This window comes from Pelodiscus sinensis, chromosome 4 (genome assembly GCF_049634645.1).
Source record: "Pelodiscus sinensis isolate JC-2024 chromosome 4, ASM4963464v1, whole genome shotgun sequence".
Taxonomy (NCBI): Eukaryota; Metazoa; Chordata; order Testudines; family Trionychidae; genus Pelodiscus; species Pelodiscus sinensis.
This window is the reverse complement of record NC_134714.1, coordinates 122061948-122134036: the sequence shown is the minus strand read 5'-3', so window position 1 is coordinate 122134036 and position 72089 is coordinate 122061948. Positions and strand designations below refer to the sequence as shown.

Below are 72089 nucleotides of genomic sequence, written 5' to 3'. Positions count from 1 at the left end.
TGTACTTAGTTATGCAACACTGTACCATCTCTCACCAAAGCTAGCAATCAATCAACTTACCCCCTCAGGCCTGAAGATTAATAAATAAGACAGAATATACAGGGGTATTCTTCTTCATGGGAACATCTAGTTTTAAAAAAACAACACAAAAACCTCACACATAGCTCTTTCCTGCTCATTTAGTCACAATTTCTTTTCATAGAAGTTTAAAAGTCCTCTCAGGTCATCCAATCCATCCCCCTGCAAGACAGGACAGTCCCTACCATGTGCTTTCTCTAGCTTTCAAAGGCCTATGAGGTTTCCAGAACTTCCCTCAGGAGACTCTTGCACAGTCTAACAGAGCTTTCTTTAGCAGCTTGACATTTTACATATGCCCCTCAGTCCAAACATGTCTCCACTGCGAACATGTCTTGCTCTTCAGTCTTACACATATTGAAGACATTGTGGTTTACAAAATGCATGGGATGTCCCATCAGACGCTGCTTCTGAGTGCACCTTAAACAGAAAGCCCATTGTCCCAGTTCTGGTTCCCACTCTGATACAAATACATGTGGTTCTAACAAAAGTTATCAGATCGCCTAAGCAATTTCATGTAATGCTATGAATAGAAACCAGGGATGGGTGTGATTCAGGAAAATTAAAGTTAATGAGTTTGTAATAAAACCAGCCATTTCCATAAAACATTAGATTCATGGGGCCGTTGGCAGAACTGTAAGTAGGGGAATTTTAGCACCTCAGATGAGCAATCACATTTGCACTTTCTACCACTCTTTCCCTTCATTTCTCCACCCCCTTTTCTGTTCTCCTGGCTTTGTGCCCTGGCCAGCTGCCTTGCTCCTGCAAGGTATGTCTCTCCAAACGGGCAGGAAATGGCACAGGCCAGTCAGTCAACCTGCCTGCTTCCCATCAAAACTTACAAAAGAATTCAGCAAAGCTTTCAGCTTTCACCCAGTGCTCACAGAACAATTGGATCCTGGTGAATCAATGTGTCCAACTGGAAATTTTTCCACTCATCACCAGAAAGAAGCCCCAACAAAACAAAAGAAAGGAATAGATTTATTTTAAAAAATTGACTATAAAGAAGTTTCCAGCGTAGTTTCCATGTTCTTTGTGGAGACATCACCACTTCACTGCTGTATGGTCCAATTGGCAGGGTACTGCCCGGACGACTAGGACATCTGGATTTTTAATCCTTCCTCTGCCAATTACTGGCTATGTGACCTGGCATAAGCCACTTTGTCTCCATTTACCCTCCCATCTTTTGTCTGGGACTGATTAAAAAAAATATGGTAGCCAATCTCTGGCTCATGGTGATCTCCATCAGCCCACGCACAGTATAACTCAGTGGAAAGGAGTACCTTCCACATCCTGGCTGCTCCTGGATACCCCAAACTGGGCGAATTAGATGTGTGTGTCACAGTTTAGTTGGCCCACTCCCATCCCTGCATGGGTATAATTATCTTCCATTGTCCCATAGACACTCTGCAACTTCATGGATGTATGTTGCGTTGGCTCTGCCCCTGCCGGTCCATGATTTCTGTTTGCATAGTCAGTAGCATTTAGGCTATGTCTACACTGCCGAGAAAACTCAGAAAGAGATATAAACAAATTGCATACCACAATTTGTGTCTTTTTCCGCTTTTTTTCTGAAAGATTTTCCAAAATTTGGCCCATCTACACAGGGCCAAACTTCAGGAAAAAAAAAACTCCTCTTTTGGAACATCGCTTATTTCTCTCACCGAAAGAAATACAGGGATGCTGAAAGAACACATCCACTGTTTCAGAAACTGTTCCGAAAAAGTGGGTGCATTCCTTGGATGCAGCAGAGCTTTTCCGGGATACCTCCATGAAAAGCTCTGCAGTCTAGCTACAGCCCTAGTTTAACTGGTGTAAAACACCTGGCATGCTCAGCAGGTGCATATACATTGGATTAATTAACAATTTTAAGAATTGCTCTATACCCATGAGCATTTCTGCTCCTGGCACTCTGGCATAACCTTCATAGCCCTCTTGGGTAACTAGAACTCTGGCATCTGTCCATGAACCAAGTCACTGCAGATGGCACTGATCCATCTGCCTACAGGAAACACGAGTGAGCAATGTGAGGTGGGGCCAATGTACCACACTACTCACAAACACGGAGAAGCAACATGGAGGAGGGGCATCCATGTATTCACTGGCACTCAAACCCAGTTGGTAGCCACTGTTCTGCCAAACCCATCCCTCTCATTGAGACATATGCCTATTGAAATTACAAAAGCATTAGCCAGAAGGGGCATTATCTGCCGCTGTGTTTTCTTCCCTGCCAGCTCTGTCTGGAACATAGGCTAGGTCTAGACGGAAAAAGCTCCATAAATTGCACTCTGCAATTTGTGTCGCTTTTTCCAAGCACTTTTCCGGAAGAGGCTTTTCCACTGTTTGGCCCAGTCTAGCCTCCTCTTTTGGCAGAGCCCTTATCCCTCGAAAAATAAGGTATACAGGGCTCCCCGCAAGAGCGTGTTTGCTCTTCCTAAAATAAAATAAAAAAGCAGAAGAGCAAATGCATTCCTTGCACATGGCAGAGTTTTTCCGGAATACCTCCACTATCCTGGGAAACCCCCGTAATGTAGACGTATCCATACTGCCCAGCCACGATGAAGTAGGAAATGCTGCTGCGTACCTCCCAGACTTATGAAAGACGACCACCTAGCCGCCTCTGCACAAACATCTCCCAGAAGCTGCCTCGTTCTTTGCCAGGTCTACTTCAGAATTGTTCTCTTGGCTTTTATGGACATTGGTGGCGTTTCTCTAGCCTTTCCCCTCCATTTCCTCTCTTTGCGCTGGATTCTGGAGATTTGAGGTTAGAATGACTGATAGGGCAGCTGTTTCCTTGCTGCTTCTGACCATAAAAATCAGCCATTAAATGTGGTTTTGAGGAAGACCTGTCTTCCCTCTGAGATGGCCCCTCTTTGCCATAGTATCTCAGCCCCTTACAAATGTTTTAATTTCCCCTCATAATCCTGTGAGGCAGGGCAGTGCTACCATGGTCTTTATTACAGACTGAGGCCTGCAGAGACACACGGGACAGATCTACCCAGAAAAAAACCCCCCAAACCCTGCAGCAATGAGTCTCAGAGCTTGGGTCCATTGACTTGTGCTCATGCTAAAGAGCAGCATGGATGTCCCCCACACGGGCATGAAACCAGACCTGCCCCGCGCGTTAGGGCCCAGGCGCCAGCCCAAGCAGGAACATCAGCACTGCTATTAGTCGGCCCAAAACACAAGTCCAAGTCAGCAGACTAGGGCTCTGAGACTCTGCCATGGTTTGATGTGGGATGGGGTTTGTTTGCTTTGCGTGCTGTGGAGACGTACCCTCAGTGACTCAGCCATGGTTGCACAACAAGTCCATGGTGGAGCAGGCAATTGAGCTCAAAGCCAAGTAGCATGCTGCCTTCTGGACCCTCCATTTGTTGGCCTGATTTGTTCCAACTGAAAGCTCTTTGGCCTGCCTCCGGCTCAGGGCCCTGATCTTGGTTGATGCTCCAAGATGTTACCACAAGAGAGAATAAATTAAGCTATGTTGGCTGCCGCTTTCTCTCTCATTCACAACAAAAGCAGCCAGAGTGTGCTGGTGAACGAGGTCCTGTGTTTTTTTGGTCTAATTCTTAGACTAGCAGGTTGGAAGAGATCCTTGTATCCTCTAGTCTGAATTCCTGTTTAACAGAGACCAGGACACAGGGCTTCTCTGAATTAATTCCTGCTCAAACTACAGCATCTCTCAGAAAAACATTTAGCCTTGAGCAAACAAACAGAAAATCCACCACAACCGTTGTTAAATTGTTTGTGTTTTTAACAAACTAGTTCCAAATTTTCAATTTAATTCTAGCCCATCTTTGTTCAGCTTCAATCTTGTTTCATCAGCTACACTGATATCAAAGGTCTTCAAACTTTTCAACCCCCATAAAGGTACTTTTAGGTGGATCAAGTCACCCCTCAATCATCTTTTTGATAAGCTAGATGAACAGACCTGTATCTGTTTGAATGGCTCTCTCTCTGAATCACATCCTATAGAAGCTCTTGTAAAAATGCTTCAGACTACACCTAAGCTTTTTCTGTAACACCTCTCCCTGCAGTATTCAAAAGCCAGACCCTCCATATGGGCATGCAAGGATCATCCATCCAGCCTGGCCAAGCCCTTAACTATAAACGGGCTCTGCAGAGGTACAGCTGCCTTTTTGCAACCCACTGCTCCACTTTAGCAAGATCTCTCAGACCACCATCTAGCCTCCATCCCTGTGCAAGCAGAAGAAATTCTGTTATAGTAATGCTGCAGAGATCTTACATGCAGCTGGCTCTGTTCCCTGAACAGAACTTCCAAAGAGCAGAAAGCTCGTAGGGCCAAATTTTGATTTCTCCCACTAAAGAGATGGGGGCCAAGGCTCTAAGTTTGCATCCGGCTCTAAACTTCCCTAAGTTTAAAGGTGTTTGCAGAGCAGGGGGCGAGGACTTGACTCAGGCACATCTCTAATTGGCTCTATCCTGTTCTAGACAGTGCTTCTACTGGAGACATTACATTACACCATTTACTCTGTTGCTTCTCAATTTCCTGGAGTAGTTACAAAGCATTTTCTTAGGCCCAGCTCAACTTTCCTCAGCATGTAGCTTGAAGCTCTTGCCCTTAGCTTCACCCCTTTCAGCTACAGATTTTGACTAGGGGCCTGGCTCTCCCATTCATACCATGAAACTGACCTGCCTGATGGGCTGAGATGACTATGATCCTCCCTTATCTGTTAGCAACAGAGATCCTCATGGTGCTTTCTCTCACTTTCTTTTCCAAAGCCAGTATCAGTCTTGCTGAGGGTTTCAGATACAGCTAATCAAAAGCGGCACTTTCATTTACAATAAGGAACGGAGGTTCCGGAGTCTTTCACTCTTAGCTGCCAGGTTTTCAAGTCAAGAAAGCCTTCTAATCTGCCTTCCAGGTACATTATGGGATGGGATTTACTACATAGTGGAAACAGTTTAAGGTCCAGATCCCACAAACATTGTTCCATTGAAGTCAGCAAGACTGCTGAGGTGAATGAAATTACTCACATGCATCCCAGCAGGATTGGGGTTTAAGGAGACTTTCCCCTACAGGTACCCAAGTGATTTAGGAGGAAAAGATCCTTTATACATTTTGGAAAATCCCACCCCAAATCAGCAACCTGGTAGAATATCAAGGTTTATGGAGTGAGTGAAAAAGGAGTACGGTTACAAACCTGCTATCTTGGGTACCAAGCCTGGGCCAGGGCCTATTTTGTTAAATAGGGTTTGACAATTACTCAGCATTTTAAATGTGAATTTTGCCACATAGTCTGAACAAGTTTCTCTTCTCCTGCTCCCACTTTAGTGATCTGTGCTCCTAAGATTATATGATGTTCTTGGACTCTATGTGCACTAACTCTCCCTTGCAGCGGGGGGTGCTCTATCCCCTGCCTCTTCCCACCTCTGTGCCACCTGCCCCCATTCTACTTCAAGCCCTGTCTCTTCCCCCCAAATTCTTATCCCTCTCCCAGAGTGCAACATCTCCACTCCTCTCCTTCCCTCCCTCCCACATCATTCCAAACACCCCACCTCCCCACCTGCTGACAGGAGGTACAGGGAGGGAGGGAGACCAGTTGGTCAGCCAGACTGCTGGTTGGGGAGAGGCACCGCGGGTAAGGGACAAAAGGGGGAGCTTCCCTGTTGGTGGTGCTGTGCACCAGCTAATTTTTCCCACAGACTTGGCACCTACGGCTTCTCCCATCACTAGCATAGCAGTGGGTTTATATGCACAAGCCCCAATCCTTCCATCTCATCCATTAAACTCAATGATCTCATTAGGGGGAAGAAAGGGTCCCTGAATGGACAAGGTTGCAGGATGAGATCCCTTAATTCGTTACTATTTTATTTTTTTCTCCCAGCATGCTGGAGCCAAAAAACATTCCGACGCTGTGCACGATGCACAGAGACAAGCTAATTTGTTTTTAAGAAGTTGTTCATTCCTGGCCAAGTGGTTTTCTTCTTCTTAATTGGGGTCAGCAGGATGTTGGATAAACTCCAGGCCCCCTTCATTTAAACATATTTTGTAACAAATTAATTGCAGCTAAGGGACAAGAACAGTATCACACTGGGTTAAATGGGAAACCCAAGTTCAGGAACAGCCTCCTAATTCCCAGAACCTCTAGGGCTGCTTGTTGCTCGCAAGAGTCTGAAAGTGCATTTGGATATAACTACACCACAGCACCCCCTGCTGGCTCCTCCCTGCAGAAGCAGCAAAAGCACTAAAATGATGGTCTCCAGCACATCAGCTCAATTGACTAAAGAAATAGGATTAAGGGGGAAAAAAAAAAAATCGAATGTTTTTCTGTTCACTACTTTTTCCAGTGTCAAGGAGAATTTGCTACAGCAATGACCAATGGCTGAGAGAGGACAGTCAGTTTCACAGTATAGGAGCATAAGAATGGCAATACCTGATCAGAGAGCAAAGGTGGGTGGGGTAACGTCTTTTACTGGAGCAGCTTCTTTTGGTGAGACACAAGCTTAAAATATTCCTTCCCCCACCAGGTCTCTCCAATATTCTGGGACAGACATGGCTACAACAATGCATTATGTCATTTCATCAGATGAGAGATCCAAATAGTCACTATCCTGTTGCCATCCGTAGCCTGCACCAGGTAATTCAGAGGAAAGATGTGTAGTTATTAGACTACAATGCCAAAGCGGAGTCCAAGCTCATCTTGAACTTGAAAAGCTGATCATCTTTTTAAAAAGTTATTTCTAAGTCCAGGTTTTGCTTCCAGGCCCATAGGCAGGAATCTCTGTGTGCTTGCTTTTTTTGGTAAATGTGAACTGCAAAAGTGTGAATGCACACCCCCCTTTGGTCCTTCCCCCAGTCTGCTAGGCTATGTCTCCACTTGTGGCTTCTTGCACAAGAACCCACAGAGTGCCTACACTGACTGCCTGCTCTTGCGCAAGGAAATGTACAGTACAGTGTGGTAAGAGGGCTTCTTGCGCAAGAGCTACACTCTTTAACAGGTGTAAGCCCTCTTGCACAGGAGCTCTTGTGCAAGAGGGTAACGTGGACGCTCGGCAGGATTTCTTGTGCAAGAAAGCCCTATGGCTAAAATGGCCATCAGAGCTTTCTTGCGCAAGAGAACGTCCACACTGCCGTGGGCGCTCTTGCACAAAAGCATAGCTCGCACATGGCAGCGTGGAAGTTTTCTTGCACAAGACTTCTTGCACAAGAACGCTTGCGCAAGATGCTCTTGTGCAAGAAGACGCCAGTATAGACAGAACCCTAGAGTATGGGGAGGGAGGGCTGGGGCAGTGGTGGATCCATTGGCTGGATAGATCATACTAACTTGGGGGACTATGGGAGGGTGCTTTTGCACCCCCCTCATGTACAGCCCTGGCTTTTCTCTGCTGTCCCCTACTCCCCATTTAAAGGGAGGAATGCTCTTCATTCTATAGCCTGTTGCTTTATAAGGGCTCACACCTGAGGTTCTGCATATATGTCCTGCATCCTAGGTCAGCAGACATCAAACCTACTTTTCATTTGGAGAGCTCTTTCCCCCACCCTTTCCATGATTTTCTTTTCAGGTCTTCACTCATTGTCTTTTTATTCACTTGCCCCATGCTCCTCTGCCATCTGGAACGGGGTATTTCTCATTTAGTGAATAGTGGTGTATAAAGAAGCCATAAATTGCAAGCTATTAGGAAGACTATGGGGGTAGCCTACAGCACTCACTGATGCCAAATTAAATTCCAGGATGTTACTATTTTTCCATTTAGAGAAAGATGTTTGGAGACTGGCTGAAGTCAGATGTACATCAGATGTTCTTGGCTTCACAGCAGTGGTGTTGCTGGCACTTGTTAGCCATCCATTTTTCGATAGGAGCCAGTTACATTTTTTTATTGTGCAATAACTAGAAGTGAGCCTACAAACAAAAGTGAGCAACTTCCCCATTAATGTGGCTTTAGCTCACCACTGGAATAACTTACCCTGGGAGGCACAGTCAATTTGCCATTGCTTTAAATCAAGTCTAGATGCTCAAGAGAGACTATAGCTGAGGGGCAGGGACCTTTGTTTGGGTTGGGCACTGCTGACCCACAAAAAAATCAGTTAGGGGCCACACACAATGAGAAGCAAAAACAAATCCCCACTGACAGAGGAGGAGAAAGACACTTCCCACATTTCACTTACACACCAGAGCCTAGTAGATTTTGTGTGCTCCAGCCCCCAGGGGAGGTGGTGTGTGGGGCAGGGTGAAGCCCTGAGGCTTGGGGGCCGAATGCAGGCAAACCAGGGGCAGAATCTGACTCTCCCCCGCCCCTCCGCTGTAGCTGAAAGAGACATTACAGGCTCAATGCAGAAATTACTGGATTTTTTTTGGGGGGGGGGCAGGGAGGAGAGTGTGCGCTTGGGTTATAGAGTAGGTCAGACTAGATCATCATACTGATCCCTTCTAGTGTAAAAAAAAAGTCTATAAAAAGTGTTTTGATGGAGACAACAATAGGAAGCGGCAGCACAGGAAACAGTCACTTGAAATGACTAAGCTCTGCTTCCTGTAAGAGAAATTCCAGCACTCTCACATCATGGCTAAGGGCAAACACATTGTATATTCAGAGGTGAGCAAGAAGAAAGGTTAGCAATGACTCACATATTTGGAGCGGTCGTATTAAGATTGTGAAATAGAGCACTGTTAATATTATAGTAGTACCAAGTGGTATTTGGCATTTGTATTACAGAATCAAGGTCAGGTCCCCCGTTGTGTGAGGTGCTGCACATTCACACATCAAGACAAGAATTCCTGTCCAGAGAGCTTACAATCTGAACAGACAAGGGACGTACTACAATCCTATGCTTTCAGCTGGGGAACTGAGACACAGAACTATTAAGTGACTTGCCGAGGGTCACATGGAACAGGTCCAGTCTTTACCACAAGCAGGCCATCCTTCATCCTCAAATATATATAGATACCAAACTCAACCTTCTAGGAGCCAAAAAGCAAGCATACACCCTCTTCTGAGATTCTTATCCAATTCAAGACAAGTCCAGCAGCATGGCAGGCTGGATGTATTTGGGCTTTGGATAATTATATTTAGGGAAGGACTTGAAGAGCAATCCTTTCGATGGATGAAAAATCTAGCTGAACAAGAAAGTTCATAAAGAGTTGTGGTGAAAGGCAGGGTGGATAGCCATTAATACTGGGGGTGAGGAAGGCAGAGTTATTAAATGTAGTGAGTCATGATTCAAAGAGGGAGGCAGGCAGCAAGTTGGTGAAGTTCAGTGATGACAAATTAGGCTACAGAAGTTGCAGAGTCAGTTTTTCTCCCTCTGCCCCTGCGGTGCGCTGAGTTCTACTTTGACCTCAGGTTGGTAGTTATCTGTCAGAGGAAACCACTAAGAACAGCCAACACTCACATAGTACATCTCCTTCGCAGGCCTAGAGTCAGAGCTGAATACTTAGCTGACAGAAGTGAGGTTACACAAACTAGTGGCGCTATAGCACCAAGATGACTGTAGGAGAGAGAGAGATTCTTTTCTGTCTGGTGCAGCAACACTTTTCACATAGGTCCCTGTACAGGATCACAGGTCCACACTTGGTCTATCTTCAAACCCTCTTTGAGGCCTTCATAGGGGTTGTACAGGAAGACAAGACAGATTATTCTATGCTCCTCCATCAGGCAAAATGTTATCCACATTGTAGTAATTCATTAAGTTTGTTTAAAAATATTAGGCGCTGGCCTTAGAGGCAAATTTTCCTGCTGGCTCATTTGGGTATGCTCAAATTACGTACATGGTGCTCAAAAGTGAGCCAGGTGCTTTGCAGAGATGTAGTTAAAAAGGGTGCACACTGGAGCATGCTTTGGATTGGCATGACAGACCCTTTGCCATTGATGATAGCAGATGATTCAGGAAACACAGCTTGACTTTCAGGCTGAGTTTTCATATCTTGCTGCTTGTAAACTGAGCTAACTTGATATTGAACTATTGACATACCATCAGTATAGAACTGTTCACTAAGGGTACATCTACACAGCAGGGCAAAACTTGAATTAAACTATGCTACCTGAGCTATGTCAGTTGTGTATCTGAAATTGAAATAGCTCAACTTGGCATTTGGTATTGCCTATGAAGCAAGAAGTCAAAGGAAGAGTGATCTTCATTCAACTTCTCTTACTCCTTCTGAAATGAGGGTTGCAGGAGTTGGAGTAAGAAGTCCTCCAGCTCACCATTATTTTGAAATAAAGGCTTGTAGACACACTGTGTTATTTCGGAATAACATCAGTTATTCTGAAATAGGGCACATCTACTCAGCAGCATTAAGTAAGCACTGCTCTTTGTACAGTTATTTGCCATGATTCACAAAGATCTCTGGCTTGTTGCAACAACATGTATAAAAGCAAGACATGGAGGAGCACATCGCCATAGAGTAAAAAGAAAAATTCAGGACAGTAACCCCAGCTCCAGTTGTGGTCTTCTCAACTCTAAATAAATTAAACAAGGTCAGGCCAAGTCAGAAGTTGGATGGGAGACCTATGAGGAGAAAATAGGGCTGTTAAAATGGTGCAGTGCCTGTGATTAGAACACACTTCACTGAGTCAATAGCAAAGCTTAGGGTGTGGTTTCTTTCAGCTGTGATGCAAAAGTAGCATTTTGAACTGTTAGAAGAGGGCCCTGGTCAAATTATGGCTCAGGTTTTATATCATACTAACCTTAATCTCCCTGCATTTCCAGTTTGAAAATGGGTTTCTTCCCTTCCTCCCTAAAATACACCATTTAAAAATGTCTGTGGCTGGTCCCATAAAAAAAAATCAGTACAGAACTGGTGTGTGTTCATACAAAAAGGATACTGAATCAATGCAACCTGATATCATGAAAGGTGTACTGCCACCCAGAGAGTAGCCTGTTCAATGTTTGTCTTCTGCCATCAAAGCTAATCCTAAGACCAAAGGATATGATTTGATGTAAAGTTGCATTTGCTGCAGAAATAAACGTTGTAAATATATTCGTGATAAACAGAATTAGAATAGATCAGGCAGTCATATTTGATTTTCTGGAGAAAGTAGTGAAAATGGATCAGCTCTTACTTTTAAAATTATTGCTTAATATCAGAAACAAATGTCATTTGAGGGCATTAAAGGGCAGCACTTATTTCAAAGAAACCAAGTAGATGCACATCCAGCAGCAAAAAGGAGTAGTTTTGTAGCAAGCTCATGACACACATACATTTATATTTGTTAGTCTAAGGTGCTACAGGACTACTTGTTTTTAAAGTTACAGACTAACACGGCTACCTCTCTGAGGCTTATAATCTTGCAGCATGAAATTCACTACTACAGGCAGGGCTGGACTGAGGCAGAGGGACCTACCTCCAGGAGTCACATGATTACATCAGACTCAAAGGTTTCATTTTCTAAGTCAAAGTCTAGACCTCATGGTTGAAGACTGAAATGCAACTGAAGCATAACTAATGCAGTGATGGCTGCAGGCAGTTTGAAGCAATAGCTTGGAGTGGGATAAATTGCCCAATGCATCTCAATGGGATGGTAACAGAACAGATAGGGGGACCCTGCCAACAGAATTCTTACGACAAATCATGTGGTGTGAGAAGAGCTCTAGGTCAGTGCCTGGAGATGGAAGGAAAGGGGAGGTTATAGTTCTGGCCCACACTGAAGAATGGCTATCAGAGTTAAACTCTGAAAACCCCACACTGAAGAACTCCAGGTATTTGAGGAAATGAAACATATCTATCTTCATGGAAATCCTGATATGCATAGGGATTGCTCTCATGCAAGTGGGGTGCATGTGGAGCTCTGTGCCCTACATTGACCTTAAGCGGGCAGTAGGTAGATCCCCCCCCCCACCCAAATACAGTGAAATGTACTCTCTACAGTTGGCATGCAGCACATCCAATGCATGTGCTTTAATTTCAAATTAAAGCACATGTATTGGATATGCTGCACTGAAAAAAACAATCCTTTTAAAAGTTTAGTTTCCCCACAAGTTTTCGTGCAAGCTAAGTTCCATCCGAATATTGTGGAGTCAATAAACTTGGATAAACAACTTGGACATGAAGAAAAACTTCCTAAGTGTCAGGGTGGTTAAGCACAGGAATAAATTGCCTAAGGAGGTTGTGGAATCTGTCTAACCTGCTGTTAGACATCTCTAATGACGAACACCTGTCAGGGTGGCCTAGATCATGGGTGGTCCTGCTATGAGTGCAGGGGACTGGACTTGATGACCTCTTGAGGTTCTTTCTAGTTCTGTGAACTATACCAAACCCACAACTTCTGAGGTTTGCCTGTCGCTAGGCTCTAGAGCACGCAGGAAAGAAAATTATTCTAGTCAAAGGTGAGCTGCCAAAGCTGCTAAAAAGGGCAAATATTGGTTTAGTTTTTTATAGTTAATGTTTCAGCCAAAGGAGTTATTTTAGTGAGCCCAGAATATTCACGGAGGATCATTAAAATGTATTTATTATTCTCAACATAAGGTCCTGATGTGGGGACCTCAGAAAGAAGCTTTGAGAAGGTGGCAAAAAGCAAGTTTTTGTGACTGTCAGTATTCTAATCTTCCACTGTTTTTGTGGCTAACACTATGTGGCAAGTACATGCTTTTTTTGGCTAGTAGGCAAAAGGCCACAATCCCATGGGCTGGTTGCAGGATAAGGTACTTACATAGAAAATACAGCAAAGATCAGATCCTTGTAAGTTTTCATCTCAAATCTGAACTGAATGCAAGTGTGGACTCCAGTCCGGCAATGAAGTCAACATGCTCTGTGCATGTAAACAGGACTGTGCACGTATAGCTCATCTGCAAGATCAGGCCTGGTGAAGTGCTCCCTGTTATCATAGGGCTTGAAGGCATTCAAAGCTATGCAGGGGATTGAGCCTGGAGCTTGGAATTTGTCCTGCTGCATCAATTCTATAAGCAGTGAAGAAATACAAGCTTGCCTGGAAGGTGTCTTTTGGACATAAATACAACACTGCATGGCCTCCAGGTCTCCTTTTATTGAGTGAGTGAATACAAAAATAAGATCATAAGTGCACAAACATGATGATTTGCACCTTTGGAAGAACCATCTTAAAATCAGCAGTAAGCAGAGTGTTAGCTTTTTGTCAACAGATCGCTCTACAAGCAGGAAGCTTCTTGAAATATGAAGCTCATTTGATTAAAAGCTCCCCACCAGTCTGATGTAATACTTAGCATTTCTATAGCAATTCTCATCCTAGGAGCCCAAAAATCACTTCATAGAAGGTGGGCGAATGCATGTGACATTAACAAAACCCAAGGAACTTAAATGTAAACACAAAGCTTAGGAAGCACATACCATTCTCAAAGGGCAATGGCTCACCCAATAGCTTCATTTTGCAATGCAAAAATAATTGGTTGAAGCAGGGTTGGAAGAGTTCGAGAAACATTTCTATGGCAACCTCTTATAGTCGATAAAAATAAAAATTATATAGAACATGGCATTTCTCCTAATTTGCACCAGAAGTCATTTGGAAGCACTTTCAGTTTGTCTTAGACGCAAACAGGAATGAGCAGCTTTCCATCTCCTTTATGCATGTGTAAGCCTCTCTCTCAGCACTCTTGGCCTCCCGGTCACATTTCTGAGTCCGCATACATTCCATTGATTAAGTAGTCCACTTGCGTATAGTCCTTTTTCTTGTAGCTTTCATAGGCCTGCATGGCAAACAGAACTAAAACGGTTATGAAAAATACAATACCAAATAGAAGCACTGCCAGGAGTGAACTGGTGTCCACCAAGTACCGAGTCAGAGGGTTAGTGGCAACCAACAGGTTGTCATAGTCGGTGTTCTGCTGATCTCTCCCAAACTCCAAGGCTGTTGTTTTGGGTGCACTTGTTGGACCCATGGTGGTAAGTTTAGTCAAGAAAGTACTATAAGTTATCACCCAAGGCCCAATGGTGGCCTTTGTTGTTGGCTGGCTAGTTGCTGAAGTCTTGGCACTCTTTGTTTGGACTAATAGAGTAGGAGATGGCTTATCCGTGATATTCTTGGGCCCCTCCACTGACGTTGTCAGGGGCTCAGGAGTTGATGAAGTAGCTTTGATTGCTGGCACTGCGGGACTGGCACTCTTTGGAGGTGAACTGGTGACTGCAGAATCTAGGACATCTGTTTTCAAGTTCTGGAGGCTGTTGGTTGCAGTGACAGATGGCGCTGGGCTAAGCCCAACAGTAGAAGCTTTGCTAGGGGTGGGAGTGCTGTGTGTGGCAATGGTTGTATTTGGTTGCTCTGTGGTGTGGGGCATTGCACGGCTCACTGTTGATTCAGAACTGGCAACAGTAGCTCGAGACAAGGGTGCTGGTGTCCTTGTTCCTGAAGTGAACACCATATAACTTGTCTTTTCAAAGCGGGCTGTGGAGCTAGAAGTATCGTTTGCCATGAGAGAAGAGTTAGTGGGAGCCGTGGTACTGGCAGGGATAGTGGAATTTGCTGAGATCTGGGTGTGTGTGACCACTGTTTCATTAGCTGTGGCTGTTGGAGTAGTGGTACTGATCTTGCCTGTGATTTCCCTCGTGGTTTGGGTGGTGGCGGCAGTAGCAGTGGTTGGGGCAGGAGTTGTAATCACTGCTGGCAGGGTCGTTCTGGTACCTGTTATTCCAGTCCTCACTTGAGTGGATGATAAAGGTGGCGCTGTTGCTTGTGCTGTCTGATTCTCTTGGCTTGTTTGAGAACTTTCTTGCGTGTTGTTTTGATCAAGTGCCCGCACTTCTCTTTTCTTAAGGACAAGTTCTTTAAAAACAAAAACCAAAGAAGTTCAAAAACCAGTGGGCCTAATTCTGATCTCATTTGCACAGAGGTAAGTCAGGAAAACCTCTCAAAGCCAAAGACATGACTATGACTTCAATGGAGTTATGCCCTATATGCTCCAAGGTAAACAGAGCACAATCAAACCTAGCATATCTACTATTGTTTGCATAAAGCCCTCTCAGAAGCTGAACCCTTTCCTGGATTATCTATCCTTTATGACAGGGACCTCTGTCATTTGTCTCTCCATGACTGGAATCCTCTGAAGTGCTTAAAGGAAGGGTAACACTTCACATCTCAAACTGGTTCTCAAAAGCAGAGAAGCAGTAGCCTTCGCACTGACTCTCAGAAATCAGAAACCAAAGGCTCATCCTCTGATATGTTAAAAGGCCACATTGAAGGCTTTTGTTTAGGTTCATAATTTTATCTCTTAAAAACTTTGAAAAAAGTTTTCCCTTAAATAGGTAAGCTGCCTCAGTGGATGATCAGGCTTTTAAAGGCATAAATCTCATAAGAATTAGAGTTAAGCCATTAAATCCTCAAGCAGCCTCTGACAACACAAAATGAACCATGAATGAGCTTGAGGGAGTTTTTGTTTAAAAAAAAAAAAACTGGTACAGAGAGGAATTTTTAAATAGATGTTTCAAAATTGGTTCTCCAATTGTCAACAAGCTTCATTCTGTTATGGTGTCAATTAAAACTGAAGCCCTGCTGTTATAAAACCATAGCTAGAAATTGCTGCTAATGCCTTTTTGATTAGCCAGGAAGCCTGCCATTTCTGGCAGGATAGGCTGGCAGTCAAAGGAAATCCAATCCCAAGGTGGCATCCTTTCAGGGATTTTGCATTAATAAAGTCCTTCTGGATGCATCTCCCAAAGGGCAGAGTGTGGAGTGTGACAGGGGTGGCTAGTGAGCCCTTGAACAGGGACTGGCTTAAAAAAAAGAATCTCAATTGTTTTAATGAAAGAACAAGGTGTAATTTTTATTACATCACCAGAACAGACAATGGGACAAAATATCCAACGGATGGATTTTGAATTACAAACATATCCCATGCTCTTGCTTCTCAGCCAGAGGTGCAAAGCACAGCACTGAGTGTAGGGTATTTAGTATGACTGATCTGTCTGATATTACCAGGAGCCCTACAGCATCAAATTACCTTCAAGGAGATCTTTAACATCCTGAGTGTTGGCATTCTGACACCCATGTAGATGGCGACAGTGTAAAAGAATACAACGATTCTGATAGAACACCGACCAGTTGCAGTAGTGATTACCTAAAATACAGACAAGAAGCCACATAAATGGAAAGAAGTCCTTATTAAAAACCAGCTCCCCCCCCCCCCCCCCCCAGGCCCAGTACGGTCCTGGGATTTACCCTGTCAAAGCTATTTAAAAAAAAAAAATTCTGTGCCGTGAGTTTTTTTTTTTTTTTACAAAGAAAGAATGGACCAAAATGTGCTATATTCAAAGCTCTGTTCTTTGTAGCTTCAAATCCAAGTTAATTTGAAAGTCCTACAAACTTGATAACAAGTATCTGTCATGAAGCAAACAATCAATCAATCAGCATCCAGCAGGATCACATTCTTATTTCGTCCAAGTGGCTGGAACTCCAGTGAAACCAATGGAACAGCACCAGGTATGAATTTGATGCAGGAAGGTCAGTTCAGGGCTCCCCACTAAGAGTTTATTGGAACCTATCAGATCACCTTGAGTAGCTCAGCAGCACAGCTACTGTCCAATAGAACAGAAGCATCAGAGGAGTTCTATGGGACCTTATCTGTTAGAAAGTCACAGCAGGAATAAAATTCTTACCCCTTTCAAGACAATGCTGAGAGCACTCTCTTTACTGGTGTCCTTCCCTTGCACCACAGACTCACTCACTCTGGCGTATGAAGTCCCAGAGTATGTGAAATGGGCATGACTATGACCCAAAAGTACAGCTAAACTGCAGTAGATCCATAGTTAGGTGTGGGTGGGCTGGCCACGCTGGGGCTGGCGCCCATGCTCAGATTCTCCCTCTAGGGCAGGGCTACTCAATGTGGCCCACAGCCTATTTGTGACCTGCAGTGCGGTTTGGATTTACACGGGCCACAACACACGGCTGGGATCCTTTGAACATGGCCTCCGCTGGGAACACGCTCCACAACTGCAATATAATGGTCTTCTGTTGATATTTAGTGGTTACATTCCTGGACTGTCATTGCTCATTACAAGTGCTCCCATATGGGTGGAAATTGGGTAAATATTGCATTTTATTATATCAGCAGAACTGACTTAAATGGGGCTAGAGTTGCCAGGTGTCCGGTATTCACCCAGACAGTCTGGTATTTTTGTCTTCTGCTTGGTAAAAAAAATTCAGAGAATACTGGACACCTGAGATGTTCAGTATTTTCTGAATTTTTCCCCTGCCAGGAGGCAAAAATGCCGGGCACCTGGCAACCCTACACACATTCAGTGCCTGGTTCGTCCCCCCCCCCTCCCCAAAACCTCCTCTGGCCCCAGCCCCTATGCTTACCTGGTTTGCAAGGCTGCTGGCACAAAAATGGTGGCTGGCCCAAAGACCTAGGGGAAGCTTCCCCTGGGTCTTAGTACTCAACTGATCCCCTGTTCCTATCCCTGAACTTAGAGAGGACATGCTCTTTTAATGCTGTTTTATTTAAAAAAAATTTTTTTGGCTTACTAAGTCCTTGGAGTCTCCCCCCCCCCCCCCCCAACAACTTTGGTCTCTCCCCTCCCTTTTTTCCCCCCTTTTTCGGTATTTTTGTTTCAACCATCTGGCAACCCTAAACGGGGCCTACATGTTGTGTAGTTTTGCCTTAATCTTTGTGTTCATGCCCGTTAGCGTGAAAGACGCTATTTGCATATATGTGCAACCACACTTAAGTTGCGGCACTTGGCATGTGCTGTGAGTGTCATAGCAGCCCCCAGGGCTTCCAAAGTGCCCCCACAGCCCAAGCCCAAGTCAGCGGATACAGGCTCCAAGACTTATGTCACAAGCTTTTTAATTGCAGTGTAGACATACTCTAAGGCTACATCTACACTACAAGTTTTCTTGCCAAAAAATATACTAATGAGAGACTCATTTGCATGAGTTGTGATCTCATTTCATATTTTCTACCGATCTGTTTTTGCACAAAAACAAGTCATGTGGATGTTTTCTTTTTGCACAAAAAACCCTTTTCCCTCAAGATCAGTATACCTAGGATCTTGAGGAAAAAAGGTTTTTTTGCGCAAAAAGAATACGTCCACACGGCTCGTTTTTGTGCAAAAACGGACCAGCAGAAAATATGCAAATGAGATCGCAACTCATGCAAATGAGTCTGTCATTCGCATATTTTTTGCCAAGAAAATGCGTAGTGTAGATATAGCCTAAGGCAGTGGTCTTCAACCTTTTAAAGCATGAGATCACTTTTTTAATTTAAGTGCAATCCAAGGTCTACCTCAAACCCAAATAACTTTGCCCCGCCTCCTTTGTGACCCTTCTCCGAGACCCCTCCCCTGCTCACTCCAATCTCCCTTCCTCCCCCATCCTCCCTCCCTTTCACCAGGCAGGGGCAGTGAGTTGGGGTGCTAGCTCTGGTCTTGGATTAAGGGATTTGGAGTGTGAGAGGGGCTCTGACCTGACCTTGGGGCAGACAGTTGGGATGTAGGAGAGGGTTCTAGATGCAGGCAGTGCAGGGAGGGGCAGCTGAAGTGCTGGCACTTGGTAGCCTCTTGGCCAAACCAGTCAAGATCTACTGGTTGTTGACCACTGGCCTAAGGGTACGTCTACATTGCAACACTATTTGAAATAACTAGCACTATTCCAAAGTAACTTAGTCTGTGTCTACACAGCAGAAAGTTATTTCGCTATAGTGTCAAAATACTGTCAAGCTGGAGGACTGCTTATTGTACAAGGAGTAAGGTAAGTCGCAGGAAGAATGCTCTATTTTGAACTAAGTTCTGTGTAGACACTCCCTACAGGCAGTCCCCGGGTTACGTACAAGATAGGGACTGTAGGTTTGTTCTTAAGTTGAATCTGTATGTAAGTCGGAACTGGCGTCCAGATTCAGCCGCTGCTGAAACTGACCACCAGTTCTGACTTACATACAGATTCAACTTAAGAACCCCAAGCTTCCCCAAGTCAGCTGCTGCTGAAACTGATCAGCGCTGATTCCAGGAAGCCTGGGGCAGAGCAACTCTGCCTCAGGCTTCCTGTAGTCAGCGCTGGTCAGTTTCAGCAGCAGCTGACTTGGGGACGCCTGGGGCAGAGCAGCTGGGGTGCTGCTGGGTTGCTCCAGTAGCACCGCTCCTCGGCGCTACTGGACCAACCCAGCAGCACCCCAGCTGCTCTGCCCCAGGCGTCCTGATTCAGCCACTGCTGAAACTGACCAGCAGCGGCTGAATCAGGACCTGGGGCAGAGCAGCTGGGGTGCTGCCGGGTTGGTCCAGTAGTGCCCAGAGCGGCGCTGCAGGACCAATTGGCAGCGCCCCAGCTGCTCTGCTCCAGGGTCCAAACAAAAGCCTGGTCTGCTGGGGGGGGGGGGCACACTAGCCGCGCCCCCCCCCCCCCAGCAGACCAGGGACACCGGGAGCAGAGCCGCAGCAGCAGTAGCGGGGTGCCGCGCCTCTGAGGCTTTGCTCTGGCAAAGTCTCAGGCGCAGGACCCCCCCACGGCTGCGGCTTCAGTCCGGGTGCCTGTGGTCTGCTGGTGACGGTCCCCAGCAGACCACAGGCACCCGGACTGGAGTGGCAGCAGCGGCGGTTCCCCGCGCTTCTGAGGCTTTGCTCTGGCAAAGCCTCAGAAGCGCGGGAACCCGCCCGGTGCCCCTGGTCTGCTGGAGACGGTCTCCAGCAGACCAGGGGCACCAGAGCAGCTTACGAACGGGGCTCTCTCGCCCCGGAGATCGCAGGTAGCAATCCGCTACCTCGACCTCCGGGGCGAGAAAGCCCCGTTCGTAAGTGCGGATCCGACGTAAGTCGGGGACTGCCTGTATTTCGAAATAAGCTATTCTGAAATAGAATACGCAAGTAACGTAGCTCAATTTGCATAGCTTATTTCAAGTTAAGCCCTGCAATGTAAACGCACCTTAAGATAGGGATGTAAAGTCCCATTTAATTGATTAACTGCTAAAACATATTGGTTAACTGATTAAAGGGAAGGCAGGCTGCTCCAGCCTAGCTAGGCTGGAGTAGTGCCTCCGTCCCACCCCCTCACTGCTGGGTTGGAGCAGTCCTCTGCCCCCCCTTCACCCTCAGGCAGGAGGTGCTCCAGCATCCCGGATGGGGCAGTCTTTGCCCATGGTGAACCAGAGCGCCCTGCAAGCAGGGTGGAAGTGACTGAGGGCAGGGAAGAAAAAGCACCAGAGGGAGGGGGCACCAAGCAAACGGTGGACAGGAACCAGGGAATGAGCGTTTGGTTTTGTGCAATTAGAAATTGTCAAACCTGAGGTCCCCATATTTGAAAAATTCTGGGCATAAAATATATCTTCATGTTCCAAGGGCCTGACCCCCAAAAGAATCCTTGCGTTACTAAAACTGAACCAGAAGCTCAACTGTTCTGAAAGTCTCTCATGCTGCAGGCAGCACTGTTCCAATTCTTTACAGAGACAAAACATTTTCAGAAGTGATTTTTTTGGGCCCAAATGAAGACCCCCTCAAAATGGCCTGATCAGAAAATGCTGAGTCCCCAGCCTCTGAAAACCAGGGCATTTCAAGTTATGCACTCAGAATTCAAGAGCCACTTTAAATGGTCAGTTCTCAGCCAAGCTAGTGCAACTAGCTTCTTTCAAGAGAGAAAACACGCAAATGCAAACATCAGCCATTGCAGATGGCAGCAACCAACAGCTATGCTGGTTGAGCAGTGTTCACTTACCAATATCGAGCTACATGGTAGGTTGATAGAGTTAGGTGACCTCACACCATTGGTTGAAATGGGGCCCGAGGGGCAGGCTGGCCTTAGGAAAAAGAGGCTTACAAAAAGGACTTCGGGGACTTGCTGTACTGTCGAGGGGGAGTACCCCTCAACACCTGTAAACAAATGGCGTAAAAGAGAGAGAGACGTGGGGGAAGGGGAAGAGTCCTTTAAGAACATGGAAACCTAGACAGCTTTTATGCTACAGGAAGACTAGCTCACCTGAAGGCAACAGGCCTCTACAAGCTTGTTTGCACTGCTTTTCACTGCTCAGCCTGTTTATTCGTATCACCTGAGTCCCGCTCTCTTTTAAGATGGAAATTCTGTTTTCAGATATGCATGGGGAGAACAACAGGAAAAATGCAACAGCAGTCCACATCTTGAAGGCTGGCTTTGGAGTCACACTATTCTTCTCTTGAGCCCGTGATGCAGAAGCATCCGCCAGTTACCTTCAGATCCCTAAGCGACATATCTGTCAAAACAGAAATATTAAAAAAGACAATATTAAGAGGATGCAATAATAAACAGTTCTTAATCTCAAGAGCACTTTACAGAGGCAGGCAAGCACCACCCTCCTAGTTACAAAGATGAAGAAACAGGCAGGCAAAGTGTAAGAAGTGACTTGCCCAAGGTCACACAGGTCAGTGGCAGAGCTAGGACTAGAACTCTGATATCCTTAGTCCAGAACATCACACACTGGATCATGCTGGTGAAAAAAAACAAAACAAACACACCCACATGAAACATACATGCATCACATAAATTTTCAACCGCTCTTTCATGTCTAAGAAATCCTTCTTCTTTCATTCTGATCATGTTTGGGGGAGCTCGTCTAACCACTTTTGAAGCAGGTCATAGAGGTCTGATTCCCACTGTGCTAGTCCAACACAAACCATATGAAAAAGGTGAGGAGACGAGAATGTGTGAACTAATTCTATCAGCTGTGTCAAGATGCTAATGCAGGGGTGGGGAACCCAAGGCTCAGGGGTCAGATCAGGCCCCCAGCATTGAGGAGCCCATGCTGGCACTCCAGTCCCTCCCCACCATCCCCCTGTGAGGCTGGAGCATATAAAATGTACTAGCCTGGGCCCTGCCCCTGGGCTCTCGCGTATGAGGGGAATGTGGGGAGTGTCTTTCTCCTTTTCAGTGGGTAGCCACATCAGTGACGTTTCTCCCTCCCCCACTTCTTGTGTGTGGCTCCCAACTGATTTTTCTGTGGACAACAGGACTTCAACCCAAAAAGGGTTCCCCACCCCTGCACCAACGGATACCCCCAAAGCAGCATCAAAACCATGAAAGTAGGCTAATCCAGGTAATAAGATGCACCTTGCCAAACTGGGACTTTAGAATCACACGGGCTGGTGGGCGGTCTTCAAAACCGATTGAAAAGAAAAAAAACATTACACACACAGCGAAGAGACTAAGCTGAACTCTGTACTCTTCCTCTCTAATTGCTAACTAATGGTCCTCATCTACTTCTTTTAACTATCCAGTTTTTAGGTGCTTACATACCAGTTCAGTTTTCCCTTTGATATTTATATACCCATTGCCTCCTTTTCTCCCCCTCCTTCCCCATCCTGTCTTCCCCCTCCCTACTTATTTTGGTTCTGGACATACAACACTCTGGACATCTGAAGTGGGCTGTGCCCACGAAAGCTCATCCCACCATCTACATGTTTTATTAGTCTTTAAAGTGCTACCTGACCATTTGTTGTTTAAGTTTATCATTTACAGACTAACTTGGTTACCCACCTGAAGCTTCTGTAGTTCAAGTCAGGCATCAGAACCCATCCAAAGTACAAACCCACAGTTTGGATTACTCCTTACCTATACAGCACAGCTCTAGAATGTGTTTACGGCCTGTGCTTAGTACCTCTTAGGTCTGTGTGTTTCTGTAATATTAGCCTTGCTCTTGCTAGCTTCTGTGAGCAAGGCCTGCCTCTTGCTCAAGCTTCTTTGCTTTATATTAGCAAAGTCTTACTACTGCTGTCTAGGACTCATACCCAGCCTGTGATGTGGGCTTATGTTCAGGCCCTCATCTTACTACACACTTCACAAACACCTAAAACTAGTCCTGGTTTTATGCCAGGAAATGCCCAATCTTCAGGTAACCACTGGCTCAGTGCAGCTTTGTTTCCTGCCAATTCCAAAAGTCATTTAAAAATTCCTTTAAAGACGCTCATTAACTATAGCTTTGGTGTTAACTGGGGATTCTGTTGTCTCAGAACTGGAAATCTCGGAGGTAAGCCTGTACCTACAAGAAAAGTTCAGCGAGGACAAGACTAGATGCAACCAAAGCTTTTCCCTACAACGTTCCTTCTCCCTTACCCAAGCAAGTCCCAAGCATCTCACAGGCAGGTAGGGCTCCTCAGCTGGAGCCATCTGTGAAAATGCAAGCATGTTCCACAACAAGAAGTGTGTGAGGAACGGGCATACAACAGAAGAGGACATCTTGACCATCTCCCTGTCTGGCTAGAAGGGTGGTTTCCTGGATATCCTGTTATAGCTATCAACATGATGAATCTCTGAAGCTGAGGACTTAGATAGCACTGATCAGTGCTTACCAGCTAATTGTACCTATCCAAGTATTATTGCAGAGCACCTGGGGCTGTGCCTGGGCCCCCCTGCACTGGGGAGGACTAAAGTATTATCTAGATAAGGGGCAGGCAAACTATGGCTCGCCAGCCAGATCCGCCTCCTCACCGAACCAGACATCTCATGGTGCAGCAGCGTGCTCAGGCAGTCTGCCTGCCTGCTATGGTCCTAGCCACACCATTCCCAGAAGCATGGCAACTGGAGCCTGGAAAGAGGCCAAGGGGAACTGCAGGGGGTGGTATTTGCAGGTAGTGATTACAGACCCACTTCCCCACTCCCCTCAAGAGGCTCGCAGCCATCTGCTTTGAGTGGTGTGGGGCCCACTATGGCATGCAGGCTGCCTGTCTGCCCTAGTGTGCCAACCTATGCTGGTAAGCATCTCCCAGCCAGGGCCCTGGGGTTGCCAGATGGTTTAACAAAAAAACCACTGAACACCCCTCCATCCCCCAGGGAAAAATTATTTTGAGGGGAAAAAAAGGGGAGGGGGGAAAAAGAGGAGAGACCAAAGTGGTTTTTTTTTTGCGCTCAACAAAAGTGCTGCACCGTTAAATGGCCCCGTGCTCCTCACTCCCCTGCCTCCACCAGATCCAGCAAGGGAAATTGTCCCTGCTGGGCTTCCATCCGAGGGAAACAGTCCAGTATTTTCTGGGGGGAGCGGGGGTTGTTTTTGTTACCGGAATAGGGACCCGAATAACAGACAGTCCCGGTGATAACCGGACACCTTCCAATCCCTGCCTGGAGCTCTCTCCTGCATCCAAACACCACCTCAGATCCCACACCTCCTCCACTAACGTAACAGAAAAGTGCTACCTTTGATCACTTAAAATTCTTGGAGTGGCCACCCTGCACAAACTATTGCCCGAGATGGTCTAGATCAGCAGTGGATAGGTTTTTGTCTAATCTGCTCTTAACCTTCAACAACCTTCCATACTCCTGTTAGAATTCTGTAATTGTTGTATTTGGAGCCATAGTAAAATTGTAGAATTCCAATAGGACTATGAAACACCCTGAGGTAACTTATTTCAAGGCCTAACAACCCTGACAAGAAGTTTACCCCTAATGTCTAGGCTAAATCTCCCTTGAGAAAATTTAAACGCAGTGTGTCCCCTCCTGTATTCCCTGGATGAAAACAATTTATCATACTCTTCTTTATAACATTTTATGTATTTGAAGATACATAAAGTATCCCCCTCAGTGGTCTCTTTTCCTGAAGAGGAAAAAAAAAAAAAGAAAAAAGGGCTCAATTTCTTCAACCTTTCCTCAGATTGCTTTTTTTTAAAGCTTTAATAATTTGTTACTCCCCTTCAGACTCTCTCCAATTTGTGGTCCCTAGACCTGGATGTAGTACTCCCAGTTGAGGACTTACCAGTGCTGAGTAGCATGGAAGAATTACTCTTTATGTCTCGCTTACAACATTCATGCCAACATATTCCCACCACCATGCCCCAAAAAACCCCCAAAACATTTTTTTCAACAATTATTACATTGATGACAAAATGAATCAATGATCTACTGTAATGCCCAGATCTTTTTCTGCACTATTCCTGCCTGGCCAGTCATTTGCCATTTTGGATTTGTGCAACTAGTTATTCCTTTATAAGTGAAGTACTTATTGAATTACATCCTATTTATTTCCAAGCATTTCACCAGTTTCTCAAGATCATTTAAAATTCTAATCCAAGGTGGGCAATACTTCTTGATTGGGGAAGGGAGAAGAGAGGTCGTTCCAAGATTTTAGAAAGTAGTTGAGAGCTCTTTCCTGATATTAATGGAAGAGGTGTGGGGTTTGGGATGGAGATTTGGTGCAAGGCATTCAGGTGCAGGAGGGCCTGTGAGGGTGTTTGGGTGAAGGAGGCAGTTGTGATCTGGGGCACTGGACTGAGGTGCAGGGGTTTGGGTTGTGACTAGGGCAGGGGACTAGGGTGCATGAGGGGGTGCTGAGGTTTGGGTTGAGACCTAGGGAAAGAGGGGATTGTGATCTGGGGCAGGATCTGGGCTCAAGAAGGGGGCAGAGAATTTTGTTTATGTGAGGTAGGGGGGCATAGAGCTGGGGGGAGACAGGTGATGAGTGCCAGAGGCAGGCTCTGGCCAGGAAACTTGCCAGTGAGACTCCATCCCAGTATGTTTCTGAGGCAGGAGCTTTCCCCACCCCACATAGGCTGCAAGACCATGTGCTCTGTGAAGAAGAGCCTGAGGGAAACGGTGCTTTGTGCACTGCCTGTTCTTGAAACAGGCAACTCCCATTGACTAGAAACTGGCCAATGGGATTGTGCTGGGGGAAGGAGCAGCTTGTGAAGCACCACTCCTCTCCGCTCACTATTTGTGAAAAACAAACTTTTCTGAGCAGCGTGCAGGGATGAGGCAAGCAGGGGATTCTGCCTGAGGCTCCCCTGTTGCATCTGTGGGTAAGATCAGGTGGCTTGGATCTGTCCCGCAGAAGGGGTTTTGCCCAGGCCTGTTCTAATCTTTGTTCTCCAAAGCATTCCCAGTTTGGTATTCTCAATGAACTATGGACTTTTATAAGCATACTCTATGCCAGGAGGTGAGGAGCCTTTTCTGCGCTGGGGACCTCTGACCACAGATAATCTCTTGGGGGACAACAAAAGTGAGACGCGTTAAAAAAACCACACACACACACACCCCTAACCCAAAACAATAAACAACCAACCAAATCCACAGACCAAAAAATAAGTCTTATCTCCATTTCACAGTGGCAGAAGCTAAAGGAACAGACCTGACGCGAACTGCTCAAGCTGACAGAGCAGCGTAGTGACAGACTGTTCCTGCTTCAGTCACTAAAATGGATTTAGGGAGCCTGATTCGCAGAGCACACCAGCCTGCTCTGTACCTAAAACAAAGTTAGGTCTCTGATGGGGCTAAACCAACCTAAGCCGGTCCAGACACCATTATTTCAATGGGAGAATTCTTCTGTTGACCATGGTATTGCCTCTTGCTGGGGGGTGAGGAGGGAAGAGGGTAGATTTACTACAGTGACAGAAAACCCTCATTTGTTGCTGCAGCACTCTCCATTATAGTGGTGCAGCACCTTCAGTATTAGACTTACCCAAAGTCACAATGCCTTAACATTCAGCATAACAACATCTATCCCAGTTATACTGGGAGCTTTTCGAGAGGCAGAAAGCTTTGTTCTTGTAAAAGGTGTTGTTTTGTGATCTTCTGCGGTCACAAGAGAAAGAGGAATCTGCACCTCTTATTTCAGACATATGCTCTTCTTGGGCTACAGCTTGCAAGAGACAATGTAGCACCATTTGTGCAAGTAGGTTTTACTCCTCAGCCAAGAGTTTATGCTCAGGCTGGGTTAGAAATATTTCTGGGACTAACTTGGCAAGAGTAGACTTGTTCGAGAACTGCAGCTCATGAGCCCCATCTAGTCTTGTTCCAAGAGAACTGCTCCTAGTTTCCATAGGATTTGCTAAAGTCCTAATTATATTATGCACTGGTGTTATGATATTGATGCTGCTGTTCATACAGACCCATAGCACAGATGTTAAGAATGGCTAAGTGGTTAGAGTAGCTCCTGCCCTCCCACCCCAACTTCTTACAGTAAACTTCCAGTAATCTGGCACCTTTAGGACCCAGGGGGTGCCGGATTATCAGATATGCTGGAGGAAGGGGGGCCATGAGGGGTTTGGGGTCAGGGGGAGAGTGGTCAGGGGGGGAACTGCACAGCCTGGGAGAGGGCAGCGCTGCAGGACCAACCTGGAAGCACCCCAGGTGCTCTGACCCCAGCTTCCCCAAGTCAGCCACTGGTCAGTTTCAGCAGCGGCGGACTTGGGGAAGCCGGGGGCAGAGCAGCTCCTATGTCCAGCTGGCCAGAGCACTTCGGGTTCCAGTTGGTGCCGGACTATCAGGAGTGCCGGACCACTGGATGCTGGACAATTGGAGTTTTACTGTAATTTATTAAAACAGGGAAATATATGAACTTCTTATAATATATTAGTCATTTGCTATTAAATCTCAGCTATAACAATTATATAGAGAATTAATGGTTAAAATATAAATCAATTTGTATTATACAAGTGACACACACTTGACAAAAATCCAGCTAGTTAAAGAAAAATATCATAAAGAACAGATGCATAATTCAGAGGAAGGAGTAGAACTGGGTAGAAAAAGACAGGGTGCCCAGGCATTAAACAGGATCAGGTACTTTCCAAAGCACATCTCATCTCTGAATTTTTTTCTTCATATTTCTATTAAGGTAAACAATTCTTCTCATGATGGTCAAGCTTGCAGTGTCTATGCATCAGCCCTCCAATTGTTGGTTGCTTTTTGGATTTCCATTTTTGTAATGCTAATTTTTTTAACAATTATTATTGTTCTAATTAGCCAAAGTTTTTCAGATTTATTCTGCTTCAGGTGAACATTTATTAGGTTTAAAATTACATATTTAGCTTACACACAATTTTGGTTCAATAGGGAAAAAAAATTAACTCCACAACTCAGTTCTGCGTGCAGTCCTGCTTTGTATTAGTGCCAACCCTAAAAATGGAGAAGCATCAAAGCGACTATAGTGATGTAATTACCTAGGTGCAAATTTTGGGTTTAGGTCTCTGCTCTTGTCAGCATTGCTGGAGCAGTCACAGTTGGAAAACAAACAAACACCAGTGCTAAAGCTGAGGATGACAGATTGAGAAGTGGGAAAGGTCTCTCTGATACCTTTACACTTCCCCTGTGTTGTGGTTGCTGGGGGCCAAACTGGACTCAGTGGCTTTGTAGTTGCTGTCTCATTACAGCATTGAGAGAAGCCTGGCCCAGATGCAGAGAGAGAAAACAGGGCACAAGTTAACATCCTCTAAAGCAGTGGTCCCCAACGTGGTGCCTGCGGGTGCCATGGCGCCCTCCAGGCCATTTCTGTGCACCCGCCGAGTGATTGGGGCCGGCCCCGACCCCGGGCACATGGCACGGGGGTGGCGCCAGCCCCGGGCGCGCAGCACATGAGCAGCTCTGCCCCTGGGCACGCAGTGCATGGGCTTTGCCGGCCCCGGGAGTGCAGCACATGGGCGTCCCCGCCTCTAGGCACATAGCACAGGAACAGCGCTGGCCCCAGGCACGCGGCACATGGGCACTGCTGACTCCTGGGTGCACGGCACAGGAGCGGCGCCAGTCTCAGGCACATGGTGTATGGGAGTGGCGCCGGCCCCGGGACTATGGCGCATGGGTGGCACTGGCACCGGACATGCAGCATGTGCGCAGCCCCGCCCCTGGGCACCTGACCCATGAGTGGCCCCGCCCCCGGGTGCCCGGCAGCCCCAAAAGGTTGGGGACCACTGCTCTAAAGGAAGGGAAGAAACAGGAACTACCCTGAGAGGAAAAAACACATTCTCTTGCTTTCCTTCTATTACTTTCCTGTAAGCAGTTGTTATGGCATGTGCCCAGGAGGGAAGGTGTTCTGTGCAAGAATGGGAAAGCAGGTGATTCAGAAATCACCCTCTTCTCTAAGTGTGACCCACCTCATGATGTTTGCATGGAGAGGGGAGCGGGTCTCAGGTAGACCTGTATTTTACAGGTTCACATTCTCAGAAGGGATTAGTAACTTGGGAGCACCCCAATTTAGCGCACTGTAAAAAAACTTGATATTCAAAAGTTGGATGCTCAGACCCCTTTAAAGGTGTCCCTAATCATGAGTTACTCCTGAAAATTTAGTACCTAGTATTGGTCATGATCCCTCTACTAGCCTTAGCTATTTGTGGAGGCTGGGCCATGTCTTCACTAAACCACCTCCCTGAATGACCTAAGTCTGTCTGTCACACACACACAAAAAATATGGACAGCCCTAAGTTAGTGAGAGGGCTTCTCATGCCAACAGGCTATCGTTGTTCACAGGGCTGGACTAGTTAAGCCCACAGGAGAGCTCTCCCCTGTCGATTTAGAGCTGTTAGGTTGAAGAGCTTACAGAGGTAGCAGCATTGGTCATTTTTCTCATGTGAACAGTGCCTCAGTCCTGAGAGGAAGGAATGGTCACCTTAATTTTGAATCTTATTGTGTGTCTACCGTACCACTATAGGTGCATTGTAAAGACAGGTGTTGTTGCATTGAAAGGCTCCTCTTAGAAGCCTGCAGTTTCATACATTAACCCAGCTTTTATGTCGATCAAGTTTTGTTAAGTTTGCAGAATTCATGAGGGTTCACCGATTACAGAAAGATGGAACCATCAGGAGTACTGGCACAGGTAAAAAAAAAATATAGCAGAGAGCAAGTTTCACAATTTAGAGAGAGTTCTTTTAGGAATAGATAAACAACAGGTGACATTTTAGAAGCTCCTTAAGGAAATGACCTCAAGAATGAACTGGTTGTGCAATAATGCATGCATAAATATCTGTTATAGAAAGGTAAGGAACAGCAATATTCAGTGGTGTTGGTAAGTAAACACAAAAGCAAAGAGGTCCCTTTTTTTATTATGGCTTAGGTTTCCCTGCTTTACTGTAGCTGCAGTAACTAATCCCCATTGGGTAAACTTCTGCAGTTACACTTTGGAAATCCAGACACATGAGCAATGTCATTGAAACCCAGGATTTGAAAACCAATAAAGAAACTTTATTTAATCTTAACTGACCCAAAGACTAATGCATTTTAAATCAGCAACACTCTGAATGGCTAGAAATTGTTCTATTAGCATAATATAATTACTGGCACCATAAAATGCAGACACACCCGTTTCCCCATCTCTGCTAAGTTACCTGGAGTCTCACTTGCCACACTTTTGTTCTATTTTGATGTATCAGCTTCAGGAGTCACTGGCTGCAAATGAAGGGGGGGGGGGGAAGGGTGTGCTGAGGTGATCATGGGGGTAAGGTGAACCCTACTGGAACCCGGAGAAGAACTCAATCCTGCTAAGCAAGCACACTTCTGCCAGGGCAGTTTAAGGCCTTTACTGGCCAGTCCATTACTGGCCAGCATGAGACCACCTCTAGCAGCTAATTAGAACAAAGCACTTCTCTGGTGCCTTCCCTTTCCTATACTTTTAACAGGGCCAACTTGTGCCGTTACACTTTATGGGGTCAGCTGACAGACAGACCTTGCTCTACACAGCCCACAGTTAAGAACCACAGATGACAGTTACAATTAAAATCTTGCTGTGGGTCAGTGACTTCTATTCCGAGCATCTGTTTCTGGCACTTAGCTTGACACCGTCTCCAGGGGATGGATTTTCAGGGAGAGGGCGAGGTGCCCAGCATTTTCTGAGAATCAAACCCCTTTCAAAAGTCTTAAATTGGGCAGCCAGAAAATAAGGAAACTGCCATCACAAAGCCATTCCTGCCTCCAGTGCATAACTGTTCCATCAGGCACATAATCCAGTGCTTACTCCCTGCACCCACAAAAGACAGGAAGCAGATCCTCTGCTGAAGAAATGAATGTGGCTCCACTAAAGTCATTGGAGCTGTACAGATTTACATCAGCCAAGGCTGTGGGCTGCACAACTCACAAGACTCACTCCCACAGACTTCCTCATCTGGCACATGTTTCCTCACGCACTTTATTAAGTATTACACATGAAGACCACTATCACCATGGATTCAAGCTCAGTTTTATTTAGCACCTCAAAGCTCTCCAACAATCAGGGAAATCATTTCATCCCTTCCCTTCCAAAATAAGGATTTGCAGCAAGTTATTGGCCTCATAATATATGAGCAGAAAGCCTGTTGAAATAGATACCATTAAGGATATATCTGCACTTCAAGCTAGAGGTGTAATTTCCAGCTTGACGAGATGTACCGTGTTCGCTCTGCTTTGAGCTAACATGTGAAAAACAGAGAACTGGCTGGAAAACGCATTTTCAGAGCACAGAAGCGACTTGCCAAGGAGTTTCAGCTAAAAACCTGAACACAAATTCTAAAAAAGTCACTTCATTCCATTTTGAAAATGTAATTTTGATTAGATAGTTGAAATATTGACTCAAGTAAGCTTTTGTGATTTCTCCTTTGTTCAAGAAAAACTTAGTTTTAATTTGAAATTATTAAAGACTTTTCAGTTTGGCTACCAAATTAAAAAAAAAATATTATTCACTCAGCTCTTCTCTGCTTTTCTTACCTAAAAAAGAAAATCTAGCTTAACTTCAACTTTAAAAACCAGAATGCTTTTTTTCCCTCCTAAGTTACTGGTATGCATTTTACAAGCTTAGCACCATTTTAAACGTTTCTTTGCTAAGGACGTTACAATACTTTTAGATTTTATAGCTGGTGTGCGTGTGCGGATGTGTGATGGTAGGGGCCAGAGAACACAGCTCATTTCCCAATCCAGAGAGTGGATAACCACATGCAGATGCATGTTAATACAATCCAGAAGACATTTTGCAATACCACATCAAATATCAGCACCACGGACTAGTTTTTGCCTCATCTGCTCCAGCAGAGTCCCACGAGGACAGAAAGTGCTTCGTGGTTACTCACAACTCACTCTTGAATGAGTGGCTGCCTGTTTGTTATCAGTGTCCACTCCCCCTTCATTTCCAGCCTGTAGCATATCTTTAGAGCCCAGAGTCCACACAGCTTCCCTTTCATATTCAAAGACTCCTAGACCATTTAACCCACAGGGTAGCAACCAGCACAGGTCCCAGCTTCATCACCACAGCAGCCCTAAAAAGAAATCCTCTCCCTGTGCAGCCATAACTGCCACACAAGATGGCAAACACTAGCGTTCCAGTTAGAAAACAAGCTTCCAAAGACCAGGACACAAAACAGTGGGTATTAATGTTCCAGCCTACTGCCTCTCCAAAGACTAGGGATGTAAAATTTTGATTAATCAAATAGTCAATGCAATTTGCATCTGCTATTTGATTATTCGATAAGGGCACCTCCACCTTTGAAATGTAGCAACAGCCCCACTTTGAAGCACCCCTTCCAATTCTCCCCTCTTGCTGCCTCTCTCTTTGATAGAGGCAGCAAGGAGCGGGGGGAAGCAACTAGCTGACGAATGTGTCAACTATCCGATACACGTTTGCTTATCAGATAGTCGACTAGTTGTTCACATCCCTATCAAAGACATTAAAAGAATTAGGCTAGGAGTAGAATTTAAAAAAAAAAATACTGAGATTTACTTCTACCTACCTACAGTTACAACTCAGCAGGGAACTAGCCAACTGGAAGAGCAGAAGAATCTGGAAACAACAACTGAGTAATGTATGACGCAGTGCACACACATGCAGAAAGCCCAGAAGCACTGCTTGCTGTGCTCAATAATTGTTCCTCCCCTGCCATTCACTTTCCTACATTGAACCAAGGAATCTGGGCAGGGAGGAGAGGTGGCAAAAACAGACAGATACAGATTATAATTACTGCAGGCCAGTTTTATAAAAGTCTTCCTTTTTATAACCCAGGCACCAAAACCCTTTTAACAGAGCAGCTGCCAGTTAAGCAGACAAGCACTGTTCTGATGATTGGGAAAGGTGGGCAAAGACCACAGGAATTAAAGGCCCACCCCTTCAGGTGAAGGAAAGGCCACAAAACCCAGATAAAGTATAGGGGACAAATGTGTGTGTGTGTGGGGGGGAAACCAGGTACAGTGGTTCGGGTGACAGGTACAAACTGAGACTCAAACACCAAGCACAGAACTCCAGACTAAGTATGTTAAATAGCGAGTAACCGACTAATTGAATAGATGACTATTCAATTCGTCAATAGGAAGCTTCCACCTTTGAAGTGTAACAGTCCTAGCTGCCTCGCGGCATTTCAAAGCGGCAGCGCCCTGGGGTCCAGCCCCAGGCTCCACACAGCGCTACCACTTTTAAGAACCCCTCTTTCTGATAGATTGGAGGCAGCGGGGGAGAGGGGGGGAGAGCGACTAATCGTCAGGCTATACGATAAACATTTGCTTAACGGATAGTCGACTAGTCCTTCACATCCCTACACCAGACAATACCCACTGTTCTGAAATCTCAATCAAGAAGTTAGTGGTGCTACCAAGAGAAACTCCCCCCAGAGACACGTACAGGCTTGGAAATGGAGACGGGCCCATGATCAGAGCGCCACGATCAGAGAACCACTTTATTGAATTTACCCCTCTAAGACCGAGAGCAGTGCCAGGAGGCAGCTGATGGGGTATACTAGTGATTTGGTAAGGCTATGGGCAGGGAGCACATACAGGAACTGGTGTGGGGAAACAGTGCAGCCACAACCTCAAGAGATTTTTGAGATCATGGAAGAAAGGCTACAGCCTGGCTCTCTGAAGGATGGTGTGTACCTCCATTTCCTTCTAGCCACTAACAGGTATCAGGTGTGTTGGCAAACCATGTTAGGGATACATATGCAGTCTCCAGCTATCTATGGAACCAGGCTGTCTTCTTCACAGGGGAGGCAGCATATCCTGTTACCTGGTGTTAGGATGACATCTCTGGACACAATAGTCCTCTGTTTCTGCTATACCTGTTCTGTAAATAAGTGTGGTTGAATGGACTTCCCTCCACAGCAACAAGCCTGCTCTTCAGTGTCCAGGATCAGGCCCACAGGGTGTTGTTTCAGCCCTTCAGAAATGTGTTGTCTTGTGTTTATTCTGGTGTCTTCTCTGGAAACTCCAGAGAATACTTGGCAACTTGCCACCTCAAAACAAATGTCTCAACATGCTTCATTCTGCAGAAAGCAAAAACTGATGTTTGGAAAGGAAAAACCATTTGTTTCATGATTTGATTAGAAATGTGAAGAAAGGGATTTTTTTAAATGGAGGGGGGGGGGAAGCACTAGGTTTGGTGGTTGTTTTTCTTACCATCTAAAAAAAATTAACACAAATCCAATTTCATAGATAGTGTTTTGGAGAATTGGTGTGGTGTGCGTATGTACACACTGTATTTTGAAAGAAGGCTGACCAGAGCAGAGGTAAATCAGACTGACCTCGAGGCCACAGGACTCTGAATGAGAAATAATTCAAGAAGATGGCTAAGATTTATATGAGTGAGAAAACATGACTCTGGCCAAGATTTATATCCACGGTGGTACTTGTCAAGTATGAATTATAATACTCAAAATGTAGCAAGAATATTCAGACAATGTGGTTAGGAACCAGAAGAGTGCTATTTTGTTACTATGTTTTAAGTTTCTGCCAACCGTTACAATCTTATTCAAATAATTTCATTGAATGGTATGAAGAACCCTGCTCCACAGCAAGTACAGTAAAACTCCAATAGTCCGGCACTCCTGATAGTCCGGCATCAAAATGGCAAGAGCCTAGTGAGTGAGCTTCAGCAAAAAATGAGTCACAAGATAACAGCGGCAGCAGCTGAACTGAGCAAAAAGAGTAAAAAAGGCTTTAAAAAACTAAAATATTACAGTATACTGTATACAGTATGTATAATAAAAAGGGTTAAGAACACTTTATATACCGTGTGTGTGTGTGTGTGGGGGGGGGGGGGTAGATAGATAGACAGACAGAGACAGACAGACCACCTTATAGTACCTCCTGATAGTCCGGCATATCTGATAATCCAGCACCACCTAGGTCCCATAGGTTCTGGATTATTGGAAATCTACTGTAAATATATTTTGAATTGTGAATTCACAACCTCAGCCAAAATGCTCGAGAGAGAGACTGTCTGGAAAAGTAAAAGCCTGCTTTGGCTTACAAAGCATAGTTGCTGCACACCACCAGACCGAAGTTACATCACTGTGTGAAAGGCAGCTTTATGGCTATTGCAGGCTTCCTTACTTTCTGAAGTCAGTGAACAGCAAACAAAGAGGCTGATCTTACAAAGTTTTACTAATGAGACTTTCAAACAAACAGTGTTTCAATCTGAAAGAAGGGCATGGCCTTGCACAAGGTTGAGAAGCTACTTTAGATTACAGAGCAAGGAAATCATTACTGGGGACCATGCATGCAGAAGTTGATCTACAGCTGTGTGTCTGGAAATTGTTCTTTTAAACAAACCTGCACTAATGTTGCCTTTCAGGGTTAGAAGTGTCTTCTAGTTTGTGAGAATTAACCCTGGGAAAACCAAAGTAACAGGCACGCATGAACTGCCCCTTGTTACCTACAGCTAATGGAAGTCAGGATGCATTAGGAATTTGACACCACCAGTACTATTGCAGGGAGTGGTTCAGGATCCCTGGAATTCAGATACATCTGGCCCTGAAAGCTTTCTGGACCTTATCAGTCATTTATTATAAAAAGCTATTATTAAACCAAGAGACAAGGTCTGCACAAGGGAGCTGCAAACGTCAGATTGTTACAGGCCAAGGTACAGTGACAGAGCAGGAACGCTCACAGCTGTAGAAGCAAGTCATTTAGAGACACTCTGGAAAACTCGTTCCCACCCTGTGTTTATCTGCAGGCCACCTATGGTAGCACTATGGGGAGTGTGACAATCAGAGAAATCCTTTTGAGACTGTCATCTGATGGGCTGATCATACCACTGAGCCCACCTGCCCGCCCTCTGAGGCATCCCACCACCCTCTCCTGCTAAGCCAGAAACTCTGGTCTCCCCCAACAAAGATATAGCGTTGGGATAACAGCCCCCCAGCAGAGTGACAGACATCAGCTCAGCTCTGGGAGGGCTCAGTTACAGGGACTGGACAGCACCCAGGAGCACAGCCTCAAAGGGATCAAACCCCCAAATAAATCCATCTTACGTAGTATAAAAGTTTTACATGGAGAACACTCAAAGTTCGCTCTCTATCAAAGAAAAGGATATGCACAGCTCCCCTCCCCGGTAATAATTTACACTGGGTTTGGCAATAAACAAAAGCAATTTTATTAATTATAAAAAGTGGGAATTAAATGGTTGCAAGTGATGATAGATCCAAGTAAGTTAAGTTAAAAATCAACCAAGCAAGCCAGCTAAGCCCAGTACAGATAATGATTTCATATCGTGGTCTATCAATTTCTGATCTAGGCCCAAATGCTCCTTGCTCTTCCTCCCCACACACCCGGATTGGAGTCCTTCGTTTCCAGGTCTCCTCATGTGCCTTTTTATGATGGGGACCAGACTATGAAGCCAGCTGAAGATAATCATTGTTTGCTTCTCATTCCTTATATATAGTTCCAGTCCTGGGGATATTCTTTGTCCAATTCTCCTCCCATCCCTCTGTGAAAGAGTACAGATTTCAAGATGAATTCCAGCACCAGGTGGCAGAGTCACTTTTCTTTGTAGGATTGATCACAATCCACTCTTACAGAAAAAACAAGATAATTCATAGATCTTTGCCTTGAGCACTGTGCCATTAAGCTCCTGAAGTACCACTAATGTCTTTCCCTTTAGAAGACCTAGATTAAACAGGTTTACACTTCATATTTCTAATTTCACAAACAAAGAATGATCATGCACACCAATAGAATATACACATTCAGGGGATTACAAACTTTGGAATTATAGGTTACTTGCCCCACTTTGCATAAGCATATTCAAGATAAGCATCTTTGTATTTAAAAAAATCAATACATTTCCATAAAAATATGGGAGCACAGTGTCACAAGCAGTCTGACGAGACTTGTGGTGAAGGCAGCACACTGGAATTCAAGAGCTATGAATTCACTTCCTATCTCTGCCACAGACTTCCTGTGTAACCTTAGGCATATTTTTAATCCATGTGTGCCAGTTCCTAATCTCTAACATAGTAATAATAAACTTGAACCTCCGTATTCCAGGTGTCCCGAATCTGGGAACACCTATGGTATGGACCCCGACACAGGAAGGAGGAGGCGGCGGCAGCTCCCTCCTCCCCACTAGTTGTGGTAATGGCAGTGCAGTGCTTCTCCAGAGGCTTTTCCCTGTTGCTCCCATAGTGGCAGGAGCATGAGTGCCTGTGGGAGTGGGGTGCCAGGTAAACAGCCTGTACCTTCCACAATCCATAAAATTTCCTTAATCTAGCATACATTGTTTCCCAGGGTTGCCTCCTACCCCTGGTCTGTTCAGATTGTAAACTCTTTGATACATGGAATGTCTCTTTGGGAGTTTATACAGCTGCAGAGACAACTAACTTAGAGCTGAAGAATCTGAGCTGGAAGCAAAGCCATGAACAAGAAGGGTACGTCTACACTGGCCCCTTTTCCGAAAGGGGCATTCTAATTTTCAAGTTCGTAATAGGGAAATCCCCGCGGGATTTAAATAAAGATGTCCGCCGCTTTTTTCCGGCTTGTAGAAAAGCCGGAAAAGAGCGTCTAGACTGGCCCGATCCTCCAGAATAAAGCCCTTTCCCGGAGAATCTCTTATTCCTACTTTGAAGTAGGAATAAGAGATCCTCCGCAAAAGGGCTTTATTCCGGAGGATCGGGCCAGTCTAGACGCTCTTTTCCGGCTTTTCTACAAGCCGGAAAAAAGCGGCGGACATCTTTATTTAAATCCCGCGGGGGATATTTAAATCCCCCGCGGATTTCCCTATTACGAACTTGAAAATTAGCATGCCCCTTTCGGAAAAGGGGCCAGAGTAGACGTAGCCAAAGTGTTCAGCACAGTATCAGAAGTCACAGATTAAAAACTTTATTGACAGTGTTAAGAAAGAGTGCTACCAGCAAGGCAGCAAAATGACTGGTGGCAATTTTTGCTGAAAACCTGTAATGCATAATCCACTTCATCTTATTACTATCATCAGACCAGGGGAAGATTGTGGAAAGGAAAGAAAAGACCTTTTCAGCAATATTTCAAATTCCCAGTGCAGACAAGGCAAACTCCTTACAGCAGCCTTTGTACCATGTAAACTCACAGCTGGCTATAAATTGCAAGTATCAAGCATTTCTCTGTCATCTCAAACCCCCTTTACTCCTCCACTTCAGTGAGAAACAATTGAGATGCAGATGTCCATCTGTGGTAACTCTGTGCACCCAGCACAGAATGACACTCTTTAGATGGTTTGTGCTACAAAAGGGCATGCTACAGGGATCGCAGTGGCCAGGGAGCTGCTAAGCTCACAAAAGGAAGCCTGTCTCAATTTTCCCAGTGGAAGTACATGCCAGGGTCTCTCTCCCCATTCATACTTTTAAATTGGTAGATAGATGCCTTTCACAAGGACACTCCCTGTCTTTCAGTCTTACTAGGCAGTGATTAACAAAGATGTCATCTCTGCCACATAGAGGCAATTAAAGGAACTGCAGGAGTAAAAATGAAGTCAATAGTCAAGAGCGAATTGGCCACCTCTGATATGAATTCGCCTGCTTCATCACTTCAAGCTACCAAAAATTTTCCATATTAGGGAAGAGGGGAGCAAATGCTTTCAAGCAGGGAGTTGGGAAACAGTGCTTAAGGAGCTTTCACTCCTAGGTTACTGACACATCAACAGTATATCACCGTTAGGGCTGTTACTATGTTGGGGACTGTTGCATGGCAAATAAGGAGACAGGCAACACCACAAGAATCACTGTGGTCAGCACCAACTGGCAAACATTTGGTTGTTCTGTCTGCCATGGCAGGCTAAGACAGACTGGCGAATGGGGAATTAACTCTCTCACCCTGTGGTTTCCATTAGGAAATTTAACAGCCTTTAAACACAACGTCAAGCAATGTAATTAGCTAACAGGTTGCTGACTGGTCAGTGTAGAAAAGGGCAAGTTCTGTTCAGCATTATGTCAGCTGGCTATGGCTAAACTTTTCAGGCCTAGATGCTCATATACTATGGTGATAAGAACGAATACAATCTTGCCTGGCCTACATTATTCAGTCATGGACAGCTTGGTGTCAGTCATATGCATTAGTCACCTTGCTCTTACCTGAAATCCATTTGACCACAAAAAATAGAAATACTTCCCTGACATTGCCTTAACCAGCTTATAGTACTCACTGCTGCTAAAATCACTGTTGCTAAAAATCATTGAAGCAAAACAGCCTAGCAAGATTCAAGAGGCTCAGACCCACACATGTAGTAAATCATCATCTGCACTTACTCTAGGTAGGATAAGAATTACAAACCATGTATAGGGTTACAAGGGCACATCTACACAGCAGGGCTCAAGCCGAAATAAGTTATGCAACCTGAGCTATGTCAACTGCATAGCTTAATTCGAAATAGCTTATTTTGGCTTTTGGCGCTGCCTGCATAGCAGGGAAGTTCGAGAAAGCACTCTTCCTCCAACTTCCCTTACTCCTTGTACAATGAGGGCTACAGGAGTCAGAGTAAGAAGTCCTCCAGCTCGACATTATGTCTAACAACTGCTTGTAGTGCAGACATGGACTATGTTATTTTGGAATAATATCAGTTATTCCAAAATAACACTGCTGTGTAGCGGTATCCCCAACTGCTCACAAGCTGGGATCAAAAAGAAAATGAGCCTCTACTCCCACAAACTCCTTTGAAGTATAACATCACACAGCATTATGTTGGGGTGTTTGAATTCCTCCAAATCAACAGGCCTAGCCAACTGCAGCAGGGAGAAAACCTGACACTTGTCTGTCCTGATACTAGATTTGTGATGTTACTGTTGCATAATCTGTCCCTCAGAAACATGCCCAGAAAAGACAGCCACAGAACAGATATGATTAGGATGAAGACTATCTTTCCACAGAGATTATCCTACCAGGACAAAACATTTTAATAAAGTTGCTGTAAATTATTTTCTCTGTGTGTGAAACAGCTACTCTAGCTCACCATGAAATCTCTACCTATGGCTGAGCATCTCAATCTCCCCAACAGTCTGCATATGCAGACTTGCCACTTTGAAGCCTACTACAATGTTTTAGCAATATTATGCATCTGTTAGGTGAAGCCAGCTGGACAAATAGACTTTTGAAAATCTTCTTTAGTGGGAGGACACCAAACGTGTGCCAAGAGTTACAAACAAAGTTTAGCTCAAAGAGACAGTTGCTCAGTGCACTCGGTCCCAGAGTATCATCACAATTCACATCTGGCCTTTGCAGGTGGGAATTAACATCCTAGCAAGTAAGGGATAAATCACCGTGTCAACAAGCAGACAGACCGCAATACAAATAATAATAAAAAAGTGGCTACTTCTGTACTTTCTGAAGGTTTGGTGTCAGGCTGATGCTATTCAAAGCCAGAAGTTTCCAGCTGCTGAAGTCAAGTGCCACATATTTCCCATTGCAAGAGAGTCTCTCCCCCACTTGTGGACAGCTAAAATAAATAATCAGGGCCCTAACAAGAAGAGTAAGAAGTAGCATAAGGAGACGCCTGTGAAACTCAGGAGTTGGCAAGCTCTGCTGAGAAACTGTGATTGTAATGGAATTTGCCTGAACAATGATGAAACTCATGAGCATCAAGTACATGAGAGCCCTGTGCTGCTGACAGTAGCACATTACACCATGCAGATCCCAGTTATGCTGTACAGAGCCCCCTGTGGCCAAACATCATCTTGTCACTGGGAAAGAATTCTTTGCATGAACAATCCTTCCACATTATCGCTGGTGGCACTGAATCTCTCTCTCATGCAAGGAGGGATGTATACTTTGCATTAGTTTCTGACTTTCAAACCAAAGGTTCAACCCTGAAGACAAGGCAGAGCACCTGCAATTTCTGGTGCTGGATTTTAACACAGTGAACTGATCTTTCCCTATCTGTGCTGAGAAAAAGGAAGTTATTGGATCCACTAGTTAGGGGAATTAGCCTCAAACTTGGAGACAAGGGTTCAATTCCCTGCTCCATCCCAGATTTCCTGTATGACTTTAACCCCTCTGTGCGTCAACAGGCAGATCAAGACAAGCGGTTCTAAACCAATGGTTGTTGGAATTCAGCAATCTAAATATTCTGCCCATACTGACGGCAAAGTTACAAATAATCTCCCCAATCAGGAAACACAAACAGGGCATTATTATCTAGCTCCTCCCACTCCCAAATTCCCAGCCAGTGGCAATGAAGGAAGAATGGCATTGAGAGTTAATTTAGATTCTAAGGATTTTTGTTCTGCCAGTATACTGGTAAAAAGTTCTGCTAGCTTTTCCCATACAAATATCACCAGGCAGTCATTTTATTTATGAAACTATGGCTTGTTTTGGAATATGTGCACCAATCCAGTTTACAGGCAGTCCCCGACTTACGCGGATCCGACTTATGTCGGATCTGCACTTACGAACGGGGCTCTCTCGCCCCGGAGCTCACGGGCGGCAGGTCGCCACCCGTGTCCTCCGGGATGAGAAAAGCTTCTCCCAGTCTCCCTGGTCTGCTGGGGGGGGGGGGGGGTCCAGCGGCTTTGATGGACCCCCCCCCCCCCAGCAGACCAGGGGGACAGGAGCAAAGCCGCGGAGCATGCCCGCAGCGGGACAGCCCGGGCGCGCTTGAGCTGTCCCCCTGCGGGCGTGCTCCGCGGCTTTGCTCTCCGTCTCCCTGGTCTGCAGGGAGACGGGGAGCAAAGCCTTGGAGCACGCCCGCAGCGGGACAGCCCAAGCGCGCCCGGGCTGTCCCGCTGCGGGCATGCTCCGCGTCTTTGCTCCCCGTCTCCCTGGTCTGACCAGCAGACCAGGGAGATGGGGAGCAAAGCCTCGGAGCACGCCAGCAGTGGGACAGCCGTGGCACGCCTGGACTGTCCCGCTGCCCGTGTGCTCTGTGACTTTGCTCCGGGTCTCCCAGGTCAGCAGACCAGGGAGACGGAGCAAAGCCGTGGAGGACTTGGGCGGTCCCGCCACCCCCGTCTCCCTGGTCTGCTGGGGGGGTGCAGCTAGTGCCCCCCTCCCCAGCAGACCAGGCTTTTCTTGCCTACCCCTGGAGTAGAGCAGCTGGGGGCTGCCGGGTTGGTCCCGCAGCGCTGCTCCGGACCAACCGGGCAGCACCCCAGCTGCTCTGCCCCAGGCGTCCTGATTCAGCCGCTGCTGGTGAGTTTCAGCAGCGGCTGAATCAAGAAGCCTGGGGCAGAGCAGCTGGGGTGCTGCTGGGTTGCTCCAGTAGCGTGGAGGAGCCACGCTACTGGAACAACCCAGGAGCACCCCAGCTGCTCTGCCCCAGGTGTCCCCAAGTCAGCCGCTGCTGAAACTGACCAGCGGCTGACTACAGGAAGCCCCAGGCAGAGTTGCTCTGCCCCAGGCTTCCTGGAATCAGCCACTGATCAGTTTCAGCAGCAGCTGACTTGGTGACACCTGGGTTTCTTAAGTTGAATCTGTATGTAAGTCAGGACTGGCATCCAGATTCAGCAGCGGTTGAAACTGATCAGTTCCGACTTACATACAGATTCAACTTAAGAACAAACCTACAGATTCAACTTAAGAACAAACCTACAGTCCCTATCTTGTATGTAACCCGGGGACTGCCTGGAATATAAAGCAAAATGAACGGCCAAAGACTAACTGTCTAAAGCTGGGATTGGAAAAATAAATATGTCAACATGAATACCTCCAAGGTATAGAATGCAGGTTTCCAGATGCGCTGTTCCCTTCTCCAGCCTAATTGTAACTGAAAGGTGCTAGTGAATTCCTAAATGTGCTGTTATCAGGTGGGAATGAGAGTCCTTATGTGCGATTTCTCACTATGGGTACGTCTAGACTACTCCCCCCCCCCCCGAGATATGCAAATTAGCACCAAATTCGCATATCTTCTTTCGATTGCTTTTTCTAAAGTGGGTTTTTTGAAAGTGAAAAGTCTGGATGCATTTTTTTCAGGGAAAAAACCCTCTTGAAAAACTGTGTAAGCCTCCTTTTTTTAGGAAGAGCAGGGTTTTTTTGGTTTTTTTTTTTTAGAAACTTTTTTTTAACCCCAAAAAACCCCCCCACAACCAGACTACTTTCACTTTTGAAAAACCTACTTTTGAAAAAGTGACCGGAAGATTATATGCAAATTAGCACCAACTTTGCATATCTCCTTTTTAAAAAACCATAGTCTAGACATACCCTATGTATTTCAACTTAAACAGAGTGTTAAGTGCAGCCACTCAGGGCATAGCAGCCCAGTGGCACCTGCGTAACCTTAGCAGGCACTAAGATATGGCAGAAGGTGTAAGACATGTCATTTTAGCTCAGGTTTTGGCTTCTTTGCAGCTCCCACAAAACCAGGCACACCCTAGCACACATACTTGTTTTTCAAGAGATGGTAACACCATAAACTATGGTCAACAAATCCAGACACACACACCAAACACATATACAACATCAACTTGTGCCCAAACAGCTAAATCTGGTGCCAGTGGACATTTCTACAAGAATGCTTTCTCCCAGAAGACACAGTTATTCAAGTATTACTTTGGCACAAATAAAACTTCAATGGCTATAACTCTGTCCTATTTTCCTGTAGGTATTTTCGCACCTACCAGCCAGTCATTTCCTAGCATGTGAGGGAGGAAACTTGAGATGGGGGGAGAGAAAAGAGAAAAGACACAAACCTTTTCAGTTTGAGGAAATATTAAACGGAGTCATTCACCATAAATAAAGTAAACCAAAAGATCTCATCTTCCTTCCCCAAACGCTCAAAGCTGGGAAGATGTATGTATAGCAACAGCAGGTAATGGCTACTGGCTCTCTGCTAGTTGGCTTTGAAGAGATGTGGAAATCAGAAGTAGAAAATCTGTTTCTCACCAAAAATCTCAGCGGGAAAAATCTTGTGTGATAGCTACTGTATCACGCTTGTTGATATCTAGATACTTTCCCTCCAGCTATAGATGCTTTATAGCAAACAAAGTTATCCAACCCTTGCAGAGCCTCTGCATACATGGGCTAGCTAACAATAAGGAGTATTATCATGAATTCTTACTTCCCCCACTTGTTTTACACAATTGTTCCCTCTCCTCCAATTAAATTGAATTTAATTGTTATTATAGTTGCAAATTAGTTGCATTTCCAGGTTTACCATTTGGGTCCTATTCATTATAGCTTTGCCCCTTATATGGCCATTTACAGCAGAACAGACTGATACATTTGATTTAATGGTGTTTTGTATTCCCTTTGCACTAGGCTCAGCAAATGCACAAACAAGGCGGCAACAAAACTAGGCCCATTTTTGGACTGGTCTATACACAATTGCACTAGTTCATTGCAAACCTTGTGTGGACCCTCTGACATTTAAAGAGGGGCTTATTTTAGTTTGGCTTAACTCTAATTAGCTAACCCAAAATAGCCTGGTACAAACTAACATCAGAGACCTTACACAGCCTTCTGCGTTGTTTGAAACTGCACCTTCAGTTAAGCCAGCATCACTCTACGAAACAGACCAGCCTTGACCCTCAGAAGATGAACTATACAGGCAGCAGCAGCTGCAACACTTCCGACATCCTGCCCAGAACCAGAACTCAAAGGACCAGCTCTGCTGAAAATGCCAACAAGGGTGTCACAATTAGTAGCAGTGATGGCTTATGTGACATGGACACCTGTTTAGGCAAAAAGATCTGCTGGAAGGTGAGAACCACCTTATGCACTTTGGCTGTACTCAGACCAATGAGCTGGAGGTAAAAGGCTGCATATCCCTAGCTCTCCCCTCCATAACTTCCCAATTATCTTACTAAGCACAATTCTGAACCCTGGAGGTGAGCAAAGTAATCTACAAGATAGATCCCTGTACCTGGGATGTCTTGCTTGCAACCATGTGCTTTTCTCTCTTCCTTTCCCTCCCTTCCCAGCCCCCTCACCAGCAAAGCTAACCGAACAGCACTCAGTTTCACAAGCTTGGGATGTTTCAGACTCCTTAGGATGACTAGAATGCATTGTATATGCTGCACTCTATTCACTTCATGGAAAAAGGTCGGCCACAGTGAACTGCTCTATGGATTCTACTGCCACACAGAAAGAGCGTGTTTCCCCACAAGAGGATTGTGGCTGCACCAGGCTTCTGGAAGGGAAACAGGCCTAACAGTTGCTGTGATCGGTGCCAAGGCAGCCCACGTATTGTGGTTACATTGTCACTTATAAGGCTGGCCCAGGCCAAAGTGGAGAGGAGTAACAAAAGGATGCTGTAAGGAAGTGGCTCTCAACCAGGGTCTTGTGGAGAGGGGTTATGGTGCTGCCTAGAAGGGCCCTAGTAGACTTGCTGGGGACCAGGGAAGAAAGTCGAAGACACAGCACCCTGAGTCCTACTACCCAGGGCTGACGCCTAAGCAACTCAGTACATGGGGCCCTCAGCGGTGCGGGATCTCAGGTAGCTGCCCTGCTTGCTACAGCAGAACGCTATTCCTGCCTTTTATATGCAGAAAAGCAGCAGTTGTGGTACAGCAGGGCCATGAGTTTTCACAGCGCATGGAAGGAGGGCTCAGAAAAAAAGATGAGAACCGTTGCTGTAGGGCATTCTTGAGATGCACATATATATATATATATATATATATATGTGCATCTTGTATCTGTTTACATGCCTCCTACATGTAGAGGGGATCCCAGTAACTTGTGCTGGGGTCTTCTGTACATAACTTATTTGGACAGCTGCCCAAGTAATTTGGGGTCTGAAGACGGGCAGTAAAATGGTGCAATGCCACTACCAGCTGTAACTGCTTTGAGCCCTCCCAAGAGCCTAGAGACCTTCAGGCATGAGTTACATAGACCCAAACACCATGGTGACTACTGCCACACAAAAAGAAGTGAAAGTGTCCTTACAGGGAAGTGTCCTTAAAATAATCTGTGACCTTTATGAAAAGATGAGGGATAAGCTTTCAACCTTAGCTAAGCCGGTTTACATTTTCACACCTGTCTTTGCAAAAATGGCTGAAAAATATTGAATATGGAAATTAATACTGATTTCTATCAAGATTTTAGCACGATCGCCTATCTCGTCCCCATCTGTACCAACCCCTCTTTCATGGGGCCTTTTGAGTCATACTGAAAGATTTTGCCTTAAGGAGAGTGAGACACACACACACACACACCCCCTTCAATTCCTACCAAAAAACATCCCCACAAAACTCCTAACCCAAGAAGAAATTTGACCCAAAAAACTGTCAAACTCAATGAAGTCCACTAAGGAGTTGGCCCTTGTTAATGATATTCTGTGGCAGGTGCTCCACTAGTAGTGATGGGCACAGTATAAATTCCCTTTTATGGAATATTTCAGATAAACTTTCGTGCTCTCTCACCCCATACCAAGTCAACCTATATTTTGCAAAATCATCTGGAACCCTTCCTCTGCCCCAACCCCACTGTCTCACGTTTGGTGGTGTGCATGCAATAGATAAGCAAAACTATTTGCCTTCTGTAGAGCTGCATGAGGGCAGTTTGGCAGCCAGTGCAGAGTATCAAGACCAAAATGGCACAGGGTCAGATAGGGATGTAAGCAACTAGTGGTTATCCAGTAGTGACTTCACTAGCTTCTTTCCTCCCCTGTCCCCTGCTGCATTTATCAGCGAGAGGCAGCAAGGGGAGGGGGAGCAGGAGCCAGTGCTGGGGTGGAGCTGGCTTGAAGCCGGTTCCCACAGCACCATCTTGGGGAGAGGGCAGGGGAGGCAGAGGCTAGTGGGGGACTGGGCATGAGCCGGGAATCTGCTGTCCCAACTCGTGCCTGGTACCAGACGCTACACCTCTGGTTTATAAAATGTATTAAGAACCTGGTTCTTAATTCCATCGACTACTCGATTAGCTGAATACAGGCAATTTAACATCCCTAGCATCAGATTCATGATGATACGGGTAAAACACACACCACCCATGAGGCAGATCCAGCCGCAGTGTTGAGCCTGGGACAGTGACAGTCTCTTGGGAATTTATCTAGGTATGGTCTGCGTAGTTAAATTGTACACAAACATAGCTATATCAAGCAGATAAAACAAAAGGCAACTACTCCTAGCAACATAGCCATGCTTACAAAAATCATAGCATGGATTCTTCTGAGAGAAGAGTGCTTAATGTATGTCCAGGGAGGTGGCATTCCAACACTGACAGAAAAATGCCTGTCAAGCGGCCAGCACACCTACTCTGGGGGTCTATGCCAGCCTAGCTACACTGACATAACCTATGCTGTGACAACAAAAACGCCACAGGAACAAATTCAAAAACAAATGGAAACCCTTACTGCAAGAAGTACCCAGTACAAAAAAAAATGCCAATCTTTAGAGCAGAGAATGGTGCTAAATTTCTTCAGCTCTGCCTACTCAGACATCACATTTGTTTGCAAAGGTCACTGTGCATTTTGCCCTTAAGGGCCATAACAGCATTTTGCAGAGAAATAGGAAAGGGATAAAGCTGAAGCAAAACTAGGGATAATTAGAAAGAGGCGCAGAGTTTGCATTAATTAATGACCCATGTGCACTTCCAGCATGGCTAATGTCACCTACTGCCTAGCATCCAGGCTGCAAATGTCATGTCTGCAAACGTTGAATTCAAAAGGGCTACAAAGTTTAAACATGAGACAGAGAAAGACAGCAATGAAATCCCATATATTTGTGGTAGTGACATTTCTACACTTGCTTTATGGGTAGGGTCCTACTAAATTTGCAGCCACAAAAAATGTGTCATGGGCTGTGAAATCTCATCTCTCCCCACCCCCGCCCCCCATCAAATCTGGCCTTGTGTGTGCTTATACTCTCTATTATATAGATTTCATGGGGGAGAGGAGTGTTCCTCAAATTGCGGGTCTTGACCCAAAAGGGAGTTGCAAGAGGGTCCTAAGGTTACTATTGGGGGGGGGAGTCACAGTAATGCCACCACCCTTACTTCTACATTTCTATCACCCTTACTTCTGCACTGCCTTCAGAGCTGGGTAGCCAGAGAACGGTAGCTGTTGGCCAAGTGCCCAGCTCTGAATACGGCAGCATAGAAGCAAGGGTGGCAATACCATACCATTCTGCCTGTGCGTTTGCACTGCTGCTGTCAGAGCTGGGCAGCCAGGGAGTTAAGTGAAAGCCCAGCTGAAGCCAGCAGCACAGAAGCAAAAGCAATACCTCACCATGCCATCAGTTCTGTGCTATTACTGGTAGTGGCTCTGCCTTTAGACCCGGGCTCCCAGCTGGTAGCCACCATTCTCCAGTCACCCAGCTCTGAAGGCCGAGCCACTGTCAGCAGCAAGCACCACAACCCCCTCCAACAATACATTTGCAGCCCACCCCACAACTCCATTATGGGTCAGGATCCCTACAATTGCAACTTTGAAATTTCAGATTTAAAGAGCTGCAATAATTAAGTTTATTATTTTTAAAATTCTATAACTATGAAATCACCCAAAATGGACCCTGAATTTGGGATGGCACTCTTTATGGGGAAAAGCCTAACATACCGTTTTAAGAATCCTAAACAGCTTCCCACATGCTGCGACACTTATTCACTATTGAGGACAAGCATAATGGGAGGTCTCTTCTCACCCCATAATTGACTATTGAAAGCCAAGAACCACCACAAGGCACTTTTTAGGATAGCATGACGTGAGGAAGATAGTCAGCAACTATGAAATAACTCTTGCGAGGCAAAGATTTCTTCAAGAAAATAATTAGAAAACCCCAAGCAAGCTCGTCAAAGGTAACCCCAGAGAGATATTTTAGGAGACTATGTCTTGGGGGACTGGTAAACTTCTCTCCACTTCTAGGTCACCAGCTCAAACCTGCCCCAGCTTGAAAAGAGAAAACAAATCCTTCTCCAACCACTGCTGGTGGCCAGCATGAATTGCTGTATGTTGTTCCTAGTCCACATGCCAGTAGACTGCTTCTCCCTTGGTACGGTGCAAGATCTTTACCAGCAGTCACAGCCAAAGGCCAAGCACTGAATGGGAATAGAAAGATAGTTCTCTGAGCCTTAAAGACAAGTGGAAAGCAAGGCATGCTGGCAGGACATCAGAGGCAGCTTGCACTGTTGGTAGCAATTTTGTATCCGCTGTTTAATATAAACTATAGCACTAGTTTTCAACCTGAGGTCCACAGAGCATGTCTAAGATTTCCAGAGGGGTCTGCACCTCCCTTTGAAGGTTTTTAGAGGTCCACAAAGGAATAAAGCAGTGGTCCTCAACGCAGTGCCCGCAGGCACCAATGGCACCTGCTGGGCATTTGTGTGTGCCCACCTAGTGACCGGGGCCGGCCTGAGCCATTCTTGTGCCCCGGGCGCCTGGCGTATGCACGACCCCCGCCCCAGGTGACTGGCAGCTCCAAAAGGTTGGGGACCACTGGAATAAAGATTGAAAACTATGACTTCAGGGTTGTCAATCAAGCAGCATTACATTTATTTAAACAAACCCAGAGAACTATTGTACCCATTTAAAAGGTCGTTTCCCCCGGTCCCTGGGAAATAAGCTTTGGCCTTTCCACTTCCTCTCCTCCAGAGTGCAAGTGGTCCCCTATCATTATCTGGGATTATACTTGTAACCCAAGGTCCGAGCACTGGCCAAGTGGCCAAACTGGGAGCAGAAGTAGCTGCATTTGAAAGAGGCGATGTGTTTGTCCAGTTGGCGGCAAACCATGCAAAACAAATTTTTTTGGCCTACGTGTGACCAGATCTGCTCATCCTTCCAGCTCAGTTCTGCCAATCTTAAGTGTTTATTTGCCTTCTGCTTATTGAGGCTGTAGAGTGCACTGGGGTTACATTTTGAAGCTTCGCGCACAGCCGCAAGGTCTAGAAGCTTACTTTTCCTTTAAGAATAAAGTCTAAAATCATTACATATCCCCTTCATTCCAGGAGCTGGGGCTCCAAGCAAAACAATAATAATTGTGTCATAAATTTTATGATAATATTTGGCAATACTGCCAGTTCTGTATTCAAAATAGGTCCTTGGACATTACAACTCAAAGTCCTACAAAATCTGACATCTGTTCATTACTGTTCAAACTGATTACATTTCTTACCACAGGGAAAGACTGGATGTAGGTCAGCAGATCTCACTGAATTATTCTTAGTCTTGGTAACACACTTTGCCTCTGGCTAGGATCTTTCATCTTCTTGTGATTGTAGTGAAGCCAAGCTTTTTAGAAAAGTACCGCTGTGCTGTTCATCACACTGATAACTGACCGCTGGAATTTATCATCATTTCACCCTGTTTTTATACACCTGGTCAATTACCAAAAACATATGAACAGTTAAAGCCACTTGGGTGTTGAGGCAGGACTGTATTTTTTATGCATCTAATGCAAAAAAGAAGCGGAAACAAACTTGGGATTCTGTTTGTGCCACTTCTGAATTGTGGAGGATTTTAGGATGACGTTATTGGGTTACAGAAAACTTCTAGGTGGGTGGCTCCACCCTATGTTGTATCGAGTCTTGGCCAAAGCAGAGACAAGAGATGAGTGCTCAGAAGGCAGTAATTGTCCATTGAAAGTAAGATACCTTGGGACAGCGGGTTTGCTCTAGCTGGAAGAAGATGCGTCCAAACCAAGAGGAGGAAGTAATGGTCCACAGCATGACAATTATTTCAGTATAATTACAATAGCTCCGGTAGGATAAAAATCTACATCCTTGAATAAAGCTGTCTTGCTGACCTTACTCCTTACCCCATCCTTCTCACAAAGGGGGCTGAGAAGTGGGCCTGGGCAGTGAGTGCACCCACCGGCCTTGCTCCTCAGATACCACCCACTTCAGGATCCCTGCCCTGAGTGTTCCTCCAGCTCCAGCAGCAGCTGCTCTTGCTGCCCTCCCAATGGCAGAATGGACTGTGGACAGTTACTCAGGTGACTAGATACAGTCTTCTTTATGACCAGATTTCCTGGTCGAAAACCAGACCTTGGCCCCGCCCCCCCCCAGGCCTGTATGCCCTTGGAATGGCAGATAGATTCTGTGTTCCTGTCTGTCCCACTGGCTCCGTTCTGGGGGCTGCAGTGGTGGGGCAGACATGAAACGGTACATTGTATTTAGAGGGAAGCTCTCAAACAGATCTCACTAATAATAAATGGAGCTTTGTCCAGTGAAGATCTTTCTATATGAAACTGTGGAGGTACTAACTGCTGCACATGTCAGAGGGAAGCACTTCTAGCTCTGGCAGTTTATACTCAGCCACCTCCTCAGTGCTTCTTGGCATTTCTTGTGGGGCTTCAGACAGTTTACAGGCGCTCTGTTGCAACAGTCTGCCATGCATTATTAGGCAACTCTGCTGGGGCAGAGCACAGAACAGAACAAGTGCCCTGCAGCGAGGATTTGAGCTTCACACCATGTTACTTATTATGACAACTGAGTGAAAGGGTATTGGACCTGGAATACTGCTCTCCAAATCCTTTGGCACAGATAGGTTGAAATTCAAAGCTGTGTCTTCCCACATGTTAACAGCTGCAACATCAGACAATTTGTCACAACTAAAACTATTTGCAGCCCATTTAACTAAGTCTTGGCTTTTTGTACATGCTATAAATATTTATCTTTCCCTCTTCTATTCATCTTCCCAGAGACAAAAAAAAAAAAGCTGAATTATGCAATGACTGAGATTAAACACCCTTCCCCTGCTCCAACCAGGCCCTGTGCTCCATCTCTCTTCTCATCCTTGGGGCATATCTCCCCAAGGCAGGGATCTGAAGCACCAGATCAGACATGGCCAGACTGCTGTACTCACTTTTGACCATCTCCTTCCCACAGAATGGCTGTGTAAGCCCCCCAAAATACTGCTTCTAGCCTGTGTGTCTCACGCACACAGTAGCTTCAGTCACCATATGGTACTAGAGAGCACAGATTTCAGCATCCAGACACCCTGTATTTTTACACAAGTTTCAAGTGTAAAAATGTACCTATTTCTGTGCACTGCATGTGCGTTCATCTGCCAGCCTTCCATAAGCACACACAGCCAGCAAAGTGTTAAAAACAGTGCCCTAAAAACTCTCTAGTGCTACCTACACAGAGGCACATGTTGAACTACTTTCTAAGGAGCTGTGTGCAGAGACTTCAGTATGGGATACTCCACACATGCTAAACCAGGACCCAGCGCCTAGAGATGCAGCACATTATCTTGGTTTTCTACACTGATGTATCCAATGAAAATGCTGCATACCTTTCCTCTTTTTGCTGATAAATATACTAAAGAGCATGAGATGCTTAGATATCACAATGGTGGTGCAACTATGCAATTAAGTTCAAGGGCACAGAGGGTACTGTCATGAAGTTATATTTCCAAAATATTTACCTCGATTAGCACAACAGATTTATTGTTATGTACAGATAGTCCCCGAGTTACGCGGATCCGACTTACGGGGATTTTCTCGCCTGGTCCCGCCGCCCGCCTCCTCCGGGGCGAGAAAAGCTGCTCCCCGTCTCCCTGGTCTGCTGCGGTAGCCAGCAGACCAGGGAGACACTGAGCAAAGCCGCGGAGGACCCGGGCCGGACCGCGGCACTGATCTGGAAGCGCCGCAGTCCGGCCCGGGTCCTCCGCCGCTTTGCTCCGCGTCTCCCTAGTCTGCTGGGGGGGACGCAGCTAGTGCCCCCCCCCCAGCAGACCAGGGAGATGTGGAGCAAAGCCCGGCGCCTGTGGTAGAACAGGTGGGGCGCTGCTGGTTGGCCCCGCAGCACCACTCCTTGGCGCTACTGGACCAACCCGGCAGCACCCCAGCTGCTCAGCCCCAGGAGTCCTGATTCAGCCGCTGCTGATCAGTTTCAGCAGCTGCTGAATCAGGACGCCTGGGGCAGAGCAGCTGGGGTGCAGCTGGGTTGGTCCAGTAGCGCCGAGGAGCGGCCGCGCTATTGGACCAACCCAGCAGCACCCGAGCTGCTCTACCCCAGGCGTCCCCAAGTTAGCCGCTGCTGAAACTGACCAGCGGCTGACTACAGGAAGCCTGAGGCAGAGTTGCTCTGCCCCAGGCTTCCTGGAATCAGCTGCTGATCAGTTTCAGCAGCAGCTGACTTGGGGACACCTGGGGTTCTTAAGTTGAATCTGTATGTAAGTCAGAACTGGTGTCCAGATTCAGCCGCTGAATCTGGATGCCAGTTCTGACTTACATACAGATTCAACTTAAGAACAAACCTACAGTCCCTATCTTGTACATAACCCGGGGACTGCCTGTACTACATTGCTGCTAAATGCAGTACAAGAACCCAAGTATCCGCGAGCCTACTATAATGTAAGGCCTAGTCTACACTACACCCGTCAATCTAAAAATACACAACTTTGCTTAGCTGAAGTTGATGAACTTAGACCTACATACCGCAGTGTCTCCCATGCGATAAGGTCAGAGGCTGATGCTCTCCCATCGACTCCACCTACTCTTCTCATCCTGGTGGAGTACCACAGTGAGTAGGAGTGCTCCTAGGTCGATTTATATCTAAGCTGACACAATACATTGATTTCTGGTGGATCCATCATTATAGCATCCATCCACCATGTTGTGGAGACAAGCCCTAAGAGGCAGCTTCAACCTCTGAGCCACAAAAGTCTCTATGCAAAATCTTGTATGAAATGGACTGTACTCTTCCACTCTAGATCCTTACACCTGCCACTTTACCCCATGGAAAGGATAAGTGAGTTACTACATGAAACTGCCTTAGTCCTTTGTATATTGGGTCCACAGCACAGCTTAAAACTGCCTTGTCTCAGACTGTAGGCACAATGCATGTCCATTGTTGGCCACAATGTGCCCCTCTCCTTACCATTCAAGTTGGATTATGGCCAAACTCTCTACATAACACTAAGTCTACACAATGGAGTGTTTAAATGGGTATAATAAAATAACCTTTTTTGGGGTATACATTAATATTGATCACCAACATACATCTATTTCAAACATAGTATCTGAGTGCAAGACTCAAATTCTATTATTTCCCTCCATGTTGGATACATGTATCAGTTCTTCCTGGCATCACTGGCTTGTTTATTATGCGACTACTCTTATGCATGGCTGACCATTGTCAGAGTTTAAGAACAAGCAGCAAATTTGGTCAGCCTTAAAATTAATATATTTTTTGTTTCTAACTCTGCAGAGACAGAGAGACTGTCAGGACTCTGTCTAAGCTCTGGAAGGGGAGTGGAGCAGACACATCTGGTCTCTAGAGAAGATCAGAATGGCCATACTGGGTCAGATTAATGGTCCATCTAGCCCAGTATCCTGTCCTGCAACAGTGGCCAATGCCAGGTGGTTCAGATGCCATGAAAAGAAGAGTCAATCAAATGATCCATCCCATCGCCCATTTCCAGCTTCTGGCAAACAGGAGCAAGGGATCCCATTCCAGCCTATTCTGGCTAGTAGCCATTGATGACTTACCCTTCTTGGACTTTTGTTCTTATTGGAATCCTGATATAATTTGGGCCTTTCCAGGATTCCCTGGCAAAGAGGTTGACCATGAAGAAATAATTTATTTTGTTTATTTTAAATCTGCTACCTATGAATTTAATTGAATGATCTTCTTGTGTTATGTTAGTGAAGGAATAAACAAAATGCCCTTATTCTATTTTCCCACTCATGTTAGAGATGATTTTCTAGACATTTCCCAACCCTTTAGTAATTTCTTTTCCAAGCTGAAAAGTCCCAGACTTGTTAAGCTCTCTCCATATGGAAGCTGTTTCTTAACTCCTAATCATTTCCGTTGGCCTTTTCCAAATCCAATACTTTTAAGATGGGGTGACCAGATAAGCATGCAGTATTCAAGATGTGGGTATACCATGATTCTATATAGAGGCAATAGGACATTTTTGTCTTTATTTCTTTCCTAATGATTCCCAATATCCTGTTAGCTTTTTAGATTGCCAGTGCTCATTGAGCTGATGTGCTTTTGCGCCAGGTCCAAGAACAATCCATTATGATTCCAAGACCTCTTTAAGCGGTAACAGCTTTTTAGACCCCATCATTTTCGTCTGTATCGTTGGGATTATATTTTTTCATTTGCATTCGGTTTTGCAAGATCCCTTTGTAATTCTTTAAAGTCAGCTTTGGACTGAACTACTCAGTTATTTTTTATCATCTGCAAATTTTGCCATTTCACAGTTTATCCCTTTTGCACAATCATTTATGAGTAAGTTGAACTACCAGGGTCAAAATGCAGGCCTCCCTCCCTGCCCCTCACCACTATTTATTCCTACTCTTTCCCCCCATATCTTTTAAGTGGAGTACATCATCTAACAATCTTTGAATTACTTAAATGACAAGCCTTTTGTGATCTTAATCACCCTGCTCTCCTTTATAAACAAGCTCCCTGCCTCAAAGGCAAAGCTGGAAGCAGTACAGACTCTTACAGTGAACAGCTGCCTCTGGAGCTAGGGTATGTGCGTTAAGTAGACCTCAAGGATGAAATCCAGGGGTTCAAACTTGAGGGGGGGCGCTACACTCTTCTTAGTCCCCCTTCCCACCCATAAAGGATGCCGTTGCCCACTAGGTTTAAATAGCATTCTGGCTGTGAGGCAAAACAGAGAAGCCAGGATGTAGTGCAAGCAACTCAGATAAAGGTCTTAAGAGTCATTCCAATGGCTTACTGGATTTGATGCAGAGGTCCCAGTTACTTCCCTTCAATCAGTTTTCATTTACTAACACTAATACAAATTATTTCACTCTTCTCCCTTAGGGATGAATTCTCACTCCAATGCAGAGGCATAGCGAGGGTGTTATGTATCCGGGGGGGGTGGGGGGGGGGTAAAGGCAAAATTTGCGCACACCCCCACCGCCACCACGAACCTGGCACACGGCTAAGCCCAACCCTGGGAGAAGAGCTTATACCACATCTTCCCCTGCCCCCTCTGGTTTGGGGCTAGGCTACCACACACTCTAATCCACTGGCAGAGATGGAGGAGGGTTGGGCTGGGGGCAGAGAGGAGGCTCCCTCTGGGGGCAGAGAGGGGCAGGGGAGGAGCAGGTGAGCTGAGGGATGACTGGAGAAGCAGAGGGGACTAAATTGGCACCCCCCCAGCACGGTGCCCAGGGGCAACTGTCCTCCCCGCCTCCCCCCCGCCTGTCCCTCGCTACACCACTGCTCAATTAATTTGTGTGTTCCCAGTTTCAGTTGGACTTCCCTCTTCTTGGACTCATTCCACAGAAGTTTTGAGTGGTTTCAGATGGACTCAAGTCTTTTGGATGGTGGAAACTCACAATGCATCCACTCCTTAACTGCCTCCTCGCCCACATGAGGAATTTATTGGGCCTGCAGAGGAAAACAAAGCAAAAGCAAGCCAGGACACAGAAGAAAGCTTTCAGCTGTAGCTCAACACTTACATGCTTAAAATAAATGCAGAAAATGCTACTTTGCTGTTCCGAGGGGCCTGCCGCCCTCAGACTGAAAGTGTTTTACTAAAAGAAACTGAGTGAAGGAAATAGTTTATCCTGTTACACAACACAATGAGATGAAGGCCAGGATTCAGCAAAGCACAGGCTTAAATCCTCCTGAATTAATGGGATGTTGTCCCGGTCTCCACTCAAGACATACTGGCTTAATTTATAACAGTTTAAAAACAAATTCAGCTAAACCAGTGTTCCCGCCACCTGGACATCGTGTAAGAAACTTACAAATCCTTGTGTGAATTCTTAAAAGTCATTTTTATGTTGTTTTAAGTTCAATCAGTGTACCTTCTGGGTACGCACAAGCCCTAAAGTATGTGCTCAGGTGTTTTGCTTAAAAAAGAGCATAAGCCATGCCCAAGTTCAGGCAACAAGCCAGAGTCAAAACAGGAAATAGAACTCTATTGAAATCCCAACTCTCAAGTTCTATTCTAGTCCCCTGTGTGTCAGATTCTGGAAGTTCTCTGATTACTTTTTGTATTACAGAAGCACCAAGAAGTCCAAGTCAGAGATTACAGTCCCTTTGTGCTAGGCACTATACAAAACGACAAGATGGCAGCCCCTGCCTCAAAAGCTGACCATCGAAGTGTAACAACAGACAGTAGGAGCACAAGGGAACAGTGGGACAATTATGATTAAGGAAGTCTGGTGAACCTCTACCTTTAGGAGACAAACAAGGAGTCTATGAGCATATGAACAAACAGATCACCCAGTTTCCTCTACATAGATCAGGACAGAAAAGAGCTAGGATGGATTTTCGTTATATGGTGCTTACAGAAATCAGAAGAAATTAAATGCAAATCAAAGATAAAATAAAGTTTTAGGCTGATTTAGTATTTCCAAATTAGTAGTACCAAGCCTAAAGCTACCCAATACAGCCTTACTTAGCTGTTACCGCACACCGTGCCTCAGCTGCTACATAGGAGATACAGTAATCAACTGAGGCTCCTCAAAAGCTACAAGAGATATTTTGTTCCTATCAAACAATAGACACAGCTACACGTTAATCAGACCCAACCCATAAGTGACTCCTCAGCAAAATTCATAAAGTTGTGCACGGATGCAACTTGAAGATGTGCGCAGTGTGATGTATAGCGCCTCTGTATATGACCAAGGCCCTCTAGAAAGGTGCAACTTAATGGTCTGCAACAGATATGAGGACACTTTGTGTCTCCTTTGTGACAGTGCCATACCCTTAGAGATTTTTTTTTAAAACATAGAATCCAACTACACCACACCCTTTTCTGCCAGTGACCCACAAATTCTTTTGTTCCCTTTTTCCTGCTGCCCAAGAACCATGGGAATCAGTTTGGCCAGGGAGGAGGGGATGCTTTGCTGTTGTCTATCACAACAGTTCGGAGTGATCGATTGCAGTGGCTCCCTAAGGCTTCTGATCCTGGACCTCATAGCTCAATAGGGTAGGTAGTATAGGTAGGCTATTTCCCGAATAATCCAGTCCTGACAAATTCAGAGGGGTGAAATGACTTGTCCTAGCTCACTCAGCAAATGAATGGTGAAACAGATTTAGAATTCTGGAGCTCCTGACCCTCAGCCGTCTGTTTGTGCCTTCACACCATGTTGACTTTTAAGAGCTACACACAAGAGGACGCCAGGGACCTTCTCCTTTAAGCATTTTTCCCCTCAAACTTTTTTTGAAGGTTTACATGGAAAGTAGTCTAACATTCCAAAACACTTAAAACAGTTCAACTGCCCGGCGAGTCCACCTCACCCAGCGCAGAAATGCAGCCACTGCTGAAGTGGGAAGCAACTATTGGATTAACAGCACACATCAACAGATTAAAAAAAGAAAAAATGCAGAGTCCAACTCATCTCCTGGGGCAAAGATGATCTGATCTTAGATGCACTGCCAGCGATCCTTCCATTAGTGTCCATAACTAGGTATGGACACTATATGAAGACAGCAAAGTTTCTCTGTCTGTTTGGATTCTGGTTTATATCCAAGAATGACTAGAGGAAAGCAAACTTCCTCAGACTAAACATACACAGTAATGGATGACATCAGCAGAGTGCAACATTTCCATGAATGAACAAGGAAGCCAGGCAACGAAGTAGTTAGCAGAAACATAACACTGAGTAAGGAGAGACGAGAAAAAAAGGAAAGTTTAAGAAGCCAAAATATTGACACACTAATAAGGCGGACTCCTAGCCCCATTTAGATTTCGGGAAGAGGGTCTTTCTGCCTAAGACATATTAGGGTTATTCTTAGACCAGGGAGAACTTAAAGGAAAATCCAAGATGAGTTGGACAGGTCATCTTGACATACGTGAGCTGGGAAGGGAACTCTTTTTCCAACATTGTCCTAAGACACAGTTAAAGTTTCCATTACATATCCATCAACTCAGAATGACATTACCAGGTAGGCTCTAGATATAGGAAAACTAATATTTGAAAGAAAAGAAAATAGATAAACAGAGCTTCACAAAGAACCATAACTCTGCCTTGTAACGCTGCTTAGCCTCAGATTGCCCAATCAAGATACTCTCATAGCACCCACTGCACAGGTACGTGAGTATAATATAGCTAGTGATCACATAATGCTTTACAAACCTTAATGAGCACATCTTCACTACAGGCCAGATCAACGAGGCAGTGATCGATCCAGGAGGAGTCAATGTATCTCATGTACACTAGTATAGACCTAATACATCTACCATTGCTTGCACTCCCATAGACTAATACTTTACCAGAACGGAAAAAGTAAGGGGAATCAGCTGGAGAATTTTCTCTATTGACCCAGCGTGCCATGGACCCCACGGTAAGTATATCTAAGCTATGTCAATCCGAGTTACTAACTTAACTCAAATTGCAAAGCTTAGATCAACCTCTCTCTGTAGTACAGACCTGCCCCAAACCTTCCATGACACTCACAAGAAATTGCTTACAGATGGGAATACTGAAGAGAGGTGGTGACATGACTTGTCCAAGAGACCACAAGTGACCCGCAAGTCAGAGAACCACAAGTAGAACTCAGAACCTCCTGTTTCCACTTGCACAGCGTCATTAGCGGATGCTTTCTTCTACACGCTCCTATCCAAGACTAGAGGCAACAGTAGTTTCACACAAGTAGCAGTCTTTATTTTGTGCCTAGAGACAGACTATTGTCTGCTAATGAATATCATTCATCTCAGTGGACTTATCCTCTGCAACAGTCCTGGAAGTTTCAACAGTTAAAAGTTGTAAGCACTGAGAGCTATAATTTGTTATTACAATAATCTTAAATGGGGATTCACAGAAGTTAACTACCTGCTTCACTGATCTTCTCAATTCAGCCTACTACAGATGCAGGCCTGCAAGTTCCTTAGACCCTAGCTGTCAATTTCCACTTGTTTCTGAATCTCAGAATCACAAAAAGAAAATAATTTTGGTGCCTAATGGTTATAAAATCTACTGAGATTTGGGCACATGAGAGATCCTAGTTAATTTTGAATGCCTGCAACTTCTTCCCATAGAGCTTGCAAACTCTATAAACCCTGAAATGCAGGGCTCAAACAGTATTATATTTTATAGGATTATGCCTGTGAAATTACAAGGCCAAAAGGAACAGAAAGGTCATCACAAATTCTAGCCATATAGGTGGTTATTGAAGTGACAGTAAGCCCAGAGCTTATTAAGTCTGCAGGATGGGCATAGACATCTTGTCTTGGACAGGATGAATCCAACATACATAAGGTACAGTACATACACATTCAACATCTGCAGATATTGCTTAACACTAAGATTCCCCTCCCCCCTCTGCCACAACAATCACTATTTCACTTTGAAGTCTCAAAGGAGTAGCCATATTAGCCTGTACCTTTAAAAGACAAGACGCAGTCCTGTGGCACCTTAGAGACTCACAGAAATATATATAGTATCATGAACTTTTGTGGATACACCTACACAGCAACATTTCAAAATAACTAATGTTATTTCAAAATAGCTTAAGCCCTGTCTACACAGCAGGCAGTTATTTTGAAATAATGTCAAACTATTGTCAAGCAGGAGGACTTCCTTCTCCGACCCATGACCCTAATTGTACGAGGAGTAAGGGAAGTCGGAGAAAGAGTGCTTTATCTTGAAATAAGCTCTGTGTAGATGCTCCCAATTTTGAAATAAGCTATTTTGAAAAACTACGCAATAGACATAGATCAATTTGCATAGCTTATTTTAAGTTAAGCCCTGCTGTGTAGATGAACCCTTCCTGTCTCTGCTCATCTGAGGAAGTGGGTTTTACCTACATAAGCTCATGATTCTATATATATTTGTTAGTCTCCAACGTGCTACAGGACTACACATTTCACTGAGCATTATTTTGCTTTATCACCTTTCCTCCTTCCCACCTGCTTGAGGTTAATAAATTCCAAAGATATAGGGTCAGCAGAAACTATTAAGATTATGTGCATAACACATACCATTGGATTTCACCTAGTAATTATTCTAGTGCAAGAAATTCATCTTTCCAACTGCATAAAGCCAAACAAACTGTAGCTGACGCCAAAATCTTTTTGGCAAGACATTCAAAGAGCAAATTCTCAGCTAGCGTAAACTATCGTAACTCCACTATGGAAGTTTACACTAGGGATGACAACATGTAGTTGACTACACAATTCGCCGCATTCTCCCTCTCTTAACTGCCTCTCTGACAGCAGGCTCCCCCCAGCACCAGCTCCACAGTGCTGCCTCTCCCTCCGCCCCAGAGGCAGCAGCGTGCGGGGCGGGGGGAAGGGGACAGGGAAGGAAAAGGGGGGCTGCCGCTAAGCAGCTTCTCTCTGCAGTGTGCCAAGCTTTGAGCCCGGACCCGCTGCAGGCAGAGGCTGCTTTGTGGTAACAGCTCCTATTTATGGGGGGAGGGGGTTGGCTGAGCTCCCCACAGACAGAGGCTGCTCTGCATCTCGCAGAGTAGCCTCTGTCCACAGAAGCTCGGACTCCCCACGGACAGGGGTTGCTGCCACCCTGCACTGCTGCCTCTATCAGAAGCAGCAACAGAGAGCAGCAGGCAGCCGCTCCACAAGGGACGCAGACACAGGGTCAGCAGCGCAGGATGGCAGAGAGCTCCCCAGGAGTGGGGCTGGGAGTGTACTGGTTGCCAATGCCACCTCCAGGGACTACTGAATAGTTGTGTAACTGATAATACTTTGTGCGGTTACAAGAGTATTCAATTACACTATATACAACATCTCTAGATTACACAGTTGAGCATCTGCAAGTCCTGTTGAATTAACCATTTTCCTTTGTTAAGCTTGCTAAGCTGTGCCATGGTCAATTATCCCCATTGATTAAATGTGTTTTTAAAAAAAAACTTTTAATATGAAAAGGAAAAAATGAGATGAAGATGGAGTAAACAAACAGGGTATGTCTACACTACCACCCTAGTTCGAACTAGCGGGGTAGTGTAGACATACCCACAGTGCTGTCTGCATATGTATGAGACTTATGTAAGGGCAGAAACATTGGAGCATGGGAGTATGTGTATCCCAAGTACCTATGTAGGTATGATATTAAATGTACAATAAAGTGCAGATGCGAGATATACATATGTGTGTCTCATGAAAAAGTTCCACTGATAATGTGCTTCAATCAGTGGAAAGGTACTGGTATAGGCATCTGTTGTAAACTATAGCTAATTTCAGACAATGTTTGAATTTTTTCCACAAGAGTGGTTTTCAAAATTAAAAAAGGTGAAAGAAAATCAAAAACATTTCATCAAAATTCTTTGCATGTCAAAATGTAGACCAGTTTTAATATATGCAACCAGAGCTGCTGTTTAGATGGGCAGTTCTCCATCTCCAAAAGCCCCTCACTTCTGGTTATTTGCAGATGGGTGCATGCCATGGAAAAATCATTACTGTACTTAGAACAGCAGCTACCCTACAATCCACGGTACATTGCAGAAAATGTTTGAGTTTTCAGGGACACTATCTCCACTGAAATAAGCATCAAAGTTTACAATATTGTCTACACTACAGCAAAGCTTACAATATTTGCTGTAAATATTGTTATTGGTAGCACTTTCCCAAAGTGCATGCCAGAAAATTGCAAAGGATGCACACAGGATACAATCACATTTTCAGCAGCAAGTGACTAGGGCTAAACCAGGCAATGATTCGTAACACAAGTGCAAACATCTTGTTTAAAGTGATATGGAAATTAGCATTTACTTAAACTTTCTAAAAGTTTAAAGCTCTATGTGAAAATAAAATGTGCAGGACAAGTGCAATAATCCACTTATGAAAGCTAGTAACATAGATCAGTTTTTAGACCATTACTACTTTGCAAATGAATGGTATTCACCCATCCATGTATCTGTCAAAATGCACAAAGAGTAGGAAAAAAGTGTGAAAAGTTAATTTGTGATAAAGGTGGTCAGGTCGCTTTGCATTTATGGCCGGATTTTTAGAATTGCTGAGCACTCCAAACACAACTCAATAGGAGTGCAAGTGATCAGCCCAACAATGGGAAAGTAGCTTGGATGAAACCTTCTAAGCTTTCCCAAATACAGTCTACCTTGCCTTGACTAGAGCAGGAATGTCGTCAGTTAACCAGTAAGCATCATGGACCCAGCCCTCAACACTGTACTGGAGGCCCAGCACAGTACAGTGCACGCAGCCTGGCACCTTACCACGATGCGGGTAGGGGGCCATTTAAGCAGTTAGCTGGTTACATGACTACCGGGAGGGTAGCCAAGACACTTTATTTGGGGAAAAACAGACTGCTTTTCTTTGCCAACCCCAGAATACAGAGTTTGGGAGACAACATAGTGGTAATGTTAAGGAATTTGCTCAAGTTGATATACGTTATAAGCTTAGCAGAAGAGCAGAGCCATTTTTAACATGTCTGGTGCAGTGCCAAACACATGCTCTTCTATAAGGAGCTGCACACCATCCTTGGTAGTAACTCAGCCTCTGTTTGCTAAGAGCTCTATGGATACTTGAAGGGGACCGGATGCAGTGGCTAGAGGAGTCAACCCTGAGGATGAAGTGGCAAACAAGGAGGTAGAGTTAGAGGAGGATACGGGACACACAACAGACTCATCCAATGATGTGGTGAGACAGGACTTCTTTTCAACTCTGGAGAGGTCCAGCTTGTCCCAGTCTGAAGCAAGAGAGGAGAACACAGGTAAGTACTCTTTTTGATAGCGCGTGGTTACTTGAGGTAGAGGTGTACTTTATTTTAATAGATGGTGCACATGGTAGAAGGCATTGAAATTAACAGTACTAGGTACTATTTGCAGCTGCTTTATAATCCCTGGTGCAGCTCCACAGTGAGGGCCTCAAGAAAATTTTGTTAATACACACAGATCTCTCAGGAATCCTCCATAGAAATCTCTATGAAACTTTCCTGCAGATACCGTGAAATCCTCTGCCAAAGGTTCCTTGGCAGAACTGCTTTGTTCCCCCACTGGAGAAAATATTGCTGCACCAATCGGCAATTACTTCCGGACGAACCAAAGCAGCATACAGGCAAATAGCATACAGACCTGACGTGAAGCCACACCTGTGCAAAAGATGCATTAATGCACTAACTACCCTTTTTAGTGCTTGTCACAGCTGCTCCCCCCCCACTCTGAGTGCAGAAGGTGGGGGCCCACAAAGACTTTAAATATACCTTTTGACTTTAAGCAATGGTTACAAAAACTTTCCCCAGAATCACAATACACAGATTCGGGGGATGGGGGGGGGGGGGGGGATTGCTGCCACTGTCAAGTGATGTTTATCCCAAGTGATGTTTATCCCTAAAACCGTGGGCAAACACTTGAACCCACCCCCAAAGTACCTCAAGCTTTTCTTCCACAAGAGAGCTTGAAAGAGAAAAAAAAAGTTATATTTTCCAGTAGCTGACCTCTCAGTCTGAGGCATGCAAACACAGACAGACTGACCTCCTGTACCTTCCAGGATACAAGAATCAAATCATCACCTTAAAAAAAAAAGATTTTTATTACAAAAAAAGTTATACTTGGTAAATCATACTTGGTTGCTAGCCGTTACAGAGCAACTAAGGAAAGCAAGTTAAAAACAGAGAAGATCTCTGAGACCAATACTTAGATAGTAAATAGGGAGGGGAGGCAGATTCACAGAGCAGTTCAAATCAAACCTCAAAATAAAGAAAAACAACCTGATCGCAACTAGATTCACTCTTTTCCCCTTTATTTACTCACAATCGTCTCTTGGTTCAGTCCACTTACATGTCCCAAATTCCTTGGAGGCATGGTAGTCCTGCCTGGGTTTAAATCATTCTGTGTGTGTGTCAATTCCTGGTTTAACTCTCCCACACAAAGAAAGCAGGCAGGGTACCTTATACAATTCAAATTCCAGCACTCTATTTCAATTGGTTCACCCTTGCTAGCTACCTCAGTTTAATCTCTTAAGTCACCGGGTGCTGGTCAGCACTACTCCTATCCATTACAGTGCTATTTCAGCTTTTAGTGCCTGTCCCTGTGGAAAATGATGCCAGTGTTCAGAAGAGCACTTCCAATGTGTACTTTAGAAGCCACACAGATACTTTGTCCCATCTTGCACCTGCACCATCAGGCTGAATTCACCATGTTTAATGTGGCGTACCTGCCAAGGGAAAATGAGAAAGATGTTGTTTCTTTTGCTGTGCCCTTAAGGGCCAGTTTCTACATACCACCAGAGCATCTCTGTCAGAGAAGGCGGTGAATGAGGAAGAGTAGGGAAGATGTGATTGCAGCAATCTTGAAAACAGTGTCACCACCCCCAGAGTTTATGAAAACTAGCTTATGAATATGCATCATTCAAAAACACTTTATGCAAAATGTATTATGTAACCTATCAATGTTAATGTTACAATCTGCTGAACCTGTATAGCCTATTTTTGTGCATGTATCATTCTTGCATGTGAAGTTAGAAATATGAAGTGTTGATCTGTTTATAATTCTTAGGCTGTGTCTACACTGGGCCACTTATTCCGGAAAATCAGCCACTTTTCCGGAATAAGCTGCGAGCTGTCTACGCTGGCCCTTGAATTTCCGGAAAAGCAACGATGCTCTACTGTACAAAATCAGTCGCTATTCCGGAAAAACTGTTCTGCTCCCGATCGGGCATAAGTCCTTATTCTGGAACACTGTTCCAGAAAAGGGCCAGTGTAGACAGCCCAGTAGTCTTTTCCGGAAAAAAGTCCCGATCGCAAAAATGGCGATTGGGGCTCTTTTCCAGAAAAGCGCGTCTACATTGGCCACAGACGCTTTTCCGGAAAAAGGGCTTTTCCGGAAAAGCAGCCTGCCAATGTAGGCGCTCCTTTTCCAGAAAAACTGAAAACGGAATAGTATTCCGTTTTAAGCAGCTCCGGAAATTCATGCCAGTGTAGACACAGCCTATATGTACTAATAAGGATCATTACTGATGCTCTGGTACTTCATGATTCAGTTCTCAAACCAACCACCCGTGAACAGTTTGGTTTGTCCTGTAAACCTAAACAACTGGTTGGTCCTACCATGCCACCTAGTACTGGAGTCCATCTTGAACCTGGTATTTTTCCATGCTGATGGTGGTGCTGAACAAAGGATTCCCACCCTGGGGTAAAAATCTATTTAAGCAATGGGAAACAATTAGCCCTTTGTCTTTAGTAGGGATTAGGGATGTTACATATCAATTAATTGAATAGTCAATTAAACTCATGAATTCTTATCGGTTACTCAACTATTTAATAGTCCCCTGGTGGGGGGCTGGCAGCCAGTGTAATCTGGCCCCACTCTCAAGGAGTCCCCTGCCACTCCGTGCTACTGCCTCTGTATCAGAGGCAGCATCGTGGAGTGTCAGGCAGACACTGGACCACAAGGGAAGCCAGTTTAAAAAACAGCTCTCCCCGTGGACTGGCTGCCTGTCGCCCCATGCTGTTGCCTCTGATACAGATGCAGCAGCGTGGGATGGCAGCAGCCTCTGTCCAGCGGTGGTTGAGCTCCCGGACCCAGCGTGAGCCAGAACTGAGCCAAGCTGACCGCCCACCTGGCTCCTAATACACTATAAATGCAGAGCCACAGCAGGGGTAGGCCCTGGCACAAGTCAGGACTGAGCCATGCTGCTGGCCAGCCTGATAAAAAATTTACTGGCAAAGAGGGGAGGGAAATACATGTTGTCTATAGCATTAGCCTATAAGCTTTTGCTTATTGATTATTCAACTATGCTATTACATACCCAATAGGGATGTAAAAGTATAACCGTTATCAGTTAACTGATGAGCCTGCACTCATTAGTTTATGTGGATGGTTACAAGCAGCTCTCAGCCACCCCTGCTTTTGTCTCTGTATTAGAGGCAGCAAGGAGAGGGGCAGGTGGGAACCATACTATGTGGGAAGCCATCTTAAAAGTGGTTATGCAATTACATAATTAAACACACTGTAACATCCCTAGCCTTCAGCTGGCCTTTGAAATATCTTGACACATCCTAAGAGAGTACAAAGAACTTTGAAGAAGCTGTAGACCCAAGCCAGAGTAAAGGTCAACTCTGACTCGAAGCTCTTTACCTGAGATAACAGCTGTTTAGGATAAGAATTTACATGTAACAAGCTTCTTAGCTGATTAAAATGAACAAAAAATGTTTAGATCTAATTTAGTAACTTATTTTGATCTGTTTTCACAAAGTTGTGTATAGTAACCTGGGAAAGCAACCACTTTGCATCTCTCTTTCACTGATAAAGAGAGCTGACCTTATAAGCTTCTTTCTCCATGTAAAACTTTACACAGGCTAAGATGGATTTATTTAGAGTCTTGTCTCTTTTTTGAATTGGTTTCCTGTGTGCTGAGCTCTTATACTTGAGCCCTCCGAGAGCTGAACTGGTGCCTGGTGCCGTGTCTGTGTTGTTCTGTGGAGGGATGGGGGCAGTAATCCCAACTCTCTGACTAGTCTGGCAGAAGATCAGAGGATCTGGCCCCACAGGACAGTGGTGGGGAGCCCCAGAGAGCAGAAAGGCAGAGGTCAGTGGCATGATCAGCAAATGAGGGGACAACTCCAAGGGGACATCTGTGATTCACGCTTGCACAATCAGATCAGGTCAATAGCAAGCACAGAGAGTGGAAAGAGATAAGAAACAAAAAGCTACAGATGGAGGGCAGGAGCAGATGACAAAGCTCATGGAGGACTAAAGAGAGATGCTGAGGTCCTTAACTGCACGTGGAACACGTGTACTCATCTCCCTCTGTAGCCTATATAGAATTGCCTTTTTTGTCCTCTGCAAACTACCCATATACTGTTGGCATGAGAAGAATGTATTTGCTCCCCATCCCTAGGGATACTCGCAGATCTGAGACCCTCACTTCAGAAAGAGCTGCTTGCTGTCAAGTCCCTTGTAAGTACTGTTAATGAGCGTATTTCTGTTTAATAAAAAACTTTTACAAAAACAGTGATTCTTGAAACCACCATGTGCAAGTCACAAATCAACAGAAATTCTTACACAGCGTTAACTGGCACCAGAGTCGTAACTAGTTAATTTGGTGCCTGAGGCAAGACCGTCCTCGGCATGGGTGGGAGTGCTGACATGGCACAAGGCACGAGCAAAGACAGCATAGTAGCTGTCTTTTATGCACCCCCTCAGCTATGCATCCGAGGCAAGTGCCTCATTCACCTTGCCCTTGTTATGGCTCTGATTGGCACACTTGCAGACTACAATTAATGCTCAGGCAAGAATCATTACCAGGGCCAAAGTGACAAAAACAATAACTTAATTCACAACATAAAGACATTACTGAGGCTCATTTTCAAAAAACCGCTTCATAACCTTCCTAATTCAAACAGGCCTGTTCACTGAGCCACTCTAAGAGCTCTAACATCTGGCTACTCAAAACCAGACATCCTGCAATGCACCTCACCACTCTACTCCAGGGAAACTTTTCCACCTTGGATTTACAAATACTATGTAGAACACAGCCTGCTGCTATAACCACTGTTTTCCTCACTGAGGTGTAACCTGCCAAAGACACCACCAGCACCTCTTTAATTTGCCAAATGCACATTCTATCATCATTTTGCACCTGATGAGACTGTTATAGTACTTCTTATTGTTGCCAACGTTTTGGGTACAGGGCTTTGTGAGCCACAGGAATAAAGGGTAGGCTGAGATTCCAGGACTACTATAGGAATTCCTATTGCAATCTTCTTGTCTGGTATGTCAATCCCTGCCTGTAGCTTTCTATACAAACCAGAGTTGCTTAAGAGGTGTGCATCACTCACTTTCCCTGACCACTCTCCAATGATGTCAATGAAACAATCTCATTTATCTGCCAGCACCTGCAATCCTACAGCAAAATACCTTTTTCTCTTGTTGTACTCCATCACAAGATGATCTGGGGTTAAAATTGGGACATGCATACCCTGTTCCCCACCACAGCTGTTAGTGCAGGGCTACTCAACTTTAGAAGCCCCAGAGGCCACAATGATACTCTCAGCACATGCTGAGGGCTGCAACGTAGCATGGTTGCACATACATGCAAATATATATGCAAATAGATTTCACACTGACAGGCATGAATACGAAGATTAAACCTTAAGCTGTGGCGCTACACCCAAACGTGACCAGTGAGAGCCAGTCAGCACCTCTCAGGCTGTGCCCACAAGGCCAAACAGCCAGCACTTCCCACAATGCCCTGGGGTTCCCGGCACCTCCTCCTTGAGGGCTAGAAATGCTGACACTCTGTACCCATCAGTTCCAGCCAGCCCATCCGCTCGCATCTTTCAATGCTCACCCCGCCTGGAAACACCTCGCCGTTGTGGAGCATGTTCTCAGTGGAGGCAGTGTTCAAAGGATCCCACCCGTGGGCCATCTGTTGAGCCCTGCATAAACCCAAACTGCACTGCGGGCCGCAAACACATGGGCTGTGGGCTGCATGTTGAGTAGCCCCGAGTGAGGGAATCCTGTTGCCACAAAGCTACCCATTATTTCTTGCACATTGCCTAGAGTTGCAGTCACTAGTAGAAGGAAGTGATTAATGGGCCTGTACACACTTGTATCACCATAACCCCCATGTGGTCTTTTCAACACCAAACTGATTCACAACTGACCAGTAGCAGTTTGGAGTTGCCAGCTTCCAAGCAGCAATCACCACTCACTTTTCTACCATCAGTAAAGCTCACATTTTGGTGTCTTTGCACCACAGGATGGGGGTAAGCTCCATAAACAGATCAAGGAAGGTAGTTTAGAGCATCCCAAAGTTCTGCAGTCACTGCTCCTCACACACACCCCGGCACTGCAATCCAAGCCTACCACTTGTTACTTGTTTCCTGAGGCCCCAATAGAAATAGTCCACCTTGACTATTTATGGACAGCTGCTCCATAAATACCAACATCAATCTTGAATCATTTCTTTTGATGGCACACAGGAAGGCAAGCAGTGTGGACTTCTGTTCAGATTTACTGCTAATGAAATACTGCTGTCTGTTCATAATAGGGATGTGAACAAGTAACTAGTAGGGATGCAAGTGACTAGTCGAGTGACTACTCATTCCCCCACCCCCACTGCCTCTGTATCAAAGGCAGGGGAAAGGAGAAAAGGAGGGAAGAAGGGCAGAAGCAGGAGCTGGTGCTGGGGGGCAGCTGGTTTAAAAGCTGGTTCCCTCAGCACCATCTCCGTAGTGGAAGGGGAGAAGCAGAGTCACAGGGGTCCCAGAACTGGCACAAGCCGGGACTGTTCATCCCTGGCTCGAGCTGGCCCTGGAAGCTAACCCAGCTGTTGTTCTGCACTTTAAATGTAGAAAGGTCATTCAAAATTTAACTAAAAAATGAAGGAAACTTCTCCCTCTCCTCACGCCTCCCTGCAAAAGGAAAATTTCATTCTTAAAAGAAAGCTTCTGTGAATCTTCTATGTAAATGAAAGTAAGCTGATAAAAGATAATATAAGTTGTAGTGTTAACTATAGGAGTTCAGGATCCAAAAGACTGCAGTACTGGTAGGGAGGAGTTTTTACCTTGTCCTGAGATCCCTTCACTTTGCTCAGTTGCCCAGGCACAGGAATTGGTTCATGAACCTTTGATCAAACTACCTTCCAAATAATTAGCTTTAAATTACATTTTAGAAAGCAGCTGTATAAAATCATCCCATCGTCAAAGATGAAAGGCCAGAATCCTGCTATTAGACGTAGGCAATACTCCCAGGTTGAATAAAAGTCTTACAGGGGTAGCTGTGTTACAGCCATGTCTGTAACTTAACAAAAAAAAAAAAAAAAAAAAAGTAGTTCTGTAGCATCTTAGAGACTAACAAAACTATATATGCTATCATGAGCTTTCACTGGCAAAATCTGCTTCCTCAGAAAAGCAGCGACATCGCTTGAATAGTAAACAAAGCACAAATCAAAAACTGAAGGGCTAACCATTTTCCACAGAGTTTACTTACAGACATAAGGCAAGCTTAACGGAATTTGCAGGCTATACTGAGTATCCATTTCACATGCATTTAATCTTTGGTAAAGGACATGTTAGCCTATTAGGAGCCCTAAACAGGAATCCCTCCCCAACATACTAAACAAGTGAAGAGGATGCCCCTTGGGCAACTCAGGGCCCTAAGCAATTGCTTAGTCTGATTATACTTAGCAGCAGCATTACTTAGGTCTGGACTTTGCCCATTTTCCATTTGTCAAGTGTCCATAATCACTAAAATAAAAAAAGGCTGCAACAGCACAGATGCAGCGGTAGTGCTTCTTGTGAAGATGCTCTAAGCCAACTAGAAAGAGCTCTCCCACTGGCCTAATTACCCCACCTCTCATGAGAGCGGCTAGCAGCTCTTCTGCCAACACTGCACTGTCTACTCATACAACTTCTGCCACTCAGAGGTGTGAATAATCCACACCCCTCCCCAACATAAGTTACAGCAAAGTAATTCAAGTGTAGACAAGGTCTAAACCACCATATTAAGCAACATCTGCAACAGTCTCAAGGAGGAGGGCTGAGGATCAGTGAGCTGGGACCCTGATCTGCCCGCCAGCTCCTAGTTGCGGTACTTCCAGGGCAGTGCCCAGGAACACACTTAGCCGGACTCAGGCCACGGGGTAGCCCGGGGACAGCTGCTATACCTGCCGGGGGACGAGAGGAGTTCGGTTCTCCCTCCCTCCCGGCGCTGCTTGGCCAGGACGCGCACCTGGAGCGATGCGTCGTGGCCAGAGGACACGCCCGTCGGGGGCAGGTAGCGGACCCCGCCCCTGGAGCAGCGGTGCAAATCCCGACCCCGCAGAGCAGGGGGCACGAAACGCCTCCCCCGCCCGGACCCCCGGGGCAAGGGTGCGCCCGGCGCGGAGCCAGGGGCGCAGAGTCCCCGCGCTGAGCCGGACGCGCTTACCCGGCTCGGCGCCAGCGCAGCTGCCTGGGGGAGCGGAGCCAGCAGAACCCTGCGCCGCCGGCCCTGCCACATGCCTGTGCTAGGCAAGCCCCGCCCACCTGCCGGGCCGGCTCCGCCCCCCAGCCCTTGGCCCCGCCCCTGTGAAGACACCCCCTTCTGCGTCCCCGCCCCGCCCTTCCTGGAGCCCCGCCTCCTTCCCCCGGCCCAGCCGGCGAGCGCAGCGTCCGCGCGGAGCTTCCCCCTCCTCCCGCCCCTTTCACAAATCGCGTTCAGGAGAAGGCGGGGGAGGAGGGCGTGGCTCTGCCGCCTTCCAGCCTCCGGAAGTGAGGTAAGAGGACGATGCAGAACGTGGAAGGGATTTTCCCCTCTACGCGGAAGCGGATGTTGCGGTGCGCGCACGCGCAGCGGCGGGGGAGAAAAAGGGGACGTGGGGTAGGGTTAGTAGAGGCGCGTGGCCACGCCAGCCCTGGGGTCCTCGCGCTGCGGGCAGGGAGCCTGGCCGCCGCCGGTTCACCAGTTACCCCTTTGCATCCCCACCCAGCACCCACACTCTCCCTCCCCCCCCGAGCCTGCACCCAGTACTCAGCCCTGCTGCAGCCTAGCTCCCTCCCACAGCCTGCACCCCCCACTCCCTCCCAGAGCCCAACCCCTCAGCTCTGGTGTATCCCAGCTCC

General features: G+C 45.6%; 1 protein-coding gene across 5 annotated transcripts; it reads right to left on the bottom strand.

Moving 5' to 3' along the window:
- Positions 1-12997: 12997 nt before the first annotated feature.
- Positions 12998-71557, bottom strand: C4H11orf24 (chromosome 4 C11orf24 homolog). 5 transcript variants are annotated; one of them, XM_075928315.1, is made up of 5 exons: positions 71416-71500; positions 22003-22046; positions 20899-21148; positions 15941-16057; positions 12998-14766 (listed from the first exon to the last, which is right to left on the bottom strand). In XM_075928315.1, exons 3-5 carry the CDS (start codon positions 21053-21055, stop codon positions 13613-13615), a joined length of 1428 nt encoding a protein of 475 aa, XP_075784430.1. In that variant the 5' UTR covers positions 21056-21148; positions 22003-22046; positions 71416-71500; the 3' UTR covers positions 12998-13612. The 5 variants fall into 5 exon arrangements, with proteins under 5 accessions (XP_075784430.1, XP_075784428.1, XP_075784427.1 ...); XM_075928313.1 differs by lacking the exon at positions 22003-22046 and adding an exon at positions 21303-21382 and having other exon boundaries at positions 71416-71457; XM_075928312.1 differs by lacking the exon at positions 22003-22046 and having other exon boundaries at positions 71416-71557.
- Between the last annotated feature and the right edge of the window lie 532 nt (positions 71558-72089).

Bases quoted from the DNA above. Each gene is read 5' to 3' on its own strand.
- C4H11orf24 (XM_075928312.1), bottom strand. From the start codon at position 21,055: ATGTGGACTGCTGTTGCATTTTTCCTGTTGTTCTCCCCATGCATATCT. The intron at 16,058-20,898 runs GTGAGCTAGTCT...TCTGTATTTTAG, and splicing joins TAGAGGCCTGTTGCCTTCAG to GTAATCACTACTGCAACTGG. The intron at 14,767-15,940 runs GTAATTTGATGC...TTGTTTTTAAAG, and splicing joins TGTTAAAGATCTCCTTGAAG to AACTTGTCCTTAAGAAAAGA.